Below are 72089 nucleotides of genomic sequence, written 5' to 3'. Positions count from 1 at the left end.
AGTCCGGCTCCCGTAGGAGTCCGGACGGATCTTACCGGCAGTCGAAGTTGGCGACGGAGCCCGGCTCCCGTGGGAGTCCGGGCGGAGTCCCCCTTAAGGTTGGAGTCATGGGCGGAGTCCGGCTCTCGTGGGAGTCCGAGCGGAGTCCTCTCGGAGCTGAAGTCGCGGGCGGAGCCCGGCTCCCGTAGGAGTCCGGGCGGAGTCCCCTGCAATTACAGTCAGGTGCGAGGTCCGGCTCCCGTAGGAGTCCGGACGGATCTTACCGGCAGTCAAAGTTGGCGACGAAGCCCGGCTCCCGTGGGAGTTCGGGCGGAGTCCCCCTCGAGCTGAAGTCGCGGGCGGAGCCCGGCTCCCGTAGGAGTCCGGGCGGAGTCCCCTGCAATTACAGTCAGGTGCGAAGTCCAGCTCCCGTAGGAGTCCGGACGGATCTTACCAGCAGTCGAAGTTGGCGACGGAGCTCGGCTCCCGTGGGAGTCCAGGAAGAGTCCCCCTCGAGCTGAAGTCGCGGGCGAAGCCCGGCTCCCGTAGGAGTTCGGGCGGAGTCCCCTGCAATTACAGTCAGGTGCGAAGTCCGGCTCCCGTAGGAGTCCGGACGGATCTTGCCGACAGTCGAAGTTGGCGACGGAGCCCGGCTCCCGTGGGAGTCCGGGCGGAGTCCCCCTTGAGGCTGGAGTCGTGGGCAGAGTCCGGCTCCCGTGGGAGTCCGGGCGGAGTCCTCTCGGAGCTGAAGTCGCGGGCGGAGCCCGGCTCCCGTAGGAGTCCGGGCGGAGTCCCCTGCAATTACAGTCAGGTGCGAAGTCCGGCTCCCGTAGGAGTCCGGATGGATCTTACCGGAAGTCAAAGTTGGCGACGGAGCCCGGCTCCCGTGGGTGTCCGGGTGGAGTCCCCTTCGAGGTTGGAGTCGTGGGCGGAGTCCGGCTCCCGTGGGAGTCCGGGCGGAGTCCTCTCGGAGTTGATTCTGCTGAGAACTTCGGCTGTGGGTATTTTATACCCAACACCAGTCCCCCTACTTTCGAGTTTGAATTTTAAATGAAGGAAGTACAGAGAGATTGGCATAGCCGAAGTTGTTCCCTCGAATCCTGCGCACGGCCGCCCCCATATATTTTGGCATTAAATGTGCGCGTGCTGGAGTCTTTTCGAATTGGGGCGATACGAAGGGTATAGCGAAAATTTAGTGCAGGGGCAAAATGATAATTTTAAAACTTTTTTAAAATTACTATTTTATAGTAGAATTATTAATTAATCTCATTAATTAATACTAATTAACCCTACACTAGGATCTAAATATGATACAACAGCATGCATTTAAATTTGAAATTCAAATTTGAATCAGTAAACGTTTTACAGTACTGTGTTCAGAACACATCACCTTTTGCGGGTAGTCGATCACCGTAATATGATCACCGTCGGAGGGCTCTGGTCGTCACGTCGCAGCCACCCAACTGTCTGGCCTCTGCGGATCGTCCACACGAAGCTCCTGTCTGATCAGCTCCTCACGAATGCTAGTTCGTGATTTCACCCTTTTGATGGCAGATGTTGATCGATCTCCTTCGATCGATGTGTGCCGACTTCTCGGATACTCCAGATCATCTGCATAGTTACTTGAGAGGCTGATGGATCTCTCTCTGAAATTTGGTGGACTCACGACACTCGTGGCACACCAATCTCACTTCCCGAACCCTAGGTAGAAACCCTAGGCTACACACCAAAAACCCTGCACCCAATTTTCTCTCTTTTCTTTCTTTTTCTCTCAGAAGGTTTTGGACCTTCACCTTGCGCAGAAGCCTTCCTCACATCCCAAAGTTTCTCTCCTAATTTTTCTACGCACGTCCCACCTTTCTCCTCTTTTTAAAACAACGTCGAACATGTCTTATCCGCGTGAGAGGATAAAGACAAGAGGTTACACATTTGAATTCAAATCAAATTTGAATTCAAACGAAAACCAACTTATCCCTATCCTTTTGGGCATGAAGAGAAGGGGTGTGGCTCTTTGTGCGTGGAAAAGTTTCACGAGAAACCTTTTCTCGTGTAAGTAATGTGGCACACAAAATGGATAAGGATGAAAGGGCAAGTGATAAGTTATCCATTCAAATTCAAACATGCTTTGAATTTGAATGGATAACTAATTAATTTATCCATCCATATGGTGCACAAATGAGGACGTGGGGAAGGGTTTTACGTGAGAAAAATTTCACGAGAAGTTTCTTCTCATGAATTCAAATGGGTGCAAGGAAGTTGGGTGACGCAGGGAATTTAAAACAAGGTGGTTTGATTCAAATTGAGCCAACCTAGTTTAAAATAGGTTGAGCACAATTAGACCAAATTAAACCCAACATAATTAGGCTTAATTAGGCTTAATAAAATCCTAATCAAATCAGGAATTAACTAAACCTAACCTCTGATCAAATCAGGGACTAAACCACCTTAGCGATTAGGTCAACATTTAACCTAATCGGGTCAATCCAAACTGAATCCAATTCAATTGGACTTGATCCAAAAATAATTACTCAATTAAATTGAGTTAATTAGTGATTAAATCACTAATTAAACTTCTCATAAATATTGAGTCCAAATCCGATGGGCAATCAGGCATCAGAGACCATCGATATGAAACCCTGATCAAAGAGTTCAAATTTCAAATTCAAAATTCGAAATTCAAAATTTTGACCCCGGTACCCAAAATGTGTGAAACTCATGATTAGAGAATCCTAATTCTCAATCATAGAGTTTTAGATAGATAAGACTCATAATCAGCCATCAGATCAGAAAGGAACCTCTAATGTGTGTGACCCCGCAGGTTCGAACCTAAGCCGGTAGCACAGGAACCAATTTCTGTACTAATCGAAGTGACCATCTAGCAATGGTACCCGACGACCGGATAGGTCGAATAATCGCAATCGCAACATTCAGAACCTACGTGAATATGGTTACCGTATAATTCATCTCTTTTGACCCCTGTGTTTAGGATGACTCAGGGTTAAACTGTCAACCCTGATGATATCATCCGAATCGTGCTCAACTCAATTAGTCCTGTGACTCCTCACTAGGACTACCCTGGCCAAAGTTTTGCTAAATTGAAACACGACTGTACACAGCTCCTAAACTGGAGTGGTCAATCCCATCTTGACACACGCACCGACAAGTCAAGTACTTGACTACACCCAGCAACCTTCCGTCACTGAATTAGAAATTCAGGTGGTCCAGTGCCTAAGTGCAGTGAGTTGCTTGCAAGTCACCGTGGCGGTCTCAGGTCGGAGGGACATTTATACCCATATCCCATCGGAGCAAATCTTGACAGCAGAAATAGCTCCAGAGTTGGTCACGTTCAGTGCAGATGTACCATTACATCTCACCTGTATGCCATACCAGTGTCTTCACACTCTTTGGTTATGAGGACAACCAACCCATATGGCACACAACGACCTATGCTCGATAAATATTGTCGTCCTTGGTAACAACGTATCATTTGGTCGCGAACATGTTTAAGGACTAAACGACAAATCCTCCTTTGTCGAGTCTAAATAGTCCTAAGGACTTCACCACAACACAGGAGTTCATTAGAAGATGAAACATTTGTGATGAAAAAATACCAAATTAACTTTTATTTATTTATAATTCATGTACTAATACAAAAGGAGCACAACCGTCAACAGGCTGACGATTGACTTTGGGATACTATTCCCAACAATCTCCCACTTGGCCTAAAGCCTATCGGTGCAGTATCTAATACCCATCTTCGACTTGTAGTCGTTGAACTCCTTCACCGTAATGGCTTTAGTGAATGGGTCGGCCAGGTTCTCCTTTCCGTCGATCTTCTGAAGGTCGACGTCACCTCGATCCACGATCTCCCGGATGAGATGGTAGCGACGCAGAATATGCTTCGTCCGCTGGTGTGCCTTTGGTTCCTTCGCCTGAGCAATGGCTCCAGAGCTGTCGCAGTAGAGCAGAACTGGACCAACAAGGGAGGGTGCTACTCCGAGCTCGGTGATAAATTTCCTCAGCCACACCGCTTCTTTGGCAGCATCTGATGCAGCAATATACTCCGCCTCGCATACTGAATCAGCCACAGTGTGCTGCTTGGAACTCTTCCAGCAGACAGTCCCACCATTAAGGGTAAAAATAAATCCTGACACACTCTTGCTATCATCTCGATCAGACTGGAAACTAGAGTCTGTAAACCCTATAAGTCTCAAGTCCGATTCACCATATATAAGCCACTGGTCCTTAGTATTTCTCAAATACTTCAGGATGGTTTTAACAACCTTCCAGTGATTCTCTCCTGGATCAGATTGGTATCTACTCACTACCCCTAGTGAGTATGCCACATCTGGTCGTGTACATGTCATGGCGTACATGATAGATCCCACTGCCGAAGCATATGGAATCCTACCCATACGCTCTCTCTCTTGAGGTGTTGTCGGACAATCCCTCTTCGAGAGAGAAATTCCATGGCCTATCGGTAGATAGCCTTTCTTGGAATTTTCCATGCTGAACCTTTTCAGCATAGTATCAATGTACGTGGACTGGGATAAGCCAAGCAACTTTTTGGATCTATCCCTATAGATTCTCATCCCTAGGATGTAGGAAGCTTCTCCCAGATCCTTCATGGAGAACTGTGACGATAGCCAAATCTTTATTCCTTGTAATGCAGGGACATCATTTCCGATTAAGAGAATGTCATCCACATACAATACAAGAAATACTACTACTGGACCATTAGCCCACTTATAAATGCAGGGTTCTTCTCCGTTCTTAACGAAGACATACGTTTTGATCGTCCTATCAAAACGTATGTTCCAACTCCGAGATGCCTGCTTAAGTCCATAAATGGACCTCTGTAGCTTGCACACCTTAGACTCATCTGTGGATGTGAACCCTTCAGGTTGTATCATATACACCTCTTCGTCCAGCTCTCCGTTTAGGAAAGCTGTCTTCACATCCATCTGCCAGATTTCATAGTCCAGATGGGCAGCTATCGCAAGCATAATCCGAATGGATTTGAGCATTGCCACAGGAGAAAACATCTCGTCATAGTCTATACCATAATGTTGACGATATCCCTTGGCAACCAGACGGGCTTTATAGGTCTCCACCTTTCCGTCTGCGTCCCTCTTCCTTTTGAAGACCCACTTACACCCTATGGGTTTTACTCCTTCGGATGGGTCAACCAATGTCCACACATCGTTGACCTTCATGGATTCCATTTTGAATTTCATGGCCTCTAGCCATTTCTCAGAGTCAGGTCTCTGCATTGCATCCATGTAGGTGATCGGATCCTCATCGTTTTCATCAAGTTCGATAGGATCACCATCCCAGACCAAGAAACCATAATATCTGTCCGGTTGATGTGGTACTCTACCAGACCGCCTTAAGGGTGCATAATCAATGGGCTCTGGATCTGATCTAATCAAATCCGGTTCAGGTTCAGTAACATGTGTCGGTTTTTCCACCTGTCGAGCTTCATCAAGTTCGACTTTAGAGGCAACAGTTCCTTCACTAAGGAACTCCTTTTCTAAAAAGATTGTCTTAAGGCTGACAAATACCTTTTGCTCATCAGCAAGGTAGAAATAATACCCTTTGGTCTCTTTTGGGTACCCTATAAAATTACACTTGTCAAACCTAGGTCCAAGCTTGTCTGTAATTAAACGTTTAACATAAGCCGGACACCCCCAAACCCTAAGGTGCGAGAGTACTGGCTTACGTCCTATCCATATCTCATATGGCGTTTTGGCTACAGACTTACTCGAAACTCTATTTAGAAGGTAACAAGCCGATTCGAGCGCATATCCCCAGAGGGAGATCGGCAGACCAGCAAACCCCATCATGGATCGAACCATGTCTAACAGGGTCCGATTCCTCCTTTCAGACACACCATTATGCTGTGGTGTTCCAGGAGGAGTCCACTGAGAGAGAATCCCATTCTCCCCTAGATACGTCAGAAACTCATTGGAAAGGTATTCACCTCCTCGATCAGATCGAAAAATTTTAATATACTTTCCAGTTTATTTTTCTACCTCATTTCGGAATAGTTTGAACATTTCAAATGATTCCGACTTATGCTTCATTAAATAGACATACCCATACCTAAATAGGTCGTCTGTGAAGGTTATGAAGTAGAAAAATCCACCTCTTGCACTTGAGCTCATGGGTCCACATACATCAGAATATACCAGACCTAAGAGTTCACTGGCTCGCTCACCTTTTCCAGTAAAAGGTGACTTGGTCATCTTTCCAAGAAGACAGGATTCACAGGTTGGAAGTGATTCACAATCACTAACTTCAAGAATTCCTTCTTGAGCCAACCTGTTTATCCTGTTCTTATTGATATGACCTAGCCTACAGTGCCAAAGGTAGACTTCTGACATATTATCTATTCTAGAGCGTTTACCGAATTTTTGAACCACATTAACAGGCTGTGATAGTAAGTAAATTCTATTATTTAATTATCCAACAAATATTGTAACACCATTCAAAATGATATTGCAAATATTTCCTTTTATTAAAAAATCATAACCGTATATGGCCAAAAGGCCTACAGAAATAATATTTAATAAAAAACTTGGACAATAGTGACATTCACTCAGAATTACATTACGAGAATTGATTACAAGACTCATGATTCCTAAAGTTAGAACTGGAACTTTGCTTCCATCTCCAACATTCAGGAACCTCTTGCCTTCATCAAATCTCCTACTGACCTGCAGACCCTGCATCGAATTACAAATATGATAAGGGCTTCCGGTATCCAATACCCAGGTAGTAGTATCACAAATCAAAAAGTTGCAAGGAGTTATCATATAATTACCTTGCTTCTTCTTTGGCCTGTTCGGGTCCAGTGAGGCAATGTATTGAGGACAGTTCCTCTTCCAATGCCCGTGCTTCTTGCAAAAGAAGCACTCCGCCTGACTCTGGTCATGCTTGCGCTTCTTGGTCTGACCCCGTGCTACTGTCCCAGCATGAGATTGCACCTTCTTATTTTTCTTCTTCTTATTCTTCTTCCCCTTCCCAAAGGGTTGACGACGAGAAGAAGACCCTCCCACTACATTCACCGACTCCTTATGGAGTTGGTGATCCTTCTCAAAGTTCTGCAGCAACCCCAACAATCCGTGGTAGTTTACTGCAGGCTTTGTCATTCGAAAATGAGTAAGGAATGGGAGGAAGGACTTGGGCAAGGAATTAAGGATCGCATCCTTACCGAGCTGCTCGTGCAGAGGAAAGCCCAATTTGCTTAGGTGCTCAATCATCTCGATGATCAGTGACTGAGGCCCCATCCCTCATCCGAGCATTGAAAATAGCACAACTAGTTTTGTGCCTTTCAACGTCGTCAGGCGTGCCAAAGGAGTCGTTCAACATTTGAAGCATCTCCTGTGGCTGGGCGTTCTCAAACCTTCGGCTGAACTCGTCATTCATTGCTGCCAGCATAATACATCGAACGGTGGTGCGGTCATTGAGCCACTTCAAGTAAGTGTCTCGGATCGCTTTACTAGCGTTCGGAGCTGGCTCCTCAGGTGCTGGATCCGTTACTACATAAAGGATCCGTTCATGCTCAAGGACGATTTTCAATTTTCGATACCAGCTATCGAAATTGGGTCCCATGAGCTTGTCATTATCTAATAATGACCGGAGCGACAGGGTAGTGGCCATAGCTGCTTAAAAGAAAACGAGACCTCTATTAGTACATAAATTAATACTAAAGACTTGGACTTTAGTCTAAAGTTTTTCCCAATATTTTTATGAACTGGTAGCCTCATCCTCCAATTCGAGGAATTACTTTAATTCCTTAATGGGTACTAGAATCCACACAGACTACACACGAGCCCAACTTTGGTTGGTCAACCCATGTGTATCTATGGGTAGGTTCTTAACCAGTTGTTTCTCTAAACAACTTCTAGTAATTTATTTTGCCCCAGAACCTAATCAGTAGGCTTTGGCCTCCATTGAAAAGATCTGGTTAGGTCCAACCATTAACATGACTTAATTTAGTGAATCGGACCAATAAATGATCAGGCCCGACTTTGGCCGGCCAACCTAACCACCATCAGAAAGACTCAATCAAATTATCATATTATGAATAATAATTCCATTAGCCAATGAGCACCAGGCCTTTGGGCCTCCAATGATCATTGAACTAATGGACTCATTATCATTCACTTAATGGGAGGCTATGACTTAGTTATCATTATAACTTAATCATTTTAGGGACCTAATATTTTTTTTTGAGGATTTTATTAAAGAATAGTAGAGAAGAAATCATCCAGCCAATTTCAATCCTCCCACTGACTTCACCAAGTCAGATTAAAAAAGATTTAATTAAAGCTGGCATTAGGAGCACCTAAATCAGTCATACTGATTTACCTAATGACATGGGTGAGCTCTAATCACCAAGTGATCTAATCAAAATCTAACTTACCAGATTGGCCAGGTAAGTGAGATCAGTGGTGGGGATTTGCCATTAACTCGTCAATGATCGAATCAATGCGAGTAGCTCCCGCTTAAGAACCACTGGTCAAAACTGCCGAACTTACCTTAGACACCAACCGGTTCATTAGTTTTAATTTTGATCAACTTAGTAAATAGAGCTCCACCGCGTAGCCATGAATTAAGTCCATCTTGGTCTAGTTAAAGACATGGACCCATTCAACTACAACTATTGAAGTTGAGTCTAGAGTATCCTTGACCTAATCTAATTCAACTTTTGATTAGATTTGACCAATTACTCCAATTCGTCCATTTTTTAAACTAACCTTAGGTCTAACCCAATTATGGACCTAATTCATCTAACCCATTGACCCAAAAGTTTATGCAATTGTCTTAGGTCTTAATTCACAATTCTAGACCTACTAGACAACACTTAATTCTTTTAATTAAGTACTTGGGCTGATGGGTCAGGGTTTGGCATTTCGAAAACAATTTTCAAATTTGAAAGATTTTATTTTCTGTTCACCAAATGTGTTAACTCATTTCACAAACGGGTCAGCACATTTCATAAACAGCAATTCTATTGCTCATTTCATAACAGAAAATAACTCAAAATAAATCATAAATTTTCTTTTAGATCTAATCTAACACATTCATGATAAATTTCTTAATTAAGTCCTTTCGCTGCTTCATCGGCATGGGATATAATTGCATCGGCACCCCTACCGCCATAGGAGACCCCATCGAATGGGAAGAGAGGGCTTTTAAACCCTACTTTTCTCCTATGACCGGACGGCCATGGCAACCAACCCAATTAGATTACTTGCTACTTGGATCATGTATATCTAAATATACAAATTTCAAAATTTAAATTTTGAATTTCAAATTTTAAATTTTAAATTTTAAATTTCAAATTTGAGATTTCAACCAAATTTCAAATTTCGAATTTTCAATCTTTGAATTTTAAATTTTGAATTTCAAATTTCGAATTTCAAATTTTAAATTTCAAATTTGAGATTTCACCCAAATTTTAAATTTCAAATTTTCAATTTTGAATTTCAAATTTCAAATTTCAAATTTCAAATTTCAAATTTCAAATTTGAGATTTCAACCAAATTTCAAATTTCAAATTTTGAATTTCAAATTTGAAACTTCTAACAAATTTCAAATTTCAAATTTCAAATCTTTTTGAATTTCGAATTTTGAATTTTGAATTTCAAATTTAAACTTATAGATTACACCTTAATCTACGCATGCATATGTATTTCATATTCTAGAACCTGCTCTGATACCAATTATAGCGAAAATTTGGTGCAGGGGCAAAATGGTAATTTTAAAACTTTTTCAAAATTACTATTTTACAGTGGAATTATTAATTAATCTCATTAATTAATACTAATTAACCCTACACTAGGATCTAAATATGATACAACAGCATGCATTTAAATTTGAAATTCAAATTTGAATCAGTAAACGTTTTACAGTACTGTGTTCAGAACACATCACCTTTTGCGGGTAGTCGATCACCGCAATCTGATCACCGTCGGAGGGCTCTGATCGTCACATCACAGCCACCCAACTGTTTGGCCTCTGCAGATCGTCCACACGAAGCTCCTGTCTGATCAGCTCCTCACGAATGCTAGTTCATGATTTCACCCTTTTGATGGCAGATGTTGATCGAACTCCTTCGATCGATGTGTGCTGACTTCTCGGATGCTCCGGATCATCTGCACAGTTACTTGAGAGGCTGATGGATCTCTCTCTAAAATTTGGTGGACTCACGACACTCGTGGCACACCAATCTCACTTCCCGAACCCTAGGTAGAAACCCTAGGGTACACACCAAAAACCATGCACCCAATTTTCTCTCTTTTCTTTCTTTTTCTCTCGAAAGGTTTTGGACCTTCACCTTGCGCAGAAGCCTTCCTCACGCCCCAAAGTTTCTCTCCTAATTTTTCTACGCACGTCCCACCTTTCTCCTCTTTTTAAAACAACATCGAACATATCTTATCCGCGTGAGAGGATAAAGACAAGAGGTTACACATTTGAATTCAAATCAAATTTGAATTCAAACGAAAACCAACTTATCCCTATCCTTTTGGGCGTGAGAAGAGAAGGGGTGTGGCTCTTTGTGCATGGAAAAGTTTCACGAGAAACCTTTTCTCGTGTAAGTAATGTGGCACACAAAATGGATAAGGATGAAAGGGCAAGTGATAAGTTATCCATTCAAATTCAAACATGCTTTGAATTTGAATGGCTAACTAATTAATTTATCCATCCATATGGTGCACAAATAAGGACGTGGGGAAGGGTTTTACGTGAGAAAAATTTCACGAGAAGTTTCTTCTCGTGAATTCAAATGGGTGCAAGGAAGTTGGGTGACGCAGGAAATTTAAAACAAGGTGGTTTGATTCAAATTGAGCCAACCTAGTTTAAAATAGGTTGAGCACAATTAGACCAAATTAAACCCAACATAATTAGGCTTAATTAAGCTTAATAAAATCTTAATCAAATCAAGAATTAACTAAACCTAACTCCTGATCAAATCAGGGACTAAACCACCTTAGCGATTAGGTCAACATTTAACCTAATCGGGTCAATCCAAACTGAATCCAATTCAATTGGACTTGATCCAAAAATAATTACTCAATCAAATTGAATTAATTAGTGATTAAATCACTAATTAAACCTCTCATAAATGTTGAGTCCAAATCCGATGGACAATCAGGCATCAGAGACCATCGATATGAAACCCTGATCAAAGAGTTCAAATTTCAAATTCAAAATTCGAAATTTAAAATTTTGACCCCGGTACCCAAAATGTGTGGAACTCATGATTAGAGAATCCTAATTCTCAATCATAGAGTTTCAGATAGATAAGACTCATAATCAGCCATCAGATCAGAAAGGAACCTCTAATGTGTGTGACCCCGCAGGTTCGAACCTAAGCCGGTAGCACAGGAATCAATTTCTGTACTAATCGAAGTGACCATCTAGCAATGGTACCCGACGACCGGATAGGTCGAATAATCACAATCGCAACATTCAGAACCTACGTGAATATGGTTACCATATAATTCATCCCTTTTGACCCCTGTGTTTAGGATGACTCAGGGTTAAACTGTCAACCCTGATGATATCATCCGAATCGTGCTCAACTCAATTAGTCCTGTGACTCCTCACTAGGACTACCCTGGCCAAGGTTTTGCTAAATTGAAACACGACTGTACACAGCTCCTAAACTGGAGTGGTCAATCCCATCTTGACACACGCACCGACAAGTCAAGTACTTGACTACACCCAGCAACCTTCCGTCACTGAATTAGAAATTCAGGTGGTCCAGTGCCTAAGTGCAGTGAGTTGCTTGCAAGTCACCGTGGCGGTCTCAGGTCGGAGGGACATTTATACCCATATCCCATCGGAGCAAATCTTGACAGCAGAAATAGCTCCAGAGTTGGTCACGTTCAGTGCAGATGTACCATTACATCTCACCTGTATGCCATACCAGTGTCTTCACACTCTTTGGTTATGAGGACAACCAACCCATATGGCACACAACGACCTATGCTCGATAAATATTGTCGTCCTTGGTAACAACGTATCATTTGGTCGCGAACATGTTTAAGGACTAAACGACAAATCCTCCTTTGTCGAGTCTAAATAGTCCTAAGGACTTCACCACAACACAGGAGTTCATTAGAAGATGAAACATTTGTGATGAAAAAATACCAAATTAACTTTTATTTATTTATAATTCATGTACTAATACAAAAGGAGCACAACCGTCAACAGGCTGACGATTGGCTTTGGGACACTATTCCCAACAAAGGGACCCTTCGAAATTCGCACCGATACACTGGCCCAGGTACGGTGCCATAATGGCTCTGCCGATTCGTCAGCCGCTTTTAGCCACCCACCGGGGGGAGTGGGACATGTGTCGGGCACGGGCTGGCCTGGGGGGATTCGCAATCATCATGGTGCCGGATCCCAGGGTCTATTTAAACCCGTCCTTCTACCTTTAGGGGTCCTATTCCATTCCAGAGTTTTATCAGTGTCTGCCTTCCCTTCGAGAGCCATATTTTAGTTGGTATCTTCTCGAACCGTAGGCGCCCTCCAAATCGTCCCTGTCTTCGCCCCTCCGATCCCTCAGAGCGATCTAGGTTAGTTCCAGCACCTTCAACCTTCTTCCCACCGCTTAGGGACTTCTTCTTTGTCATTGTTTTTGTATTCCTCCGAGTTAGTTTCCTGTGACCCCTCGCCCTTCATCCTGTCCGTCTTCTTCGGGATCTTTGGAGCCCACATTCGAAGCTACTCAAAATGTCGTCCGGCTCTTCTGCTCCCTGCAGTTTCGGGAGTTCTTCCGCCTCAAACCCCCAGGTCCCCTGCTCTGTAAACGAACCCGCGTCTGGGGCTGGGCTCCGTCTGATTTTTGCACTGGGCGCTATTCCATGTTCCCTGACTTCGGAGGAACTCCTTTTGATAAGGGTTCAGTATGGAGTTCCTCCGGAGTACGACCTGGAGCTGCCTAGCCCTTCTGACCGGGCTAACACTCCTCCATCCGATCATTTTTGTCTGTATCAGGAGGCGTTCTGTGCCGGACTCCGGCTTTCACTTTCTTCCTTTGTAGTTGCCCTCTTCCGCTTCTTAGACATCTCCTTGGCTTCTGTGGCCCCGAATTCTTTTAGGTTTTTGATAGGATTTCTCTCCCTTTGCCATGTAGTCGAGGTCCAGCCGTCCCTCTTCCTATTTAGGCACTTCTATACTTTCAAGCGCCATCCTTCGGTGAAGGACTGACGGTACTTCTCCCCCCAGTTCGGCAAGAAGGGGTTGCTGAAAGGTGCCCCTTCTTCAATCCATAATTGGAAGAGAAAATACCTCTTCGTCCACTACCCGACCTTGAGGCTGGGCCTGCCCCCTTGGGGCTCTCTAAGCGATTCTGTCCGCCTTGCCCCCAGCCTGGGGGAGGATGACCTTCAGGCTGCCCGGAAGCTTCTTGCATATTCCGCTCCTTCCCTTCCCAATCTTCTGAGGGAGCAATTTTTGTTCAACATTGGCCTGAGCCCCCAGGATCCTGCGAGTACTTCATCTCTTCCCTTATCTTCTTTTCTTCTGTCCTTCTTCTTTTTCTTTCTCTTTTTTTACTCTTTTTCCTTCTCTCTCCTTTTCTCCTCTTTCTTCTTCTCTCTTTTTTTTTTTTTTTTTGATTTCCGACTCTCGATTGATTGGTTTGCTTCTTTTTCTTCTTCTCACTTTTTTTTTTTTTTAAGGGATGGACGCCGAAGCAGCACGGATGCTTGCCAGGGGCCTCAGGGCCCATAAAAGAAAGGGTGTCGCGACCTCCAGATCGGCGAAGAGGGCCAGGGTGGAGGAGTCGAGCTTGGCCGCCCTCGCCCAGGCGGCTCCAGCGATTGACATTCCCTCGGATGCCGAGGCAACGGCTCTCCGGGCCTCCTCGAGGAGTCCGCCGACCGGGGCCCCTGTTTCAGGGATCCGCTCCACGGAGGCGCCCGTGGCCGAGAGGGGGAAGAGAAGGAAATCGATGGCCTGCAGGGCGAGTAGCCGTCGAACTGCTCTGAAGAGGGGTCAGAGAATCCCTTCAATGATAGGGACTTGATCAGGCGGTTGATCGACGGCTGCATTCTGCCCGACATCGTCGAGAGGATCGACCGCGTCGATCCTGAGCAGCTGGTCTGGGACTCTTTGGAGTCCTTCCTTGAGGTAAGCAAATCTTTATTTACCTGGCCATTCGGCCTTTGCTCTGATCCCCTAGCTGCCCTTGCAGATTGGGCACCAGCTCCTCGCCAATATCAAGGCGGTGAACCGTGCGAGGAGGGACATCCTCCAGGTGGAGGAGCGCTGTCGGGTCGAGGTTGCTCGCCTCCAAGCAAAGACGGCCGAAGTAGTCGCCCTCCAAGAGGCTCTGGAAAGAGAGAAACAAGCCCGAGAGGAGGAGAGGCAGACCTTGGAGGAGTCGGCGAGAAGGGCGGAGGCCAAGGTCGCCAACTTGGCTGAGCAGATTTCGATCCTGGTCTCGGAGGCCAGAGTCCTTGCGGTAGAGGAATTCAAGGCTTCCGCGGAGATGAGGGATCTGAATGTCCAATTCGGCCAGGAGGCATTCATCAAAGGGTTTGAGCTCCGCCAAGAGAAGGTGGCCAGAAAATTTTCGAAGCTCGACCTCAGCTTCCTAGGCGAGGAGTCCGAAGACGAGGTCGGTCCCTCGCCAGTCGCTACCGCTGTTGCGGCCCCCTTGCTGGGGACGCCGAGTTCTCCAACCCCCGCCCCTGAGGTCTGAGACCTCCGACCTTGTATTTTTATTTCATCGCAATTTTTCTTTTCTTTTTTGTCTTCAAGAATCATCCAATCAATAAAGCTGAATTTTTTGTCGCGGATGGCTTCTCCTCCTTCCCCTTCTTCTCTCTGTTTTTCTTCCTGCGATGAGTTGTGCTTTGACGCTTTTGCCTTCCGATGGCAGTGTCCTGCAGAAGCACTTCCCCTGCCTCTGGGGGTTCCGCTGAAGTCGACGATCCAGCGGCTGAAGAAGGAAGTCCTTCACTTGACAAAGAAGTCAAAGAAGATGGAAGGCGAGCTTCGCAGATTGAGGGAAGGTCATTCTGAAGCCGCCGCGGAGACCACCCACTTTCGGAATCTCCACGTGAAGGGGATCATGGAGTATAGCCGGAGGAAGACGGATTTCGTGAAGGAGCTTGAGGAATGCAAGAAGAGCGCCAGCGATCGAATTTGGGCTCAGGCCGTCAGGATTAGTGCCCTCAAGGTGGAACTGTCAGCCGCTAAGGGGAAGATCGGCCAGCTGGAAGAAAGTTCATCTCGGCTCTTGGCTCGGGTTGACGGCGACCAGGAGTAGTCGAAGAAGGTCTCCGACCTTCAGCGGCAGCTTCAGGATGCCGAGGTGAGTCACGACGTGCATCGGGCTAGCTGGCGCAGGCAGGTGAAGGAATGTAAAGGGAGACTCAGGACGGCGACCGATGAAGTCGTCCGTCTCCAGAGGCAGCTGGCCAGCAGGGCTCAGCTTACTTCTGTCCGGAATTCTGAGGAGCTCCAGTCCCTAAGAGGAACCGTTGAAGGGATTTCTGTCGCCCTCGGGGAAAAGACAGTCGAGCTGCAACAACTGAAGATTCAACTGGCATACGAGCAGCGGGCCGTCGCGGACGCAGAGGCGGAATCCGAGGTCTCGAGGAAGAGGCATCGAGAGGCGAAGGTCGAGAGCCAACGACTTCGTCGGGCGCTCCAGGACGCGCTGCAGAAAAGGGAAGAGCTAGAAGAAGAAATTGAGAATCTAAGGCAGTCTTGGATGAGGGGTGGAGCAGACAACTCTAGGTCGGAGGGAGCAGAGCCTCCTTAGAGCTCTTTTCGTCCTTCTGTCTTTTCATGTATTTACTTCCCTTTTTGTTGTTTTGCTTTTCTTTCCTTGGCCTTCCGGGCTTTGTAGCGTGTATTTCGGAAATGGAATGAAAAGGGTGTTTAGTGTAACCTCGTCCGCGCATTGTATTAGATTGTCGTCCGCCGAACTTTTCTTGTCGTTCGACTTATCTGATGTAGACGTCGTTGGGAGGCACCCAGTCGTCGATGCGTTAGCTTGCCTTCCTCGTCGTACATGGCCGCAACCCTGAGCTTGGCGGTCCGGATTCTGCATTACTTCGGGGATGTCGCTGTCCTCCTGACCTATGTCGGGAGTCTTTTTAGAGGCCGGAGGTGTTTGGTAGGAACTCCCCATCTCTGTTGGGACGAAGTCTTTTAGATCTTTGGTGCGGTTCGTCCTTCATCTGTTTCCATCGTAGTTCGTCACCCTTCCTTTTTAATTTTCCTCCTCTTCTCCGAGTGAGGGCCCTCCTCTCGCCCCTTGCGGGGTTGCAAAGGAGCGTGGAGGTGCCGCTAAGGGGCTTTTTCCCTTCATCCGATCTTGTTGGGCGGCCGGGTTTCGTCACCATCAGGACGAGGTTCTCCTCCCATTCCCGCGAGGGCACGTAAGGGCCATTGCCAAGGTGGGCGGAGTCTTCCTTTCTGCAGGAGTCGTGGGGTGGAGTCCGACTCCCGTAGGAGTCCGGGCAAAGTCTCTCTTGCTGCAGAGGTTGTGGGTGGAGCCCGCTCCCGTAGGAGTCCGGGAGAAGTCTCTCTTGCTGCAGAGGTCGTGGGTGGAGCCCGGCTCCTGTAGGAGTCCGGGCGAAGTCTCTCTTGCTGCAGAGGTCGTGGGTGGAGCCCAGCTCCCATAGGAGTCTGGGCGAAGTCTCTCTTGCTGCAGAGGTCGTGGGTGGAGCCCGGCACCCGTAGGAGTCCGGGCCTTCAACCTTGCTCAAGTCAGGGCAAGGTTCTTCTCCCATTCCCGACATGGCCGTGGGGGCGCGTTAGGGCGCTGTAAGGCCTCTCCCCCCATCCGGTCTAAAAGAATCGGGCCTTTGACTTTACTTATGTCAGGATGAGGTCTTCCTCCTGTTCCTGACATGGCTGTGGGGGCACATTAGGGCGCTGTAAGGCCTCTCCCCCCATCCGGTCTAAAAGAACTGGGCTTTTGACTTTGCTCATGTCAAGACGAGGTCTTCCTCCTGTTCCTGACATGGCTGTGGGGGCATATTAGGGCGCTGTAAGGCCTCTCCCCCCATTCGGTCTAAAAGAACCGGGCCTTTGACTTTGCTCATGTCAAGACGAGGTCTTCCTCCTGTTCTTGACATGGCTGTGGGGGCACATTAGGATGCTGTAAGGCCTCTCCCCCCATCCGGTCTAAAAGAACCGGGCCTTTGACTTTGCTCATGTCAGGATGAGGTCTTCCTCCTGTTTCTGACATGGCTGTGGGGGCACATTAGGGTGCTGTAAGGCCTCTCCCCCCATCCGATCTAAAAGAATCGGGTCTTTGACTTTGCTCATGTCAGGACGAGGTCTTCCTCCTATTCCTGACATGGCTGTGGGGGCACATTAGGGCGTTGTAAGGCCTCTCCCCTAATCCGATCTCGAGATAGTCAGACTTTCATTTCAGGTATGTTAGGATGGGGTTCTCCCCCCGTTCCCAACATAACTTTATTTCAGGCGTTTGGAGGGGTCATATCCAGTCGTGGCAAATCCATGCCAAATGGGAAGAGTACGTCAAGTAGAAAGAAATTTAGATTCAAAGTGAAATCGTAAGTGATACATTTATAGATTTTTTGAGTTCCATGGTTGCGAGAGGTCTGCTCCTCCTTGAGGCCCTCCGGTGATAGAGTCGATGGTCCCGATGGGAGGCCGGTCCCCGGGTTGCTCCTCCCTTCTTGGTGGTTCAGGTTGCGGAAGGGCCCTTGGCCGATCTCCTCTACCCTCAGGCCTGCGTCGGATGAACCTGTCGAGTCGACCTCACCGAATGAGCTCCTCGATCTCGTCCCGAAGCTGGATGCATTCCTCCATGTCATGACCGTGGTCGCGGTGGTAGAGACAGAACTTGTTGGGGTTGCGCTTTTCGGGGTGTGTGCGCATCCTCTCTGGCCTAGGAAGCTGCTCCCTGACCTCCATCAGTACCTGGGCCTTCGAGGCGTTGAGGAGGGCGTAGTTGCGGAATCTCTCCGGTGGGGAACCCCACCGAACCCCGCGATCCAAAATTCTCTGCCTGCATACCCGGGGTGGAGTATGGGCACGCTTGTGCCCAGGAGGGGATCGAGAATGCGGCCAGGCTTCTCTGGGCCTTTTTTCAATTGCGGGCTTACTCGAGTCTCCCGTTTGCCGCTCCCTCGCTGTTTCTTCATCCTTCATTCTGAAGGCTTCTTCCGCTCGGGCGTATCCTTCAGCCCGGGCCAGCAAATCAGCAAAATTCTTGGGGTACTTCTTTTCCAGGGAGAACAAAAGATCATTCTTCTGAAGGCCATCCTTCAGGGCGGCCATTGCGACTGATTGGTCCAAGTTCCGGATCTCCAGCGCCGCGACGTTGAAACGGTTGATGTAGGCCCAAATGGACTCCCCTTCTCTCTGCTTGATATTGATGAGGGACTCCGAACCCTTCCGGGGGCACCGACTGCTAACAAAATGGGCCACAAATTGGTGGCTCATTTGATCGAAGGAAAAGATGGTACCCGGTTTCAAAGCCGAGTACCAGTTCCTCGCCGCTCCCTTCAAGGTGGAAGGGAAGGCCCGGCATAGAATGGCATTGGGAGCACCGTGAAGCAGCATCATCATCCGGAAGGCTTCCAGATGATCAACCGAGTCCGAAGTCCCGTCGTAGCTTTCAAACTGGGGGAGCTTGAAGTTTGGCGGGATCGGTTCCTGCATGATCATTTGAGAGAAGGGAGGATCAGTACAAATATCCTCACCATAAGCGGGGGGAGCATGGCAGAGCTTATCGATCCGCCGGTTCATCTCCTGGAGCCTCCGGTCCAGGAAATCCTCCCGACTTTGAGTCTCGAGGGTCCTCTGACAGAATGGGGGCAGGGATCTTCCAGGGGTGGAGTCATGGTCCGATTGAGGGCTCTCCACCCTCAGGTTCGTTTTCCCAGGAAGGACGGGGTGGCTGGCCCAGGTGGCCCGCCCCGTCGCTGGATTCTGGTGTTCCGGGGATGCCCTTTCCGGGCGTACTGATGCCTGCGGCTGCTGCTGCTGCATAGCCTGCACAGCTTCTGTGAGGCCTCTGACCTGCTGCGCCAGCAGGTCAAACTGCTCCGCACCGACCGCTGCCGCCGGAGGAGGAGGAGGTGGTTGAGAAACAGGAGGAGAGGCCAGAGCCTGAGATCTGGCCGTGGAGGCCGTGGACCGTCGCGTGGATGCCTTGCGGGGAGGCATCAAGTAAAAATCCCATGGGGGAAACAAGGAATGGATGTCCGAGGAGACGATCGAAGGCGGCTCCGTTGAGCGCTCCTTTAAGAACAAGGGTATTGCGGAGGTTCACCCCCTCCTTCTAGCGCCAATCCTGTTGGTGCAGAAATCCGCTCGCGCCGGAGAAGCTGGAGTCGGGGGAGTTACGGTCGCCGTCAGGACCTACAAAGGAAGTCTAAACCGGAGGTGGGGTTGCTCCGGCAAGACCCTCCGACGCTCAAGTCAGTTCTCTGCCTCAACAAGAATGGAGTGCTCGAACGGAGAATTTGGCAGAGTTTTTAGGTAAAAAACTAGAGCTTATTGAATAACGTATCTGGGGCCCCCTTTTATAGGTGGAGGGGGCAGTAGCCTGATAGCGACATCTGTAACCATCTGGCAGTGGGCTGTCCAGGGTCAGGCGGAGTTTGCTGCGAAGAGTAGTGGAGTGGACCCGTGGCTATCACTGGGGCGTGCCACGTGGAGTCTGCCACGGGGAGTGGAGCGGCGTCTGTTGTCGCGACTTGCCAGCGGATGGGAGAATCGCGCGGTATCCATCGCAGGAAGTGGAGCAGGATCGTGGCCGTTATTGTGGCATGCCAGGGAGTAGTGGAGCTGCGCGGGATCCATCATAGGAAGTGGAGCAGTGCTGTGACCGTTACTGCGGCCTGTCAGGGAGTGATGGAGCTGCGCGGGATCCGTCATAGGAAGTGGAGCAGTGCTGTGACCGTTACTGCGGCCTGTCAGGGAGTGATGGAGCTGCGCGGAATCCACCGCAGGAAGTGGAGCAGGATCATGGCCGTTATCGTGGCCTGCCTGGGAGTGCAGATCCATCGGTTGAAGTTCGGCAGCGGTCGGAGCTGATGACGGAGTCTGGCTCCCGTAGGAGTTCGGGCGGAGTCCTCCTTGCGGTTAGAGTCTTGGGTGGAGCCCGGCTCCCGTGGGAGTCCGGGCGGAGTCCTCTCGGAGTTGAAGTCGCGGGCGGAGCCCGGCTCCCGTAGGAGTCCGGGCGGAGTCCCCTGTAATTACAGTCAGGTGCGAAGTCCGGCTCCCATAGGAGTCCGGACGGATCTTACTGGCAGTCGAAGTTGGCGATGGAGCCCGGCTCCCGTGGGAGTCCGGGCGGAGTCCCCCTTGAGGTTGGAGCCGTGGGCGGAGTCCGGCTCCTGTGGGAGTCCGGGCGGAGTCCTCTCGGAGCTGAAGTCGCGGGCGGAGCCCGGCTCCCGTAGGAGTCCGGGCTGAGTCCCCTGCAATTACAGTCAGGTGCGAAGTCCGGCTCCCGTAGGAGTCCGGACGGATCTTACCGGCAGTCTAAGTTGGCGACGGAGCCCGGCTCCCGTGGGAGTTCGGGCGGAGTCCCCCTCGAGGTTGGAGTCGTGGGCGGAGTCTGGCTCCCATGGGAGTCTGGGCGGAGTCCTCTCGGAGTTGAAGTAGCTGGCGAAGCCTGGCTCCCGTAGGAGTGCGGGCGGAGTCCCCTGCAATTACAGTCAGGTGCGAAGTCTAGCTCCCGTAGGAGTCCGGACGGATCTTACCGGCAGTCGAAGTTGGCGACGGAGCCCGGCTCCCGTGGGAGTCCGGGCGGAGTCCCCCTCGAGGTTGGAGTCGTGGGCGGAGTCCGGCTCCCGTGGGAGTCCGGGCGGAGTCCTCTCGGAGCTGAAGTCGCAGGCGGAGCCCGGCTCCCGTAGGAGTCCGGGCGGAGTCTCCTGCAATCAAAGTCAGGTGCGAAGTCCGACTCCCGTAGGAGTCCAGATGGATCTTACCGGCAGTCGAAGTTGGCGACGGAGCCCGGCTCTCGTGGGAGTCCGAGCGGAGTCCCCCTCGAGCTGAAGTCGCGGGCGGAGCCCGGCTCCCGTAGGAGTCCGGGCGGAGTCCCCAGTAATTACAGTCAGGTGCGAAGTGCGGCTCCCGTAGGATTCCGGACGGATCTTACCGGCAGTCAAAGTTGGCGACGGAGCCCGGCTCCCGTGGGAGTCCGGGCGGAGTCCCCCTTGAGGTTGGAGTCATGGGCAGAGTCTGGCTCTCGTGGGAGTCCGGACGGAGTCCTCTCGGAGCTGAAGGCGCGGGCGGAGCCCAGCTCCCGTAGGAGTCCGGGCGGAGTCCCCTGCAATTACAGTCAGGTGCGAAGTCCGGCTCCCGTAGGAGTCCGGACGGATCTTACCGGCAGTCGAAGTTGGCGACGGAGCCCGACTCCCATGGGAGTCCGGGCGGAGTCCCCCTCGAGGTTGGAGTCGTGGGCGGAGTCCGGCTCCCGTGGGAGTCCGGGAGGAGTCCTCTCGGAGTTGAAGTCGCGGGCAGAGCCCGGCTCCCGTAGGAGTCCGGGCGGAGTCCCCTACAATCAAAGTCAGGTGCGAAGTCCGGCTCCCGTAGGAGTCCGGACGGATCTTACCGGCAGTCAAAGTTGGCGACGGAGCCCGGCTCCCGTGGGAGTCCGGGCGGAGTCCCCCTCGAGGTTGGAGTCGTGGGCAGAGTCCGGCTCCCGTGGGAGTCCGGGCGGAGTCCTCTCGGAGTTGAAGTCGCGGGCGGAGCCCGACTCCCGTAGGAGTCCGAGCGGAGTCCCCTGCAATCAAAGTCAAGTGCGAAGTCCGGCTCCCGTAGGAGTCCGAACGGATCTTACCGGCAGTCGAAGTTGGCGACGGAGCCCGGCTCCCGTGGGAGTCCGGGTGGAGTCCCCCTCGAGGTTGGAGTCGTGGGCGGAGTCCGGCTCCCGTGGGAGTCCGGGCGGAGTCCTCTCGGAGTTGAAGTCACGGGCAGAGCCCGGCTCCCGTAGGAGTCCGGGCGGAGTCCCCTGCAATCAAAGTCTGGTGCGAAGTCCGGCTCCTGTAGGAGTCCGGACAGATCTTACCGGCAGTCGAAGTTGGCGACGGAGCCCGGCTCCCGTGGGCATCCGGGCGAAGTCCCCCTCGAGCTGAAGTCGTAGGCGGAGCCCGGCTCCCGTAGGAGTCCGGGCGGAGTCCCCTGCAATTACAGTCAGGTGCGAAGTCCGGCTCCCGTAGGAGTCCGGACGGATCTTACCGGCAGTCGAAGTTGGCGACGGAGCCCGGCTCCCGTGGGAGTCCAGGCGGAGTCCCCCTTGAGGTTGGAGTCATGGGCGGAGTCCGGCTCCTGTGGGAGTCCGGGTGGAGTCCTCTCGGAGCTGAAGTCGCGGGCGGAGCCCGGCTCCCGTAGGAGTCCGGGTGGAGTCCCTTGCAATTATAGTCAGGTGCGAAGTCCGGCTCCCGTAGGAGTCCGGACGGATCTTACCGGCAGTCGAAGTTGGCAACGGAGCCCGGCTCCTGTGGGAGTCCGGGCGAAGTCCCCCTCGAGCTGAAGTCGCGAGCAGAGCCCGGCTCCCGTAGGAGTCCGGGCGGAGTCCCCTGCAATTACAGTCAGGTGCGAAGTCCGGCTCCCGTAGGAGTCCGGATGGATCTTACCGGCAGTCGAAGTTGGCGACGGAGCCCGGCTCCCGTGGGAGTCCGGGCGGAGTCCCCCTCGAGCTGAAGTCGCGGGTGGAGCCCGGCTCCCGTAGGAGTTCGGGCGGAGTCCCCTGCAATTACAGTCAGGTGCGAAGTCCGGCTCCCGTAGGAGTCCGGACGGATCTTACCGGCAGTCGAAGTTGGCGACGGAGCCCGACTCACGTGGGAGTCCGGGTGGAGTCCCCCTTGAGGTTGGAGTCGTGGGCGAAGTCCGGCTCCCGTGGGAGTCCGGGCGGAGTCCTCTCGGAGCTGAAGTCGCGGGTGGAGCCCGGCTCCCGTAGGAGTCCAGGCGGAGTCCCCTGCAATTACAGTCAGGTGCGAAGTCCGGCTCCCGTAGGAGTCCGGACAGATCTTACCGGCAGTCGAAGTTGGTGACGGAGCCCGGCTCCCGTGGGAGTCCGGGCGGAGTCCCCCTCGAGGTTGGAGTCATGGGCGGAGTCCGGCTCCCGTGGGAGTCTGGGCGGAGTCCTCTCGGAGTTGATTCTGCTGAGAACTTCGGCTGTGGGTATTTTATACCCAACAATATATATCATACCTAAGAACCCGCTCTGATACCATTTGTGGGGAAAATCAGTGCAGGGATAAAATGATAATTTTAAACCTTTTCAAAATCACTATTTTACAGTAGAAATTATTAATTAATCTAATTAATTAATAAAAATTTATCCTATACTAGGATCTAAATATGATATATAGCATGCATACATTTAAATTTGAAATTCGAATTAGAATAGTAAACACTTTACTGTAATGTGTTTAGAACACAATACCTTTGTGCGGGTAGTAGATCATCGTAATCTGATCACCATCGAAAGAGTCTGATCATTGTGATGCAACCACACAGCATGTCTGGCCTCTACGGATCGTCCACATGAAGCTCTCGATCTGATCGACTCCTCACGAGTGCTAGCTCGTTGTAGAGCCCTTTCGACGGTCGATGCTGATCGAACTTCTTTGATCGATGTCTGTCGATTCTTTGGATACTTCAGATCATTAGTAGATGTGCTTGAGAGGATGTTGAAGATCTCTCTAAAATTTGGTGGGCTCACAACACTCGTAGCTCACCTTCTCACTTCCCGAACTCCAGGCTGAAACCCTGAAGAACTCACTGAAACCCTGCGCACACTTTTTCTTTCTTATTCTCTCGAAAAGATATAGACCTTCACCTTGCACACAAGGATTCCTCACACTCAGATTTTCTCTCAAAAATTTTCTTGCACATGCCCCACTCTTCTCCTCCTTTTAAAACAATGTCAAATTTCTTATCCACATGAGAGGATAAAGATGAGTAATTGCACATTTGAATTCAAATCAAATTTTGAATTCAAATGAAAACTAATTTATTCCTATCCACTAGGGGCATGAGAAGAGGAGGGCGTGGCTTAATTTGTGCGTGAGTGATTTCATGAAAAATATTTTTTCGTATAATAAATGGGGCGTTAAAAGAGGATAAGGCCAAGGCGCTAAGATTGGTTGCTCATTCAAATTCAAACTTTGTTTTGAATTTGAATAGCCAACCAATCATCCTTATCCACTCATTTGATGTATTAAAGTAGGGCGTGAGGAGGGCTTTGCATGAGAAAAAATTCATGAGAACTTCCTTCTCGTGAATTCAAATGGGCGCAGTGGAAGTGAGGTGGCACAGGGAGAATGGGTCCTGGTGGTTTCATTATTTAAACCAACCTAATTGAACCAAATAAGTTAGGCCCAATTAGACTAATTTAAATCAACTAAATTAGGCTTAATTAGGCTCAATAAAATCCTAATCAAATCAAGAATTGATTAAGTCCAACCCCTGATCATATCAGGGACCAAACCATCTCGACGATTAGGTCAACTCTTAACCTAATCGGGTCAAACCCAACTGAATCCAATTCAATTGGACTTGATCTAAAAATAATTATTCAATCAAATTGAGTTAATTAGTGATTAAATCACTAATTAAACCTCTCATAAATATTGAGTCCAAATCCGATGGGTAATCGGGCATCAGAATTCATCAATATGTAACCCTGATCGAAGAGTCCTAAACCAGTGGGACTCTTGACCCCGGTACCCAAAATGTGTGAAATTCATGATCAGAGAATCTTGATTCTCGATCACAGAATCTCAGACATGAAGGACTCTTCACCAGCTATCAGATCAGATAGGAACCTCTAATGTGTGTGACCCCGCAGGTTCGAACCTAAGCTAGTAGCGTAGGAACCAATTCCTGTACTAATCGAAGTGACCATCTAGCAATGGTACCTGATATCTGGATAGATCGAATAGTCACAATCGCAACACTCAGAACCTACGTGAATATGGTTACTGTATAATTCATCCTTTTGACCCCTGTGTTTAGGATGACTCAGGGTTAAACTGTCAACCCTGATCAGATCATCCGAATCATGCTCAACTCAAACAGTCCTGTAACTCCTCACTAGGACTACCTTGGCCAAGGTTTTGCTAAATTGAAACACGACTGTACACAGCTCCTAAATTGGAGTGGTCAATCCCATCTTGATACACGCACCGACAAGTAAAGTACTTGACTACACCCAGCAGCCTTCCGTCACTGAATTAGAAATTCAGGTAGTCCAGTGCCTAAGTGCAGTGAGTTGCTTGCAAGTCACCGTGGCGGTCTCAGGTCGGAAGGATATTTATACCCATATTCCATCAGAACAAATTTTGACAGTAGAAATAGCTCCAGAGTCGGTCACGTTCAGTACAGATGTACCCTTACATCTCATCTGTATGCCATACCAGTGTCTACACACTCTTTGGTTAAGAGGACAACCATCCTATATGGCACACAATGATCTATACTTAATAAATATTGTCGTCCTTGGTAACAACGTATCATTTGGTCGCGAACAGATTTAAGGACTAAACAACAAATCCTCCTTTGTCGAGTCTAAATAGTCTTAAGAACTTCACCACAACATAGGAGTTCATTAGAAGATGAAATATTTTATGATGAAAAATATCAAAATAATTTTTATTAATTCATAATTCATATACATATATAAAAAATGAGCACAACCATCAGCAGGCTGACGATTGGCTTTGGGACACTATTTCCAACAATAAGGGGAGTATGTTAAGACCCATGCAAGCAGATATTTAGTCCCACATCTATTATGCATTAAAAAGATCTTGGATACTTATATAAGGTCAAAAAATTCAAATAATATCTTTTGACTAATTTTTTTGGGTGAGATCTTATGTTGTTACAAATAGTATTAGAGCCGACTTAGCCTATAGCCTACGAGGACTAGAGGATACTATAGCACGAGTTTGTTGGGGTTGATCATGAGCCAATCATGGTATTTATGAATAAATGCATAGATTTAGATTTTTAGCCTAGTGAGGACATCAGGATTTAAATAGCAGGAGTATATGAGGACCTATATAGATATGTATTTAGGCCTACATCAATTATTTATTGAAAAGATTTTGGATACTTATATAGAACCATAGAATCCAAATAATATCTTCCAACTAGTCTTTTTAGATGAGATCCTAAGTCATTATAAATATAGTCTTGAAATTGAAAAAAGACAAAATTGTACCATTTTTTCTCATGCTGTGAGCATAAAAACCAAGAAAGATCAATTTGAGCAGTAAATCATAGAGCCAGCTATCTTTCCAAAAGAATGTAGCTTGGTTGTCACCAATCTACATTCCAATTCCAAAAAGCCAAGAGAGCCTTAATGATATCTTTCCAACTATTTGAGCACCTCTTGGGTGGTTTCCACCACATCGATAGTTTCATCTTCCTGTAATAAGTAAACTCAATTTGTTTCCTCCAAATATTTGGGTCTTTCATGATATATCCCCATCCCCATTTCACCATCAAAGCATTACTAAATTGAGAGATATTCTTGATTCTTAGACCACCTTCATTCTTTTGCAAACATCTAGTCTTCTAATTGATCTTGCAGAAAAAGCGATAAGCATTTGAAGCACCAATCCAAAGAAAATATCGTCTGTATCTATCAATTCTCTTGATTATCCAAGTCGGTAGCTTGAATGTTGACATGTAATAAAGTGGTAGTGAAGTATCACCCAGTCCAAAAGTGACACCTTTGTATAGCATCAAAAACAAACATAAGAAAAATGAAGAAATCACATGTGTGTTGAAAAGGAGGTGGAGACAACGATGCTACCTGACTCAGCCAAGGCCACATTTAATGGAACTAGAGGAAGGAGACGCATGAAACAAAGAGAATGGTAAATAAGAAAAAAATTCTTTTCTAGAGTTTTAATTCAATATCAAAAATAGAGTGCCTATAATGTTGGCCAAGGCCTTTATTTATAATAGAAAAAAATCCTAACTTGATGCCTAAGCTACCTGAAATATTTCAGATTTATTTTGAATATAAAATAGATAAAAATTAAAACTTCAAACTCATCCAGGATCTTTCAGGCTCTCATTAACCTATCAAACGAATGAATTTGATCCCAAAACTAGACTGCAATGATAAAGTAGTCAAGCACATAGGGCACAAAAAGATCTTTCCAAATTAGAATCTTATAGGCGATTCTAACTCCAAATGACAGATTTATGCCCATTTTAGCGTGGTAGGGTCTAAATTGATAGGATCAAAAGCAATCAGCCTGATTTCTTATCTTTTCAGATCTGATCCATCAAATCAAGGTATTTACCAGCTAAGGCATCTATGCCATCCTCTCCAGGTTGAAAAGAACTCTCCCTCGAGTTAGAAGTCTCCTCTTCCTTTAATAAATCACCTATGCAGAGAACCAAGTGCTTCACATTAAACATATCAGAGATACGGAGATGACTAGACAGCCTCAACTGATAAGTATTATCATTAATCTTTTTGATTATCTCAATGAAGAGGACTAATTTTTTGCTGACTCAACTTGTTGTATTCACCATCAGGATATAGATCCTTGGTCAGAACCTTCCACACAAAGTCACCAACTTCAAAAGTCAACTTCTTCCAATGCTTGTCTGCAGCCTCCTTATACTTGCACTATAAGAAATTAAGATATTAGTGTGGTATTTTTGCCATCACTAATAATAGATATTAGTGACGGTATTATCGATGATAATTTTATCATCTCTAATAAAACTTTTTACCAACGAACTTTGATGATGGATTTGTACCCCATCGATAAAAATATTACCGACGGCAATACCGTCACTATAGTTATTAGCAATGGCTATAACGACGAAAATTTAGTCGTTGCTAATACTAAACCTAAAAGCCCCCCATCGATTCTTGACTTTTTATTTTCGCTCATCCCGCCGCCGCCCCCCTCTTTCCCCCACCTCTGATCTCCCTCTTTCCCCATCATCAGATCCCACTTCTCCGAAACCCCGACCGCCTCCTCGAGCCCCCGACCGTCGGATCCCACCTCTCCGAGCCTCCGATCGCCTCTCCAAGCCCTCGACCACCTCCCACCTCCCTAAGCCCCTGATCATGAACCCTCAGCCTGCCTCCCCCCGACTGCCTACGATCTTCTTCTTTCCCCCACCATCGGATCTAACTTCCCCGAGCCTTCGACCACCTCTCCGAGCCCCGAACCCCCAGTCTGCCTCCCCCCGACTGCCTCCTCGAGCCCCCACCGACCTCTTCGAGCCCCCGACCTGCCTCCCTCCGACCAACTCCCCAAGCCCCCAGCCCACCTCCCCAAGCCTCCAGCCTGTCTCCCCCCTTCTTCCCCCTACCTTCCTCTTTCCTCCCCTTTTTCCCCTGTCACGCAGCACTGTCTCTTATCACGCAGTGCCACCTCCGTGCCGCAACGTCATCTCCATGGGTTTGATAGGTATTAGTAACAGCGACGGCGACGGCTCCATAGTGATCGCCAAATATCATTGTTTTAATTTTTTTAATATTTTAAATTAATATTTATAAGATTTAGTTAAATTAGATTTAATATTTAAATCAAATTAATAATATTTAATTAAATATAATTAAATTAATTTAAATTAATAATATTATTAATTTTAATAATATTATTAATAATATTATTAATTTTAATAATAGTAATATTATTATTAATTTTAATAATATTATCAAAATTAATATTATTCTCGAAAGATAAAACTACTTCGAGAAGCTCTTCAATAAGAGTAGCCCTACTACCTTCAATGGCAAGTGGTCGAGGCCTGGCCACCACCGACGGATCGGCTCTAGCCTGCTCATCTACTCTGATGGCGATCGGAGCAACTCGATGATTGAATTTTAAGCCTTAGGCCCGGTCTGAAGTCCATACCAAGAAGCTAAGATCATTAGGTTACAGGCCAACAAAGTATGTGATATATTATAATGGTTGTAACATAAATGATTTTAAATTTCACACACAGTAATATAGATATCATAAGAGTACAATAAACAGCGGTATGTGTATAAAGGACAGCTAGTGGGTAGAGATGGAGAGTGACTATTATAGAATCTTCGAAGAAGTGATCAAGTTGATCTACCTTGAAGGTAATAGTGTCATTCTATTTAAGTGCCAATGGTTTGATACCGATAATTATATAAAAGTTGATCTGTGGCACGGACTTATTGAAATCAAATAAGGATCAAAAGTATATATCAATAATCCCTTTGTTCTAGCTCAATAAGCTGTTCAAGTGTATTATATTCCTTTCCCATCAAGGAAGAGAAGAAGGAAAGAATGGTAGACTATATGCAAAATTAAATCTCAGACCGTTTATTACATGCTTGAAGAAGAAGAAGAGCCTCATTTATCAAAATGCTTTTAGAAGGATGAAACATCTCAATCTTTCATAGAAATAGAGTTGGATACTTCAGATTTTCTCCTATGTGATGGCCAACATGAAGAGGTAGACCATTCTAAGTTTATTTTAAAGGACAATCCTATTAAAGAAAGAGAAGAAGATAAAGAAGATAAAGAAGTGAAAGAAAAGGAAGAATCAAATGAAGAATCCGAAGGGTACCAAACATCTGAAGAGGCTGATGAGTTGTGCTCCTCGCTTGTGATGAACTTCTAGACCTCTGACTTATTTTAAATACTTATCTTGCATTGCCATCCATCTGAGGGTTACTAAACATCCAAAGGGTACCAAACATCCAAATACTTATCTTGCATCATTTTAAATCTTGCATTACCATTTATAATTATATAATTAATCCATGAATCTATTTATTTTTATTTTCAGAGATTATAGATCATGTCTTCTAGAGGTCATAGCCATCACAGTCGAGGAGAGAACTCTCATGCAGCCAGCTCGTATGGTTCTGCGACACACATATTATATGGTAAACTCTAATACTTTTGATATTTTTTTTTATATTATTTTATCATTTATTATCTAATATAACATTCTTTATGATGTCTTGATACTCTCAAGTTTGGATACCGTGGGGTCACCAGTAACCCCATAGTCACATGGACTAGCGCCCAGCTCTTAAAGTCAGTGGTGTGATAGAGGATCTACCCGACTCGCGGCACCTCCGACTCGATCAGAGGATAGAGAGATCGTCCACATTTAAAATCACTCGTAAGTACTATATCTTCACTAAATATGTTTAAAATTTAACTACTTTAGAGACTAACATTTATTATTTAAAATCAATTTTACAGCATATTTACAAAGTCTGGGGTGCCTCGTGTGGTTATTGGGATCATCCGATAATTGATGTCGGAGTTGATGAATGAGTTCTCTAGTTGGCCATCGAGGGCTCGTGATGCAGCCAAGAAGATGTTCCTGGTGAGCTAAAGATGTTTAATTTTTAAATTCAAGATAGGTTTGTATTGTATTTATTAATATATGGTTGCTTCTACTTGCAGGAGTACTATCGATTCGAGACTCTTCAAAATGAGGAGGCTGGCCATCGAATCTTTGAGGAGGTGGCCATGCGGAGGTTCTGGAATGGGCTGTGCAGCCTTCGACAGTCCGCCATAGAGCACTCCAATTCTGAGTCACCATCGGACTAGAAGTCTTACACAGATCACTGGATGTGAACGGACATATAGGAGGCCCTCCGCGACCAGTGGAGTACTGAGGAGTACTCTGATAGACAGCAGAGGGCACGACAGAATTGGTTCGCTCAACAGTATCCAATCAAGCATATTAGTGGCTCCGTTAGCACACATATTATGACCAATAGATTAGTAAAAACTCTACACTTAAATTAATTTCATATTGAATTGATCATATGTATATTTTAATTAATTTAATTTTATTATTTATTTATTATATACATGATAACTGGATCGTGCACCAGAGCAACTGTAGATATGGAAGGCCACACACCAGTCTAGAAGGACTGGTGATTGCTTAGATCCTAAATCTCGACAACTTGTGGTAACAAACTTAAAATATTATTTATTAAATTTTTATATATACTGATATATATACTAATGAATTTTTAAACTGTATAGACGGATTATGCGGAGTATCTCGTATCACAGTACAAAGAGAACCCATCCTCTCAGCCCTTCCTTGATCTCGAGGGATGGCTCAGGGCCATCAGAGGGATGAGTAGGAGTCGGATCATAGGATTCAGCCATAGCTTCGATTCTCCAATAGCTCGATACTCTTTAACGTCCTCCTCTCAAGCCTCGACGATCCAGATATGAGGTGATGCATATGTGGTAGTCTTGTAGGCAAATCTTCAGAAAAAAATATCAGCAAATTTTTGAAGGATAGGATGTATCATAGATAGGATTTTTTGCTCTACCAACTTGCCCTTCTCCACCACTGCCAAGAAATAGCCAGTCTCCATTGTCTCCTTCAAGTAAGAGTGGTTTATCAGAAGGTTGATGCTGATCTCTGACTTTGATTTAGGTAGGTCCTCCTCCATCGATGCCATAGTAATCTTCTAATTATCCTTTTAGGATGAATCGGTATTTCGATGACCATCATGAGTGACGCTACGATCATACCGTCAAGGCCTTCCCAAAAATAGATGGCAAGTATCTATGGCAATAACATCGTACCAAATTTTATCAAAGTACTTCTATCTAATAGAAAATGAAACAAGATGGTAACTATCGACAACCACCTCGCTCCTTTTTCGGAACCATGACAACTTATAAGGCCAAGGTTAGGTTTAGCTTAATGACAGCCTCCTGAGAGATAATATTCTCGTAGCTACCTCCATCGATAATAATCTTGTAGATCTTTTTTTCAATGGTACAATAGGTATGAAAGATATTGGCCCATCTCCAATCTTCTTTCTCCTCCTTTCTGGGAGCAAGCAGGCTCTTTCAAATAATTAGAGCATCTTCTCTATCTCCAAATAGTAGAGAATCATCTTCCTCTTCATCCCTCCATCATAAGTAGGCTCTCGATCCTTGTAGGATAGTTTATCCCCTTCTATCAATAACTACTTTTCAAACCAACCAGCAGACTACTTACACTCACTCCGCATGTGCCCAATCTCACCATAGTTGTAGCACCACAAAGTAGAAGACCCAATCGGAGCTAGCTTAGAGGACTTCAAATCAACAGCCCTACAAACAAGAGGGGTAGAAACTGTGTTGTACCATATATCCCCCTGATTTTCTGATGCTTAGTTGCTCCATAGGGGAGGATCAAAACTGAGCACAGGACTTCATCGCTACTGCTCCTTAACAACTACATGGTATGGTGGTAAGCCTCTTTAACTGTCTGTAGGGAATGGAGTCTCAAGGCATCTTGAATCTGCTGTCTTAGTCCACCAAGATATCTTGCAACCATCTATTCCTTGCTCTCCGTTAGATCATTTCTAACGATCAGTTGGTAGAATTTTTTCATGTATTCATCTACAAACCTAACCCCTTATCGGAGATTTTGTAGGCACTAATATAGACTGCATATAGTTGAAGGGTAAGAATTGCTTCTTCAACTTCTTCTTCATCTTTTTTCAGTCCTAGCTAGATCTTCGGCTTGCCTCTGCGTTTCCTGGTCATCTTTAGCTGTTGCCACCAAATAGAAGCCTAACCCGTCAACTTCAAGGCGACAAGCTTTACCTTCTTATTGTCGGGCACCTCCTCATACTCGAAGATGCACTCGATCTGATTCAGCTAATCAAAGAACACATCTGATTGTAGACTATCCAAATACTCGACAGATCTATCCTGATGGTATCATACCAGTGGGTTGGTCGCTCGAACGAATCATCTCGACCTTCATACCGACAAATAGGAGTACCTCTGTAGAAGGAGTTCTCAAAATTTGAAGCTTCTCTATTGGACCTATGGTCTTTCAATTCCATCTCGAATCTCGCATCTTGATTTTTTAACTACATAAGATGCGCAGTCAGTTCCATGACTTGTCTCCTCAAATCTCCATACTTTATCATCAGATCCCGCTCTTGCTATAAGATTTCTTTAAAAGCCGTCACTACCTGGATTGCAGTTTGGTTCAGCTTGCAGCTACCAGCACCACCCACCATCTCAATTATAAAGAGAAAACTCTGCTCAAGGATCAATTGGGCTTTGATACCAACTGACACAGCCAAGACCACATTTTAATGGAAGTAGAGGAAGAAGACGCACAGAACAAGAAAACAGCAAATAAGAAGAAAACTCTCTTATAGAATTTTAATTCAATATCAAAAATCGAGTGCCTACAACATTCGCCAAAAGCCTTTATTTATTATAGGAAAAAATTTTAACTTGATGTCTAAGCAATCTGAAACATTCTAAGTTTATTCTGACTATAAAATAGGTAAAAATTAAGACTTCCAACTTATCCAAAATTTTTCGGGCTCTCATTGACCTATCAAACGAATGAAAATGACACCAAAATTAGACTGTGATGGCAAAGCGGTCCAACACGTAGAGCATGGAAAAAGCTTTCCGAATTAGAGTCTTATAGACGATTCTGACTCCGAATGAGAGATTTATATCCGTTTTAACATGCAGGGTTAAAATCGGCAGGGTCAGATGCAATTAGTCTGATTTCTTACTCTTTCCGAATCGGTCCATCAAATCTAAAGATTTACCAATTAAGACGCCTACGTCACTACCTCACAAACAGGAGTGGTACGGACATGTCATGGATGCCAGCCGCCCTCTTTTTTTCTCATGTAAATTGCTTCCTAATTCAGCCCGTCCAAAAGATGGCATTGTTCAAAGTGGGGATGGGTGTGGGGGTACAGGAAGGCAGATCAAGTGACCAGACATAATCTTTCTCGTGGACCAACCAGTCCTAGGCCTTGTACAATATTTTGAGCTTGTGAGGACCAAAACTTCTCTCACCAGTTCTAACATAGCATTTCATAGTCATCTGGACATTATAGTTTAGTCAAAATGACTATTTGTCACTGGGAAACGTTAAGCGGTCCCGGAAATCCTTAAATGATTTACACGACAGAGAAGAAAGAGATGCACAACCATATTTTTCTCATGTTCAAGCCATCCAGACAATAAAATGCACGCCATTATAATGCAAAAAACTTTAGTTTTGCAACTAAACGATTTAACACAATGAATTATGCAAGGAAATAGCAATGGACTTGAAGGGAAATCCACTTCTTGATCCCCTGTTGCAGTTTTGACTCGGTAAGATGCTCATGGGGAAAAAAACTAAGCTCCAAACGCTGGATGTCGGAGAGATTTCCTAATGATTGACTAAGTATAAATAATTTTTCATCGTCATCCTAGATATTATTTTTGCATTATTGTAAAAGACGTACCATCACGCTGTCATTCTCCTGATTTTTAAAATTACAGACCACCATCCTCTTACCAGGTCCAGCATAAAAGATGTGACGCCTACTCAAAATACGACTACTCACGGCAAAGATACAGTGAGTAAGAAAAGTTTGTTCACAATACCGTATTGCAAGGCTTCAAGATTCATGTACTTGGACATTGCTTCACAATTTTGCCTAGGACGCAAGAATATGTATGACGAGAATGATCGAAGAGAAGCTTATAAGATCTTAGATGATATGATATGCTCCAAGTAACCAAGTAAATTCGATGTATTCCATGTGTGCCGACTCAACATGGAGTCTTCGCTTGTAGTTGTGAAATTAACGACATATATAAAATATGATCTCATAGAAGATTATACGATCTCAGAGGATAATGTGACGGATGATATGATATGCTTCAAGTAACCAAGTAAGTTCAATGCATTCCGTCTTTGCCGACTCAACATGAAGTCTTCACCACTGGTTGTAAAATTAAGTGTACATTATATATATATATAATATCCCATCATCTATTTTTTTAAAAGATAAAAAAAAAATTCTAACAGTGAAACTGAAACCAATTTGATTTACAACATTTCATAATCAGCAACTCTCTCAAGAAAAGATTTTTGTCATTTCACATCATGTAAAGACCCAACTGGTTCTATGCTCCCATTTGCACCCTTCGCCATCTCCCTTTCTCCACTTGGTTCCTTAAATACAGCAGCCATGATCACCTGGCTAATTTAATTAATAATCATCTTACTAGGTCAAAGAGATTCATTTCTATCTGTTTCCTGGACTGAATACAATGATAAAGATACTTTCAAAAAAAAAAATATATATATATATATATAATAATAAAGGTGTTCCCCCGATGGGCAAACTTCAGCTGTGGACCAGTCATGGCTAGCTGCATTCGCCGTTGGCTTTTATATAAAAGGTAGAGAGTTTTTGTGCGCCGACGTGCAGTGCAATAAAAATAATATAGAGTGCACCATCCAATTATCTTAGAGTACATAGTCATTATTTTTCAATACATATTTAATAACGTATTTAATATCTACGGTTCTATTTTTTTGTTTAAAATTTTGAATGACAAAAATACTTCTTCTGTTTCGAAAAAATTATGACATCCTGTAATCATATTATGATTTCCTGCAGTCAAATTATGACTTTGTGCATACATAAAGTCATAATTTTTTTAAGAAGTCATAAAAAAAAATATTTTTTCATCATTAAAAATTTATAAAATTTTTATATAACGAAAATGTCTCTCCCTCCTTTATGATATCCTGTGGCTAAATTATGAACAGAAAATTATAATTTAACTGCAGGATATCATAATATGATCACAGGATATCATAATTTTTCAGAAGAGGAGAGTTATTTTTGTCATTCAAAATTTTAAATGAAAAAATAAAACTGTAAATATTAAATACGAGTTGAAAAATGATGGCTACGTGGCCTAATCAGATAGAATGGTATATTTTTTTTACACCGCATGCGGTGTACAAAGAATTACCCATAAAAGGTAACTGTATTTTTAATAGCTTCTCAGATTAAAAAAAAAGACGTTGACACCTAACTTGTTGCGCTATAAAAGGACACCCTTTCCCATTTCTAGTCATCCATTGCAGCATAGATACTTCCAGAGCTTGTCCTCTAGAACTACATTTGCTGTTAGATATGGCGATTCCAGTCATCGACTTCTCAAAGCTGGATGGCAAGGAAAGGGCACAAACTATGGCCCAGATCGCCAATGGATGCCAAGAGTGGGGATTCTTTCAGGTTAGCTGACAGTGCTTACTAGTCCATAGGCTATGGATACTTTTATTATTTCTTTTATCTTTCTCTTGCATTGTCTTGTGAACTAATTAATGCCAACTCCCATCCATTCGACCTTGTTATTGTTTTTAGCTGGTGAACCATGGGATTCCAGTGGAGCTTCTCGAACGAGTTAAGAAGGTGAGCTCTGAATGCTACAAGCTGAGAGAAGAAGCTTTCAAGAAATCCAACCCTATCCAATTGTTGAACAAATTGGAGGACCAAAAAGTTGAGGAGGATGCTATTAAGCGGTTGGATGATGTAGATTGGGAGGATGTGTTTTTTCTCCAGGATGATAATGAGTGGCCATCCAACCCCCCTGAGTTCAAGTAAGCCTTCCATTTTCTGGGCCTGTCTGTTGGGAGCTATCAGATCGCTCTGCATGAATCATATAAGAAGAGATATATAACTATTACACTGTCACCTTCATGAGCGTATACTGTGAATTCTTCTCTCTTTTTGTTATAAATCTAAAGGAAACTGAATTTTTTCTTGATTTTGTGAATCAAGCACAAAGATTCTGCTAACACCATTATATTAAGAGTTGACTTCGTTTTACCACAAAATTTGACTTTCAGATTTTACCAACCTATTTAATCTACTAGTCTAATTATGATAGTTTATCTATAATATCGATCGACCAACTAATATTATATTCTCAGTTTCAATGATAAATGATAATTCTAAGGAGATTGTGTGGATTTGTTCTTGGATTTTTGTTGAGGAATTTCTAAACAGCAAATCATAGGGACTAAAATACAGAAATACGAAAAGAAACTAATGGAGGTAGATGTATAGGTCACATATGACCATAAATATAACTATAATAACTCAACTGTAAGGGCCACATATTATTGTGAGCTATTCAGGAGCCAAAAAAAAAAATCATAGAAACTTGTTATGGTTTTATCATGCAGTCAATATGAATGCTTAATGTCTCTCTCTTTAGATTCTGCTTATTATTGCAGGTATATACGGTGGCTCTAGAATTTCATCTCGGGGTTAAAAAAACAACTAAAACCATGTAGTTTTGTTAAATGATAAAATTAATTGACCTACAAATGCGCAGCGTCTACATAATGCCAGTTAATCTTGCTCAGAAAACATAGTCCTTCTCTTTAACAACTCCTACAACGGGGTGATGTTTTTTTTTTTTTTTCCTGTTCAAATATTCAGGGAAACCATGAAGGAATACAGGAGAGAGCTCAAAAAACTAGCTGAAAAGGTGATGGAAGTTATGGATGAGAACTTGGGCTTGGAGAAGGGCTGCATAAAGAATGTGTTCTCCGGCAATGGCGAGCATGAGCCCTTCTTTGGGACCAAGGTGAGCCACTACCCACCATGCCCACGCTTGGACCTTGTGAATGGCCTCCGTGCTCACACCGATGCCGGTGGTGTCATCCTCCTCTTCCAAGACGATCAAGTTGGCGGCCTCCAGATCCTTAAGGATGGCCAGTGGATTGACGTTCAGCCTATGGCCAATGCCATTGTGATCAACACTGGAGATCAGATAGAGGTGCTCAGCAATGGGCGATACAAGAGCGTGTGGCACCGTGTGCTTGCCACCAGCAATGGTAACCGCCGCTCCATTGCCTCCTTCTATAATCCTTCCCTCAAGGCCACCATAGCTCCAGCCACCCCCAAAGAGGAGGTCCATGTTTTGTATCCGAAGTTTGTTTTTGGGGACTATATGGATGTGTATGTCAAGCAGAAGTTCCTGCCCAAGGAGCCAAGGTTTAAAGCGGTGGCAGCCGGGTGAAGGAAGAGATGAAGATAAAAATGAATATGAGTGCGACCTTCCTAGCTTTTCTGAATCTCTGATAAGGAATAGTCATATGAGTAGTTTGTTCAACCTATGTAAGTTTGGAGTTTGAGTCTGGTGTAGTTTGGGTGCGTGTTGTTTGCTAGAGATGCTTGTCTGTAGCTGGGCATGCAATGGCATCCATGGTGCAAGGAGTGTGCCGTTGAGTCAGTGGTTGCTTTGTCTATTGAGAATAAAACCGAACGTGTGGTGTTGAGTGTGTTGAAATTTAGGATTTGGTGCATGTATGTGTATTTCAAAATTTAATTTTTTAAAAAATCACAGTGGAGAATAAGATTAAAATAATTTTAGTCGTATTTATGTATGCATAAAAATATAAAATCACATAGATCTGTTTCATACGTTGAAATTGATATATGTTGAAATTCAGATTGTGATTAAATCACATGTCTGTTTCGTAATCTTTTTCTTCAAAACTAGATCTAGAAGAGATGAGGCTCTCTGTTAGCCGCACAAGTATCCGACCTCTACGAGTATCTACTCGAGATCAGCCTAGAACAGCCCTCTATAATCTGAATTTTGATTCTTCAAAACTCAGCCTGCTGAATCTGAACGAAGCCTGGATCGCGATCAATACTTGATCTTTCTCTTTGATATTTTTCTTCTCCTCTTCTCTAGAGTTTCTCCTTGCTATGTGCTGCTACCGGATGCTAGAAACCAGCAAGAAAGAGGTATCCAAACTCCTTTGGGTGTGAAACTCCTTGGAACGCGCGTACCAAGGAAGGGGTGTATAGAACACCCAAGAGAAGAGAAAGGGAGAAGAGAGAGAGTAGGGAGAGCTTTTGGATGTGAAGGGCTGCTGATTTTTATGCTCTAGAAATCTTAGGAGAGGTCCCTTTAAATAGGCATAAGGATTGAATCATATTCAATCTCATAATACAAGTCCTACTTATATTAGGATTCCTATTAACTTAAGTTATCCAACTTACATTAAGAAGCCCATTAGGCACCAACTATTGGAGCCCTTGCACCTATAATTAGACACCCTCTTTTGCACCCAACAGACACCTCATATGAAAAGCAAAGGCCCTCTAATTAATAGACACATCCAAATTGATCAAATCAAAGTGGCGCCCCATAATAACTATCAAGGAGATTCATAAGGGACTTGCACCCTTAATTTATGTGATCCATAATCTTAGACACCTAGCAATTAGAGTCTCATGAATCTTATTCATATAGATTATTAGCAGGTAATTAAGTGAGAATTAATTTATCAAATAAGTAATCCCAATAGAAAGAGGAATTGGGTCCAACCATGTGCTAGCAAGGTTACCATGAACCTAATGAGTTTCTCTAAATTCAATTGATACTTCATAAGCTCAATTTCTTATTCCAGGCCGAATCTCTTTGTTGTGTGACCCCATAGGTTTAATTCTATCCGGTAGTGAGATATACAATGATCTCTATCATTATATCATTGAAACTCTTTTCAATAGATCAGAATAATTTCACTCTAACTCAGCAAGGATTATCGATACGGAACAATCCTAGAAAGCTCTTACAATCCACCAGTGACACATAGCAGTATGTAGTGGCAACCCAGTAGAACTAAAATGAACCTCTAGGTGTAGCTAACATGTGATTTAGTCCCTCTATCATGAGTCCCAACTAGATGGCAGATTATGGATAAATCGTCAAACCTTAACATCAATCATATGATAAATTGATTAGTTCAAGTCCAGTTGTGACTTCTATAAAAACTCTTTTCCATCCATCACATTGCTGTGGCTACAGACTCTTAGACTTAGCCTCTCAAATTTTATAGGACTACTCTTCTCTATTAAAATCGATAGATCCTATCTTGATGTGCACCCCACTCCTACAGTGGTCCAACTATCGCCAACATCCACTATAAGGGCTCATTGAGACCCATGTTAATGTGTCAATTAAACTCCAGCAGTCTCACTGCGAGTAGCAGTACCATCTTAAATCAAAGGATCAGTCACACAACTACAGCATCGAGACAATCACTGACGATTGAATAGAAATTCAAGTGATCTCTCGTATGGTCACGCTCAGTACTAGTTGTTCTCTAACAACCACCCGCACTTGTCGTCCAATATCTCTACACAGTAGATTAGAGACTCATCTATCTCGAAGGAAGTGATTTGTGTGCCAATCTATCTGGATTCATCATCATCCTCATGACCTAGAGTATTTAGGAATTAAATATATATCTCTAATTTTCAACACTTTGAGAATATGTATCGAAGCTAATTTCATGGATGATTCAAGGACACATCACACTTGAAAAAAAAAATTACACTTTTATTGATCATATCAATATATTAAGTACAAAATTGCATCTTAAATTTATTACAATGTGTCAGCCATATTGACTTCTAAGACATACATCTAACAATCTTCCACTTGGACTAAAGTCAATTGGCCACAAATCTAAATTCCATCTTTTTAAGGTGGACTTCTATTTTCAGTTTGCTCAACTGCTTAGTCAGTGGGTCTGTCATGTTATCCACAGAGTCTACTCTTCACACCTCGATATATTTCTTTTCGAGATAGTCGCATATATCGGTGCTCTATGTGTTTGGACTTCTGATGAAATCTTGGCTTCTTAGTAAGGGCTATAGTGCCATCATCTTTGCAGTACTGTGTCATGATATGGCATCCAGTTCTACAACTAACATTAAAATCAGAATTCATTCTACACATCTATAGTCACTCAGCCTCCATTGATCAATTACTCAGAACTCTTTTAGTAAATCGAACAAGAATACATCCTCGACTCACAACTCAGAATCTCCTCCAAAGATCAAAAACAAATCCTTAGTCCTTCTTAAGTACTTAAGGATGTTCTTCACAGCTATCCAGTGCTCCTCACCTAGATTCGACTGAGACCTACTCGTGACACTCATGACAAGGACAATATCAGGTCGAGTACATAGCATGACGTACATAAGGCTTTCTATCGTCGAAGCATAAGGAATCCTACTCATACACTGCACCTCCTCAGATATGGTCGGACACATCATCTTGGAGAGACGAATATCATGCCTAAGAGGTAAAAGATCTCTCTTGGAGTTTTTCATGCTGAACCTCTTTAGCACATTCTCTATGTACAGCTTTTGTGATAAGCCAAGCATCCATTTAGATTTATCCCTATAGACCTATATTTCGAGAATATAGGATGCTTCTCCTAGTTCTCTCATGGAGAATTTTTTGGACAACCATCTTTTGATCGTGATCAGCATGGGAATATCATTTTCAATAAGGAGAATATCATCCACGTACAATACGAAGAAGGTGATCGCCCTCCCACTGACCCTCTTGTATATACAAGGTTCCTCTTCGTTTTTGATAAAATCAAACGATTTGATTGCCTCATCAAAATGATGGTCCAACTCCGAGAAGCCTACTTTAATCCGTATATGGATCTTTGCAGTTTGCAGACTCTGTGATCACCATCACCATCACCATTCAGAAAGGCAGTTTTCATATCCATCTGCCAGATTTCATAATCGTAATAAACTGCAATAGCAAGCAAAGTATGGATGGATTTCAGCATGGCTACGGACGAAAATATTTTCTGATAGTCAATGCCCTCACACTGACTATAACCTTTAGCCACAGGCCAGCTTTATAGGTCTCTACCTTACCATCGACACCTATCTTTTTTTTGTAGATCCATTTACATTCAATAGGTACAATACCTTCAGATGGATCCACTAAAGTCCAGACTTGGTTCGAGTGCATCGAGTCAATTTCTGACTTCATAGCATTTAACCATTTTTTGAAATCGATGTCAGACATCGCCTCGTCAAAGGTATTGGGATCATCACCAGATCCTTATCTCCCATAAGGAATATTTCCTTTACTTTCTCGGTAAGCATACCCATGTACCTTTCAGGAGGTCGGGAGATCTTGCTAGATCTACGAAGCGGCAGAGGAATATCAACTACTGGCTCATGGACTATAGATTCCTGAGGATCTATAGCTCTAGACTCTTCAGAGACCCTCTCTTCAAGTTCCACTAACCTCTCACTGCCGCCATCCTAGATAAACTATTTTTCCATGAACACAGCATTTCGACTCAATCACATTGTGGTCTTGTGGAAAGTAGAAGTAGTATCCTATGGATTCTTTTGGGTACCCTATAAAGCGAGCTATAATAGATCTATCCTCCAACTTTTTCGTCATTTGTCTCTTGATATAGGCTGGATATCTCCAAGTCTTAAGATAACCCAGACTCGACTTCTTATCAAACCATATCTCATACAGTATGGTAGGAACGGACTTTGAAGAAATCTTATTCAACAAGTGAATGGCAGTTAACAAGGCATGTCTCTAAAAAAATAAGGGTAGATCAGTGAAGCTCATCATGGACCTGACTATATCCAATAAGGTCATGTTCCTTTTTTCGAATACTCTGTTAAGCTGAGGTGTTCCAAAAGGGATCCACTGAGAGATTATGCCGTTATCCTTGAAATATTTCAAAAATTTTCGACTAGGATATTCACCTCCTCGATCAGATCGAAGAACCTTAACGAGTTTACCCGTCTGCTTTTCTACTTCATGCCTGAATTTTTTGAACTTTTCAAAGGCCTCAGACTTGTGTTTTATTAGATACACATATCCGTACCTAGATAAATCATCGATAAAAGTACTGAAGTAGGTGTAACCACCCTTAGCCTGCACATCAAATGGCCCACACACATCGGTGTGTACTAGGGCAAGTAGCTCTGTGGTCCTTTCCCCATGTCCTACAAAGAGCAACTTGGCCATCTTTTCTTGAAGGCAGGATTCGCAAGCTGGATACGATTTTGGGTTAAGAGAGCCAAAGATCTCATCCTTCTCCAGTCTGTTTATCCTGTCCTCTCCAATATGGCCTAGTCTATGGTGCCACAAGTACTTTTGATTAATTTTATCTCTGAGTCTCTTTTGGCCTACGACACTCACTATTTGCTCGTTTAGGTTCACATTCGCATCAACATGCAAGTGATAAAGACTGTCAATTAAAAGACCCCATACAACTAATTTATTTTATAAATAAATGAAATAAAAATCTTTATTGAAATAATTTCAAAACTATCCTGTACTAGCACAGATATGGAAATTAAATTCTGATTAGTTACAGGAATATAATAACAGTCTTTTAAATCTAATCTAATACCAGACGGTAATCGAAGAGGATAAGTGCCAATGGCCTCTGCAGCAACCATTGCTCCATTACTGACCCAAAGGATCATGTCACCTTTCCTCAACCTCCTACTTTCTATCAGACCTTGCATAGAGGTATATTGAGCACTCGAGCCAGAGTCTAATACTCAACTAGAAGTAGAAGAAATCGTGAGGTTAGATTCAATTATGAGCATACCTTCAGAAGGTTTGTCATCCTTTTTGATCTTTAGGCTCTCCAGGTATTTCAGACAGTTCTTCCTCCAGTGACCTTTAGCATGACAGTGGAAACACTTTTCCTTTACCTCAGCCACCTTAGGACCATCCTTCTTTGGCTTGCTCTCTCTCTCTCTTCTGCTTCTTTGCAGATTTAACCTTCTTCCTTTCAATAGACTTTCTCTTGGAAGAAGAAGTCCGCTCTACAGTGAGAACAGTATCTCTTGAACTCTTCAAGGTACCCTCTGTTATGACCAACATATTGACAAGTTCGAAAATAGTGCAGTCAAGTTTTTAATATAAAAATTCATGATGAATTGATGATATGAACTAGTAAGGGATTGAAAGATCAGATCCATCTGCAATTCTTTTTGCATATCAAGCCCGAGCTTCTCAAGCTCCACAATGTCCTTGATCACTGTTATACAGTGCTCATAGACAGACTGTCCCTCGCGAGGTTAAAGAGTCTCTTGGACACTTCGAAGCATGCAGTACAGCTTTGCTCACCATATAACTCTTGTAGGTGAGTGATCATAGCCCGGACAATGAGCATATGCTCGTGCTGGCTTTGCAACTCGTTTGACAAGGACGCCAGTACATAATACTTGATCCGACTGTCTTCATCCATCCACTTCTCAAAAGCAGCTCTCTGCTCAGTAGTAGGATGGTTTGGTAACACAACAAGATCCTGCTCGAGAACATGGCTTAACTTTTTTGAGGTCAAGATAATCTTAAGATTTTTGAGCCAATCTTCGTAATTATTATCGGTCAAACGATTGATTTCTAGGATACAAGCTAAAGGGTTTGAGACTGACATGATAGTTTAACTATGAGAGTAGAGATTCAAGTTAGACTTTTGTACTTAATATTTTAATTTGCTTCTAGGAACTTTAAGATACAAATAGCGACTTCCACTAATTTTTTGGATCCCTTCACTCCCCTGAAAGGAAACGAAAATTCTAACGCGATAAAGGATTCCTAGTGGGTGCTGCGGTTCCATCGATGATATACATCTCACCTAATAGTTATTAGTAACATGCACACCGATACGTAAGCAACTCTTTGCCCAGATGCTTCACTAAGTATGTTACAGCCACTTGATCTCTAAGTCATGTGGGCTCACCTAACAGTTATTGCCCACACTTCTTAGTTAAGTCTGATCCACCATTCACAAGCAGGTGCAAGGCCATCATTGGGTCCCTCACCTAACAGTTATTGGGTCCAACTCCATTCCTATCCTGGAGCAACTCCTTACTAATAAAGTGGTTGCGTGTTCCCGATGCAACTGAACCACTGTGACTAGCCGAGAATAATCAATGCCGGTAACACACCCGCAAATCTACAACAGTGAAAGACCTACGGACTTAATATTTATGAGAAAGTTTGGGTTTAGGTCTCATCTAATCAATCATCATATGATCGATCTAACTGGCATGGACTAAATCAGATTGCTAAGCAACCTAATTCAAGACCCAATCTTCCAAATTGGTCAGATAAGTGGAGATCGGTAGGGGTCCCCACGTTGCCTTCCTAAGACACCAATAAATTGATCAGATCGACTAACAGAATCAATTAAATAACCATATCTTATTAACTTATCTTAGACACCAATAGATCAATTGATCATAATTGGTTAGCTCAAGCAAATCAGGCTCAAACCAACAAGCCAAATTAGATCCTTAGGTTGATCGATTCTACATATAGAATTCAATCGATTTGATCAACAATAATTATATAATCATTAACTTAATTGATCTAATTCTTATCAATACTTAACTTGATTTGATCAATTACTTAATCGAATTAGACCCATATAACTCAAATAAAAAATTTTAGATGCAATCCTATTACATGACTTAATTTATGATTTTTCCATGACAAAAATCTTCATGCACAAACATAAATTTTAGATTTTAAAATCATATTTTAAATCTAAATTCATTACATGAAAATAAGTTTTAGAACATAAAAATATTTTTTAGATTTTAGCATACAAACATATATCATATATATACATGTAAAATCATATCTAAATAAAATTTCAGATCTTAGTATAATGTCATATATCTCATATACTAATCATGGTCAGATTAAAGATAAATTTATGATCTAAAAATATAATCATATATCACATATATGCATCAAAATTTAGATCATAAAAAAAATTTCAAGTTTTATGCATGCATCTATGTATCACATGAACATGGACTAGAACTCTATCTAAATCAAAATTCAGATCTATGCATGCAATTATATATCATCTATATGTTGTAATATTAAATTCAAAATCAAATTTTAGATTAGTTGATCCATCTATACATCTCATATATCAAAGAAAAAACTGATTTTGAAATTTTTTCAAAAATATGAATGTCAAAATTTAGCATATAAAAATCCATGGCTCTGATACCACTATTGGAATTTGAGATTTGGTGCATGCATGTGTGTTTCAAAATTTAGTTTTTTAAACAACACAGTAGAGAATAAGATTAAAATAATTTTAGTCTGAATTATGCATGCATAAAAATATTAAATCACATGGATCTATTTTATATGCTGAAATTGATATATGCTGAAATTCAGATTGTGATCAAATCACATACCTGTTTCACAATCTCTTTCTTCAAAACTAGATCTGAAAAAGACGAGACTCTCTATTAGCCGTACAAGTATCCGACCTCTACGAGTATCCACTCGAAATTAGCCTGAAACAATCCTTTATAATCTAAATTTTGATTCTCCAAAATTCAGCCTGCTGAATCTGAACGAAGTCTGGATTGCAATCAACACTTGATCTTTCTCTTTGATCTTTTTCTTCTCCTCTTCTCTAAAGTTTCTCCTTGCTATGTGCTGCTACCAGATGCTAAAAACTAGCAAGGAAGAGGCACCCAAACTCCTTTGGATGTGAAACTCTTTGGGACGCGTATCCCAAGGAAGGAGTGTATATAACACCCAAGAAAAGAGAAAGGGAGAGGAAGAGAGGGCATGGAGAGAGCCTTTGGGTGTGAGGTGCTGCTAGTTTTTATATTCTAGGGATCTTAGGGAGGTCCTTTTAAAAAGGCATAAGGATTGAATCCTTTCAATCTCATAATATAAGTTCTACTTACATTAGGATTTCTATTAACTTAAGTTATTCAACTTACATTAGAAAGCCCATTAGGCACCGACTATTGGAGCCCTTGCACCTATAATTAGACACCCTCTTTTGCACCCAACAGACACCCCATATAAAAACCAAAGGCCCTCTAATTAATGGACACATCCAAATTGATCAAATCAAAGTGACATCCCCATAATAACTATCAAGGAGATTCATAAAGGACTTGCACCCTTAATTTATGTGATCCATAATCTTAGACACCCAACAATTAGAGTCTCATGAATCTTATTCATGTAGGTTATTAACAGGTAATTAAATTAGAATTAACTTATCAAATAAGTAATCCCAATAGAAAGAGAAATTGGGTCCAACCAAATGCTAGCAAGGTTACTGTTGGGTATAAAATACCCTCCGGTCGAAGTTTGTAAAAGACTGACCCTTCTAGGGCCTTTCCGGCTTCCGACCTTGTGTGGCATCTCTCTGAACCCACTCGACCATCCGAGCTTTCGGACTTCTCCGACAATGAGCTTCTCCATCCATCTACCAGGCCGCTCCAAAGGCTCTCTAGGCCTCACTATCAGTCGACCTTCTACAGTGATCAACTATTCTTCGAACTTCTTCCGAACTTCATCAATATCCGAGCTTCTTCGACAATGAGATTTCTATAGTAATCAGACTCCATCCAAGTTTCTACGACGGTCGACCGCCTTCAGAATTCCAACCGAGCTCCTGCGAGAGCCGAACTCCTACTACGAGCGGTCTACTCCGAACTTCTACTATGAGCGGTCTACTTCGAACTTCTACTACGAGGGGTCTACCTCGAACTCCTGCAGCGGGCGGTCTACCTCGGATCTCTACTGTAAGTAAATTTCATTCGAGCCTCTATTGTAAACGTATTTCTTCCGAACTTCTATTACAGGTAGACTTCAGCCGAGCTTCTTCGTAGCCGGATCCCAGACGAGCTTCTACAATAGGACAGGATCCACCAGTCAGGTCGCTACTTCGAGCTCCCACGACAACCGATCTTCGATCGAGCTTCTACAATAAACGGTTTTCCTTCAGTCTTCTACAAAAATCAGACTCCGTCCGAACTTCCATAGCGGATGGATATCGGACGAGCTCCTACGACGGACGGACTCCAGCAGCTGGATTTCTACAACGATCGATCACCTCCGATGTCTGCCGAACCTCTCCAACGCTATCCGAAGTCCACCGTCGGCCGACCCTCCGCCAGATTCTTCATGAAACCAGACTTCTCAGGTGGATAATCTTCAGACGAGCTTCCATATCAGGTGAATCCCATACGGACTTCTCTAGCAATCGGACTCCTACCAGACTTCACCGATGGAAAGTCTCCATCCAGGCTTCTACGGTAGATGACTTCCACCTGTAGTATCAGCGTCTAAGATATCCGACAACAGTAGACTCATCAGCAGCTTCGAAAATATCCAAGCTTCTCCTAGATCGATGGGATAGAGAGCCATTCCGCTCCATCAGATATCCCAGCCGAGCTCCAGCCGACAAATCTGAACTCTCTGGTAAGTCACGACAATGGCCACTACCCTGCTCCACTCTCTACAATGGATTCCGCATGGCTCCACTACTCTCTGGCAAGTCGCGACAACGGACATCACTCCATTCTCCAGGCTCTACCACTCTCTGGCAAGTCGCAACAACAGACACCACTCCACTCTCTGACAAGTCGCGACAACGGACACCACTCCACTCTCCATAACAAACTCCATGTGGCCCTGAATGACCCCTGACGCCACTACTCTCCGTAACAAACCCCGCGCGGCCCTGAACAGCCCACTACCAGGTGGTTACAGACGTCGCTGTCAATCAGTTACGCTCTCCGTCTATAAAAAGAGACCCCCAGATATGTTCTCCTTTAAGCTCTAAACTCTATCCCAAAACTCTACTAAAATTCTCACTCGGGCACTCCATTTCTGTTGAGGCAGAGTACTGACTTGAGCGTCGGAGGGTCTTGTCGGAGCACCCCCAACTCCGATTTAGACTTTCCTTGCAGGTTCCGACGGCGACCACGGTCATCTAAACTCCAGCAACTCCGGCTTCGGCAGAATTCTGCACCAACAGAATTGAAGCTAGAAGAAGGGGCCTGTGTCTTTGCAGTACTCTTGTTCTTAAAGGAGTGCTCAACGGGACTGTCTCCGGTCATCTTCTCCGACGTCCTCTTCTCCTTCCCCTACTAGGTCTCCACCTGATGCCTTCCCGGAAGGCATCCACCAGGCGATCCACGGCCTCCACGGCCAGATCTCAGGCTCCGACCTCGCCTCTGATTTTTCAGGCTCCTCCTCCTCCTCCGACAACGGCGGTCGGTATGGAGCAGTTCGACCTGCTGGTTCAGCAGGTCAGAGACCTCACCGAAACAGTGCAGGACATGCAGCAGCAGCAGCAACAGCCACAGGCATCAGTGCAGTTGGAAAGAGCATCGCCAGGGTTTCAAGATCCGACAGTAGGGCGGGCCACTTGGGTCAGTCGTCCTGTCTTCCCCGAAAAGAAAAATCCAAGGGTGGAGAGCCCTCAGTCTGATCATGATTCTACTCCCGAAGGATCCCTACCTCCACTCTACCAGAAGACCCTCGAGACTCGTAGTCGAGAGGACCTCCTGGATCGAAGGCTCCAGGAGATGAACTGGCAGATCGAAGAGCTCCACCACACTCCCCCTGCTTATGGTGAGGATATCTGTACTAACCCTCCTTTCTCTCAAATGATCATGCAGGAACCGATCCCGCCAAACTTCAAACTCCCCCAATTTGAAAGCTACGATGGGACCTCTGATCTGGTTGACCACCTGGAGGCCTTCCGGACAATGATGCTGCTCCATGGCGCGCCAGACGCCATCTTGTGCCAAGCTTTCCCATCTACCTTGAAGGGAGCGGCAAGGAACTGGTACTCGATGCTGAAGTTGGGTACTATCTTTTCCTTTGATCAAATGAGCCACCAGTTTGCGGCTCATTTTGTTAGCAGCCAACGTCCCCGGAGAGGTTCGGAGTCCTTTATCAACATCAAGCAGAAGGAGGAAAAATCCATCCGAGCCTACATCAACTGCTTTAACGTCGCCGCGCTGGAGGTCCGAAACTTGGACCAATCGATCGCGATGGCCGTCCTGAAGGGCGGTCTTCAAAAGAACAATCTTCTATTTTTTCTGGAAAAAAAATATCCCAGGAACTTTGCTGATTTGCTGACTCGAGCCGAAGGATATGCCCGAGCAGAAGAAGCCTTCAAGATGAAGGATGAGGAGGCCGCGAAGCAGCGGCAGGTGAGGGACTCCAGCAAGCCCGCAGTTGAAAAAGGATCGAGTGAAGCTCGACCGCATTCTCGAACTTCCTTCGGACACAAGCATGTCCAGACTCCTCCCCGGGCTCATAGGCAGAGGAGCCCGGACCACAGAGTTCGGTGGAGCTCTCCCTCGGAAAGATTCCACAGCTACTCTCCTCTCAACGCATCGAAAACTCAAGTACTGATGGAGGTCAGGGAGCAGCTGCCAAGGCCAGAAAGGATGCGCACACACTCCGAGAAGTGCAATCTTAACAAGTTCTGCCTCTACCATCGTGACCACGGCCACGACACAGAAGAGTGCATCCAGCTCCGAGACGAGATCGAGGAGCTCATCAGACGAGGTCGGCTCGACAGATTCATTCGACACCAACCTGAAAGTAGGAAAGATCGGTCTAGGGCTCTGCCGCAGCCGAAGCCACCAAGAAGGGAGGAGCAACCTGAGGATCAGCCTCCGATTGAGATTATCGACTCCATCTCAAGAGGACCCCAATGGGGAGCAGACCTTCCGCGGCTATAGGATCCGAAAAATCTGCGGATGTATTACCAAGCTTTGCCTTGAATAAAAGTTTTATATTTGCATATTTATCCTTTTGGCATGAACTTATGATGACAGAAAGTAACTCCCTCATTCAATCAAAATTAAACGTGTTAGGAACAGGAGGAAAACCTCATCCTAACATGAACAAAGTCGAAGGCCCGGTTACTTAGAGACCGAATGGGGGGAGAGGCCCTCGCAACGGCCCTTATGTGCCCCCACAACCTTGTTAAGAACAGGAGGAGAACCTCGTTCTAACATGAGCAAAGTCGAAGGCCCGATTACTTAGAGATCGGATGGGGGGAGAGGCCCACATGAGCAAAGTCGAAGGCCCGATTACTTAGAGATCAGATGGAGGGAGAGGCCCTTGCAACGGCCCTTATGTACCCTCACAGCCTTGTTAGGAACAGGAGGAGAACCTCGTCCTAACATAAGCAAAGTCGAAGGTCCGGTTACTTAGAGACCGGATGGGGAGAGAGGCCCTTTGCAACGGCCCTTATGTGCCCCCACAGTTTTGTTAGGAACAGGAGGAGAACCTCGTCCTAACATGAGCAAAGTCGAAGGCCCGATTACTCAGAGACCGGATGGAGGGAGAGGCCCTCGCAACGGCCCTTATGTGCCCCCACAGTCCTGTTAGGAACAGAAGGAGAACCTCGTCCTAACATGAGCTGAAGTTGACTGTCGAAAATAAGAGGAGAACCTCGTCCTGATGCAAACAAAGACCCAGTCGATCAAGATCAGATGAGGAGGAAAGCCTCCTCAACAGCTTCTCTATGCTCTCACGACCCCGTTAAGAGCAGAGAAAAAACCCTCACTCGAACACAAAAAAAAAAAGAAGGGGGGAGATGAGAAGGAAAAGCGGCGAACTACACCAGCAATAAGTGAAAAACAAACTATATCAAAGACCCAAGAGACCTCGTCTCAACGAGGAAGGATATCCTATCAAAAAACCCTCAGTCACTAAGAGGGAACTCAACATAGGTCGAGGAGAAATCGACTCCCTCAAGGTAACGAGAAGTTTGAGTCCCCAAGCTCGAGCACCAGGAGGAAGCGTCAAACTCAAATGGCCTCGAAAAGACCTACGGTCTTGAACAAAAAGGCAAATCAACACAACAGTGATCGGGAACCTTCAAACAATGACGGCGTCAAACAAAACAAAAGACAAAAGAAGTTCGGTAAACGATAACTCAATACCAGAATAGACAAGGTAATGGAAAATCTCCTCTTCATTTCATTAGTGAAGTATATATTACAAAGCCTTGAAGGCCCAAAAAGAGAAACGACAAGAAAAAAAAAAGAGTACATGGAAGGATGAAAGATAAAAAAAAAAGGGAGCTCTAAGGAGGCCCAGCTTCTTCTGACTTCGAGCTCTCGGTTTCGGTCCTTATTAGGGATTGCTTTAAGTTTTTGACTTCTTCCTCTAGTTCTATCTTTCTCAGCAGCATATCCCAGTACATCTGATGGAACTGCCAGCTCTCGCCCTCCGACTCTCGAAGCCTCTTCCTCAGGACCTCGGACTCCGCCTCGGTATCTTTGACCACTTGCTGCTCGTGGGCTAGCTGAATCTTCAGCCACTGCAGTTCTGCCTCCTCCCACCCAAGGGCCACAGACAGTTCTGCCATGGTCCGCCTCAAGGAGCGGAGCTCGTCGGAGCCTTGTGCAGAGGCAAGCTGGACTCTCCCAGACAACTGCCTCTGAAGGTGGGCAACTTCGTCGGTCGCCGTCTGGAGCTTCTTTCGGTAGTCCTATACTTGTCTGCTCTAGCTGACTCGGTAGGCGTTGTAGTTCGCCTCAGCATCCTGTAGCTGCTTATGAAGGTCAAAAAATTTCTTTGACCAGTCTTGATCGCGATCGGCTTGGGTTGTGAGCCAGGACGAGCTTCCTTCCAACTGACCGATCTTCTCCCGTGCGGCCGTCAGCTCGACTTCAAGAGAGCTGATCTTGGAAGCCTGAGTCCAAGATCGATCGCTGGCACGTTTTCGGAGTTCCTCAAGCTCCACCATGAAGTCGGTCTTCCTTCGGGTGTATTCCATGAGACTCTTTCTGTGGAGGTCCTGAAAGTGAATAGCCTCTGCAGTAACTTTCGAATGGCTCTTCCTCAGTCGATGAAGTTCATTTTCTAGCTTTTTAGATTTCTTCGTCAACTGACGAACTTTTCTTCTGAGGTCTCGGATTATCGACTTCAGAGGAACCCCCTGTGGTAGGGGAAAAGCTTCGGCAGGACACTATCGTTGGGAGACAAAAGCGCCACGACTCAAATTAGTACAAGAAGACAAAAGAGAAGAAAAAGAATACAAAAAAAAAGAAGGGGGGGCCCCTCTGTGAAGAAGAATCTGATTTCATTGATTAAATAATTTTTAAGTACAAGAGAATGAAAAAAAATCACCACAAAGAAAAAATACAAAGCTAGAGATTCCAGACCTCTGGGGCAGAAGCAGAGGGGCTCGATGCCCTCGGAAGGTCGGCAGCGGTTTTGGATGGTCCTGTTTCATCGTCGGACGTCTCATCCAGGAAGCCAAGATCCAGTTCGGGGAACCTTCCAGCCACCTTCTTTTGGCAGAATTCAAAACCCTTGATGAAGGCATCCTGGCCGAATTAGACTTGTAGATCCTCCATCTCAGAGGAGGCCTTGAACTCCTCCACTACTCAGGCCCCTGCCTCCAAGATCAGGGACGGAATCCGCACTTTCAGCTCGAAAACCTACGCCTTCAACTCGGAAGCCTGCGCCTTCAGTTCAGAGACTTCGGCCTCAGCCTTCTTTCTCTCCTCCTCCAAGGCGGTCCTCAAATCGGATGAGGTTTGTCCCTCCTTTTCCAGCGCCTCCTAGAGACTTAGGGCCTCGGCGATCTTCTCCTCGAGGTGGGTGGCCCCAGCCAGGCGACCTTCCTCCACCCGAGCTGCCTCCCTCTTGACGATCTTCACCACCTCGACGTTGGCGACAAGCTGGTGCCCAATCTGCAAGAAATGCCGGGGAGTCAATATAAAGGCTGAAGAATAAATTAAGTAAAGAAGCAAGAAGGAGAAAAAAGTGGGTTAACCTACTTCGAAGAAAGATCCTAGAGAGTCCCAGACCTGCAGCTCGGGATCAGCAAGGACGATCCTCTCGACGACCTCGGGCAGAATGCACCCTTCGATCAGCCTCTTTATTAAATTCATGTTGTTGAAGGAATTTTTTCCTAGGTCTTCGTCAGAGCCATCGGCCCCCTCGACGGCAACCTTGCGACTGCGGCTCTTTCAGGCCAGGGTCTTCTTTCTCTTCCTCCCTTCGGCCCCGGGTGCCCCCTCGGGACGAACCCCTGGAGCGGGATCCTCGGCCAGGGGGCTCCTTGAAAGGGCTCGGGGGACTTCGGGTTCGACGTCAGAAGGGACTTCGACGGCAACGACCACCGGAGCAGGCACAGCCAAGCTTGTCCCTTCTATCCTGGCTTTCTTCATTGACCCCGAAGTCGAGGCATCTTTTCTCTTGTGGGTCTTGAGATCCTGGGCTAACCTCCGAGCCACGCCTGCATCCATGTATGCAATAAAAGAAGATCAACACGGCTCAGAGATGGAGTAAGAAAAAGGAGAAGCAGCAGAAAAAAAAAATGGTACCGACAGGGTTAAGAGAACTCAGGCCGACGTTGAACAAAAGTTGTTCCTTCAGAAGTTCGGAGAGGAGGGGGGCTTGATAAGCCTCGAGCTTTTTGGAGGCTTCAAGGTCGTCCCTTTCTAGGCTAGAAGCCCGGCGGACGGAATCCCTCAGAGAGCCCCAAGGGGGTAATCTAGCTCCAAGGTCGGGCATCGGACATAGAAGAACCTCCCCTTCCAGTTGTGGATAGAAGAGGGGGCGCCTTTCAGCAACCCCTTTCTACCGAACTGAGGAGAGAAGTACCACCAGTCCTTTGCCGAGGGATGACGCTTGAAGATGTAAAAATTTCTAAATAAAGAAAGAGTCGGCCGAACATCAGCTAAACTACAAAGAGAAAGAAATCCTATCAAAAACCTAAAGGAGTTCGACACTACTGAGACTAGAGAAATATTCAGAAAATAAAAGAGGGTGACGATGAAAGGCGGAAGTGGAAGCTGCAGTCCGGCACGAAAGACCTCCTGGTACAGACAGAAGCGGTCGGGAGGAGGAACCCCATACTGAATCCTTATCAGTGAGAGCTCATCCGGAGTCAAAGAGCTGGGGATGGTGTCTGATGCAAAGACCAGACGAGGTTCGGTCCCGACTATGGATCCGTCTACGGTACAAGGACTCTGGGAAACTAGGGTTGACGAACTCCTAGAACCGCTAGAAGAGGAGATATCAGAAGACATTTTGGATCAAATAGAAGCCACAAAAATCCTGAAAATAAAATCAAAAAAAACAGCAAAAAAGCTCTCGAGGAAGCTAAACGAATGGAATACAAAGAAGGAAGAACAGAAAAATGGTAAGAAGTTTCGGAACTAACCTAGGTTGGCCCAAGGAGTGCAGGAAGACGGCAAGGATGGTGGAAGTCAACCCGAAGGATGCCTAAGGCCGAGAAGGATGCTAAAGGAGGCTGGAGCTCTCGGAAAAGAGGAGAAAATCGAGGGACTCTCTCAGGCAAAGTGAAACCCCTGAAGGAGGAGGACGTGTTTAAATAGAAAACAGGGCCTGGAGCAGTTATGATCGCGGACCTCCTCTGGCCGACCAACACTTGCCGCGTGTCCCACTCACTATGACAGGCTATTGAAAATGGCTGACAGCTGACAAAATCATTATTGCACCGTACCTAGAGCCACGCCCCAGTGGAAATTTCGAAAAAACCTTTTCGGATCGCTTTGATTTGAAAAGACTTTGGGACCAACGCGCCAAACGCCAAAATATCTGGCAACCACCGAGTGCGAAAATCGAGGGGGGCAACTTCGGCTGTGAGAATTTCTCTATACTTCCTTCATTCGGAATCCGAACTCAGAAGTAGGGGACTGGTGTTGGGTATAAAATACCCCCTGACCGAAGTTTGTAAAAGACCGACCCTTCCAGGGCCTTTCCAGCTTCCGACCTTGTGTGGCGTCTCTCTGAACCCCCTCGACTGTCCAAGCTCCCGGACTTCTTGATAATGAGCTTCTCCATCCATCTACCGGGCCGCTCCAAAGGCTCTCTAGATCTCACTATCAGTCAACCTTCTACAGTGATCAACTATTCTCTGAACTTCTTTCGGACTTCGTCAATATTCGAGCTTCTTCAACAACGAGATTTCTACAGTAATCAGACTCCATCCAAGTTTCTACGGTGGTCAACCACCTTCAGGATTCCAACCGAGCTCCTGCGAGAGCCGAACTCCTACTACAAGCGATCTACTCCGAACTCCTACTACGAGTGGTTTACTCCGAGCTTCTACTATGAGCAGTCTACTCCGAACTTCTACTACGAGCGGTCTACCCCGAACTCCTACAGTGGGTGGTCTACCTCGGATCTCTACTGTAAGCAAATTTTATTCGAGCCTCTACTGTAAATGCATTTCTTCCGAACTTCTATTACAGGTAGACTTCAGCCGAGCTTCTTCGTAGCCGAATCCCAGACGAGCTTCTACAATGGGACAGGACCCACCGGCCAGGTCGCTACTCCGAGCTCCCACGATAACCGATCTTCGATCGAGCTTCTACAATAAGCGGTTTCCCTTCAGCCTTCTACAAGAACCAGACTCCATCCGAACTTTCATAGCGGATGGATATCGGACGAGCTCCTACGATGGACGGACTCCGACAACTAGATTTCTACAATGATCGATCACCTCTGATGTCTGTCGAACCTCCCCAATGCTATCCGAAGTCCACCGCTGGCCAACCCTCCACCAAATTCTTCATGAAACCAGACTTCTCCGGTGGATAATCTTCAGACGATCTTCCACATCAGGTAAATCCCATACGGACTTCTCTAGCAATCGGACTCCTACCGGACTTCACCGACGAAAAGTCTCCATCCGGGCTTCTACGGCAGATGACTCCCACCTGTAGTATCAGTGCCTAAGGTATCCAACAATAGTAGACTCATCAGCAGCTTCGAAAACATCCGAGCTTCTCCTAGATCGACGGGATAGAGAGCCATTCCGCTCCATCAGATGTCCCAGCCGATAGATCCGAACTCTTTGGCAAGTCACGACAATGGCCACTACCTTGCTCCACTCTCTGCAATGGATTTCGCGTGGCTCCACTACTCTCTGGCAAGTCGCGACAATGGACACCACTCTACTCTCCGGGCTCTACCACTCTCTAGCAAGTCGCGACAACGGACACCACTCCACTCTCCGGGCTCTATCACTCTCTGGCAAGTCATGACAACGGACACAACTCCACTCTCCGTAACAAACTTCACATGGCCCTGAACGACCCCTGACGTCACTACTCTCCGTAACAAACCCTGCGTGGCCCTGAACAGCCCACTACCAGGTGGTTACAGACGTCGCTGTCAATCAGTTACGCTCTCCGTCTATAAAAAGGGACCCCCAGATACATTCTCCTCTAAGCTCTAAACTCTATCCCAAAACTCTGCTAAAATTTTCACTCAGGTACTCCATTTCTGTTGAGGCAGAGTACTGACTTGAGCGTCGGAGGATCTTGTCGGAGCACCCCCAACTCCGGTTTAAACTTTCCTTACAAGTTCCAGCTATGACTGCGGTCATCTCAACTCCAGCAACTCCGGCTTCGGCGGAATTCTGCACCAACAGTTACTATAAATCCAATGAATTTTTCTAAATCCAATTGACACTTCATAAGCTCAAATTCTTATTCCAAGCCTAATCCCTTTGTTGTGTGATCCTATAGGTTTAATTCTATCTAGTAGTGAGATATACAATGATCTCTAACATTATATCATTGAAACTCTTTTCAATGGGTCGAAATAATTTCACTCTAACTCAGTAAGGATTATCGATCCGGAATAATCCTAGTGAGCTCTCACAATCCACCAGTAACACCTAGCAGTATGTAGTGGCAACCCGTAGAACTGAAATGAACCTCTAGGTGTAGTTAACATATGATTTAGTCCCTCTATCGTGAGTCCCGACTAGATGGCAGGTCATGGATATCGTCAAACCTCAACATCAGTCATATGATAGATTGATTAGCTCAAGTCCAGTTGTGACTTCTATGAAAACTCTTTTCCATCAATCACACTGCTGTAGCCACAAACTCTTAAACTTAGCCTCTCAAATTTCATAGGACTACTCCTCTCTATCAAGATCAATAGATCCTATCTTGATGCGCACCCCACTCCTATAGTGGATCAACTATCGCCAACATCCACTACAAGAACTCATTGAGACCCATATTTATATGTCAATCAAACTCCAGCAGCCTCACTGCAAGTAGCAGTACCATCTCAAGTCAAAGAACCAGTCACACAACTACAGTATTGAGATAATTACTGACGATTGAATAGAAATCCAAGTGATCTCTCGTATGGTCACGCTCAGGGCTAATTGTTCTCTAACAACTATCTGCACTTGTCGCCCTATGTTTCTACGCAGTAGATTAAAGATCCATCTATCTCGAAGAAAGTGATTTATGCACCAGTCTGTCCGGATCCATCATCATCCTCATGATGATCCTATGATCGGAAGCATTTAGGAATTAAATATATGTCTCTAATTCTCAATACTTTGATAATATGTATCAAAGCTAATTTCATGGACGATTTAAGAACGCATCATACTTGAATGAAAAAGAAATTATCCTTTTATTGATCATATCAATATATTAAGTACAAAATTATATCCTAGATTTATTATAATGTATCAGCCATATTGGCTTCTAGGACATACATCTAACAGAGTGAGTTCCTAGTTATGTTGTCTACTAGAATATATTTGTCGTCTTTGATTGTTCATCTCTCTATGTGGATGGTTAAATTTGGAATGCATTGGATTGGAATATCTGGAATGCATTATCTAGGTAGAATATTTTTTTTATGATAAATTATAGGAACATCTCTTCAATGTTAGCCCAATTTTATTTACATCTTATGTACTTTAAAAAGTGTCTAACTAATTTTTTTAATTATCGATATATTCTAATATAAATTAACTATTCACTTATCAATAAATGGTGTTACCTTTCTTATCAAATCCCTCACTCATATGGAAAGAGATCGCTGGTGAGGAAGAGGTGCAGGTGGAGAGAGCCATGATGGAGGGGAAAGGTGGGGTCATGAATGTTAGCATGGAAGAGAACAACAGCATCGAAAGCCTTATTGGTGGGATTAAAGGAGGAGGAAGAGAAAGGGTTAAGGAGGAATGGGTGGAGGGAGAAGAGACCACCTACAAGGAATGGGTAAAGGTGGAGAGAATGCCTTGGAGGGGGAGGGCTCATGGGTGGCCTTGGAGAAAGTGGATGACAAGGTGGAGAAAAGGGTGAGGAGGAAGGATAGATTGCCGATGAGAAGGGGTAGAGGTAAAGGGAGTTGTCCTAGAGGAGTGGAGCTCATAGGCGGGGTTGAAAGAAAAAGAGGATGAAGAGAAGAAGTAATAAGGATGAAGGGGAGGAGGAGAGAGAAGCCACCGGCAAGGAATGGATAGAGATAAAGAGAACCATCATAAAGGGAGAGGGATCATTGGCGTCATTAGAGGAAGTGCATGATAAGGAGGAGAAGAGGGTGGGGAGGAAGGGGAGAAGGAAGAATGGATTGTTGGCGAGAAGTGGGAAAGGCGGAGGGAGCCATCATGGAGGGGAGGGCTCATGAGCGGCTTAAAGGAGGATGAGAAGGATAAATGGATGAAGAGGAAGAGAATGAGGGGGACAGAGGGGTTACCGACTAAGAATAGTTGGAGGTGCAAAGAGTCGTCGTAGAGTGAAAGGGCTCATGGATAATTTTAGAGGAGAAGTGGGTGAGGAGGAAAGGGAGGAGGGGGAAGAGGGATTGTCGGAGAGGAATAGATGGAGATAAAAGAAACTATCATAGAGAAAAAGTGGGTGAGAAAGAAAGGGAAGAGGGGGAAGGAGGAGAGAGAAAAAGAGACACTGACGATGGAGGAGGGGATCAATCGAAAAGGAGGGGTTGGGGATAAGAATATTTTCGTTGTTTTATAAAATACTGGTATCATATGATGGTCACGTGATATCATTCGTTAACGAAGATAGACAACTGGACTACATTGGAATATATCAATAACTAGAAGGGCAAGTTTGATAAGGGCAAGAGAGGAAAAGGTGTCCGTAACCTTAACACGTGTGCACAACAATATCCAAGTAGATGTTTCTTTATGATGAGTACTGAGCCTGGAATGACTAAGCATCATGTTAAAAACACCCAGATCAGAAGGCCTAGCAGAGAATTTTTCTACGCCTCAAAATATTTTATTAAAATGGAGGAAGCAAGAAGAAAGAGCTGTTCACCCATTCCCTTTTTACAAAAGCCACCTAATTCACCTTATAAAGATCTGGCTTTAGAATAAATTATGAATACTGAGTATCATGTAATTTGGTGTGATAAAATAACACTACAGTATTAGAGTTGGGAAAAAGTCTTAATTGTTTTCATCTAATTCCTTTTTTCACAGAACTCTTCTAATATCCTGCTATGAATTTGACAGGCTACCTAATAATACCTATCACGTTGAATGATGAACATGTTTCCAACTTATAACTGAATGTTCGGTGGTTGTCCCAAGATATCTCTACCAGAGAGTGCCAAAGCTCTGGCTGTGATCAGTTTTGGCTTGCCATGCATGAAAAGCGCTTGAATATTTTATCTGCTGCAATAGTAACGGCAGTATTATTATGCTATGAAATGCACTTCCTTCTGCTGCTTCTCTCCTAAACGCTACTTCGAGATAGTCCAAATAGGTGCAAATAAGAAGAGCATATAAATAACTACCAAATGAAAAGCCCAGAGATACCTATGCATCTATTCTCATCTAAATCCATCTTAACGGTTCCTACCAATCATAGCACCATGTGCATTTGCTTAAGGATATGCTATTTACAAGTGCATTCTTTCCGAGTTGTTCTATTATATATCAGTGCCCCAGCATCGACCTTGAATGGTGTATAGGTCTATACTCTGACCATCAAAATACTTAGTTCACATATAAATATTCAGCAAAAAGGAAACATTCCATTAGAAAGGAATACAGATAATCTCAATTAAAGCCTCTGCTCTTCCTAATTAAGCAATGATATTGCCCAAATTACAAGCAAATGAGCTCAAGTCATATGGCCAATACAAGGGAAGAAAATGAAAATTATAAAGAAATAAACTTGATCTCGAGAACCTCAATTTCTGATCTTGACATTCCATGTTGTTTACTCATTAGCCATTACAATGCTTAAAATACAATAGCATCAAATGAATCTAAATCGGTGTAAAGAAACCAGTGGTCTGAATGTACCAAAAGTATTAAAATGAAATCTCCAGCTAAAATCTTGGCAATGGACTTTTGAACAAAAAAATGTCCATAGTAATGGTTTGTTACTCGAAAATTCTTTCTCCCGTTGCAAATATTAAAAAAATAACAGAACTGAATATGCAGAGGTATCCTGGAACAAAGAATACGGATCTCCAGCTCTCAGAGCTTGAAAGATCTAGATTAGCAGTCTTTGCAGCCTCCAGAATGCTCCCTGTGAGCCCCACACCAACAATACCAGCCAATGTGCCGGCCGTATTAGAAACTCCCATCACAATGCCTGCATACCTTGGAGCCACATCCAGGTGATTTACAGCAAATCCTGCTCTTCCTAGTGCCAAAAAGCCAAGAGAAAGTGAAGAACAGAACACAGTCCCTGCAGAAGTTCTGAAATATGGGAGGGCCATCAAAGCAAAAGCAGCTATGATGAACCCAACAGTATTCAAAAGTTTACGAGTCTTTGTCACAGACAAGATCCTTCTTGTAATCAGGTGATCTGCTGCTACTCCACCTATATTAGAAAAAATAAACATGTTCAGGTAAGGGAGCATCTTCGAAGATCCCATCTCCTGAAGACTGAGCTGAAGACCGAGTTCAAAATACGTTGGCAACCAATTCATAAGCACATATAATGCATAATGGAAAGTGAAGTTGTTCACCACAATTGCCCAAACTGGCAGACTGAATATTATCCTCTTCCATGGGATCTTAGTGGCATTGAGAGAATTTCCACCATTTTGCACTCTCATCTTATCTTTCAGCCGAGTTTTAGGCAACAAAGACTCCCCAAAACCAGCAGCCATTGCCTTAGGATGATCAGAACGAGGTGGATCGCTAGCACATTTAAACCAAAGGATAGACCAGATGGCACCCAATGCTGCTTCAACCACAAAAACTGACTGAGGACCCTTGTACTTCACCAAGCTTGGTAGTAGAAGCATGCCACCAGCTGCACCTAGGTACATCCCTGAAGTTGTAAGAGATACAGAACGGGAACGCTCATGTGGAGGGACCCATTGCGCTAGCACTGTATGAATGGAGGGAAATATGAATCCCTGTGCCACCCCAACAAGCAAGCGAGCAAGCACTAATATACTGACTTTACTAGGGTCCAGTGGAACTAAAGCACATGTTGAAGACCACAGTACAAATGACATAAGCAGAACACGCCTTCCTCCTAGTCGCTGTGCTGCCCATCCACCAGGAACCTGTGAGACAACATACCCATAGTAGAATGTTGAAAGTATCAGGCCCTTGCTTGATTGATCTACACCAATGGCATCTGCAGCCACAGTGTAAGCAATTGAGAAGCCCATACGCTCAATGTAGCACACATTTGTGCTGATGAACGTCAGCAGAACAATAAGATATCGCTTTGGAAATCTCAAACTCATTATATTTAACTGTTCCATGTATGAAGAATTCTCTGTCACTGTCCCTTCATGTCATCCTACCCAGTATCCCATTTTTCTTTTACAGAAATGCCCTAAGCCATTCTTCCAGTCCTTCCAATTCTTAGATTTTGATCCAGCATTTCCAGATATAATTGAGAATCTGAAACCACAACCAAAATAGCATACCTGAAGATAACTAATGCAATATCAGTAAAAATAGTCACAAGGTAACCTTAAGCTGCTAAGAATATGTTATCAAAATGCCTTATAAATTAGACAAAAATCAGAAAGAGGCTGAAGTCAGCAACTTGCATGTGATTCTGAGCTAATCAGAATGGCAACATTCTAAAGGAAAAGAAATACATCTTTCAAAGTTTTCAAGTTTTCTTCTTCCTCTAGCATGTTCAACTCTTATATAAATGTAAGTACATGAAATATCTACACAATAAATAACATTTTTACATGGAGATTTTGAACATAAATTCCTGATCATTAAAAGCCCTAACCACTGAATAAGATGGAAGGTTATTAAAATAGTTGGATGTATGGTAGAGAATCATAGAACTCTTGTATTGGACAATAGCTTCATGTCTATCATCAGTTTTGTCATTTTCATCATAAAATAGTTTTCACAAGCATACACAGTTTTTTCTGATTGCACTAAGAACTTTTTTAAACATATCATCAACAGTAAGTTCTCCCTCAACAAACTTAACGATATATTGTCCTAGAGGTTCTCAAAAGTGCAGATATGCTAACTATAATGCTAAATGCACTAACGATAAACAGAAGATATGGCAGAACCAAAGAAATGATGTTCTCATTTTCATCATAAATAGTTTTCCCAAGCATACAAAGTTTCTTCTTGATTGCACTAAGAACTTTTTAAACATATCATCAACAGTAAGTTCTCCCTCAACAAACTTAATGATATATTGTCCTATAGGTTCTCAAAAGTGCAGATAAGCTAACTATAATGCAAACTGCACTAATGATAAACAAAAGATAGGGCAGTTCCAAATAAATGATGTTCAAATATCCACTTAGATGTAAACATCAAAAGTATCTGACAATTCAAAAACTTGAAGAGAATAAAAGTTGGAACATAAGGTAATTTAAGGTGGCAATAAAGTTTATAAACCATTTAGAACTTTATGTAGATATATCACATATGTCGCCTATGATTAGATAATAACTTAGAAATTCATTATAACTTTAACAGGATCAAAACTATGGAACAAATCTATGCAGGTTATTAGAAGTTATAATTGGTCTAGAACTCCTCAACTCATAAAATTATTACTTTTTTCTTCAGCTAGAGACTGCTTTTTGAGGCTGAGGGTCCCTGCAAATATTTGGTTTATTGTATAAAGTGATACAATTAACTTAATATATGGAAGTGACTGGGATCTCATTTTCTAACTAAAAGCATATTATCATATTTTTCTTTTATTGATTTGGAAGTAAATTTCATCTCTCTCTCCCCCCCCCCCCCCTCCCTCTCACATTTTTCTATCAACTAGTGATACCCCTTTTTTACTCTTTTTTTTTATAAAATTTTTTTGATCGAATTTCAAGTTGTAAAATTGAGCAACTATCACTTTTCTATCAGTTCATCTTCCATCATTTTTGTAAAGTTTGGCAAAAATGACAATATGCCTCACATGAGTAAATTGATACCTAGTGCAAGTTCCATGACATTTTTAAAATTCATACAAACATCGTTATATGGCAGTGGTGTTCAAAAAGGTCCTTTATAAGATCTAACTAGCCAAGGGAATGATCCAAACACGGAACTTACATAATATCATACATAAGGGAGTCCATATGTTATACTATTTATGCTTTAGAGCTATCTAGGTGCTCTTGAAAAACAGTCCATGGAGACTGAAATCAGTAATTGAACTTTCATTAAATGATATACCTATCTTTTCTGTTTTACAGTGGATCCCACATCACTTTTTTCTTAAATTGCCTCTCATTGCTTCAAGTATGGTTTCATATTTCTGATTTTCTTTTAAACCTTGCAACAAATTCCAAGATATACACCAAATTCCTCCTACTAAGGTTAAATTCTTAGTAAAATGTGGACCATAAGGAAGGGGGTTAATTTGCCATCTCCAGTACTCATCCCACGAACTCAATCAGCATAACAGCCTTCCGATTACAAACTTGACCAGATAAGAAAATAGATCCAGAAAATGTCCCATGAAGTAATTATTCATCACCAGACACCAACATCATTTGTCATACGACCCTTTTATTACAATTTAACCTCTATTCTCATCTCGAATAACTTGACGTTTGAGACCATCCAACTTTTTTCAACTCAACCTTCGATCTAATTTAATGTTTTAATATGCCCTATATTACCACGATCTACCACATTGACATAAAAGGGACCTCTTACTTGGGTTGATCATCTTTTGCAACCATTCCTAACTTCTTCCCCCTCTTTCTTCTTTGAAGGTTTTCGGTTCATTTAAGGTACATATCCGATTTCATGTTGCCCCAAATCCATTTAATTCTACCCATATCCACCCAAACTACTCTCTAAACATTAACAAAGCCTTTGCAATCCTAGATAAATCCAACATGAACTCACCATTCCCAACAATTAGCTCCTTTAGGGCTTTGACTTCTCTTCCAGTTTCAAGGTCAATCCATCGGGTTCCACAACTTTGTTAGTTCTGTAAGCTCATTTTCTTAAATGACATCAAGCAATAGCACCTTTCCTCGATTCTTCGCATGTTTGAACATTTCAATTTATCAATAACTACAAGAACGATCATCAACCTCCCATACTGCACGAATTAAATAAAATTATCAGGAACAAGGATTAACCAACCTCACCTCGGCGGCGATGCCGGCTTGCCGCACAATGTCCACCAAAACAATCTCACAGCCAAATGAAGAAGAACAAGAAGAACAACGAAAAAATCACTGAAACCCTAAAAATATAACAAGCTCAAGAATAGATAAGTGTACGATAAAACCCTGGAAGTAGTAGGGTTGGAGATCGCCGAATGGTAAAGGTTTTTGACCTCCAAACTGGGTATCAGATGGGATCCATCGAGAGTAGAGGGTTTGGAGGTCAATGGCCGAGGTGATTGGGAAATGAAGCAAGTAACGGGACGCTGGATCTAGGTAACGAGAAGGAAATTAGTAGCACTACATCGCGCGGGGCCCACATCCCACCTGCTCTCCGGTTGGTGTTTATGATCTGATACGGATTGTTTCCGGATACACGGTGTCATGTCGTCACGGGCGAGCGCTGAATGCCGGGCGAGATCTAGGAGCAGCATTATTTGTGGAGGCGAGGGACACGGGTTGTATCTTTCGCGCGAAAGAAGGATTCATCTTCCTTCGTGAGCATCCACCGTTAAATCATATAATAGCCAGATGGATGGATAAAGAAGTTTGGAATGCTTTGAGATATGTATGAGACGTGATCCAACGGCCTACGTCGTAAAAAAAAAAAAATCATTTTCTTTTGTGTGAAAGATGCAACCCGAACCCGGGGCCTTTTTGGACCGGTCTGGGTGAGTCAATAATAATTGCTCATGACCTAAAAAATAGCAATGGAAAAAAAAAAAAGCGCCAGAGGAAAATTTATTTAGGCTGATTTGGTCTTGCTAGCTGGATTTGGGCATGTTAGCCTCAGCCACCATTGGTTAACATGTTGTCTAGACAAGATTTGTGCATGAAAATAACAATCGAGCATCTATGACTATTCCTCTACTTTTGACTCAGTGTGTGCTTGTGATACATACTAATCAAATGATGAGCTATGTATTTTAAGCAATTGGAATGCAAGATCTATATGCTTGAATTTGGACTCTTGATAGAGCATGAAAGCTTTGGAAATTAGTAGGCGAATAAATGTTTCCTCTTTGATTGATTAATATCATCCACCAACGGTATGGCCAATCACAATTGGGAGTTTTTATATTAAAATCATGGATGAGGGTTATACTATGTCTTAATATCTTATGTAATTTTAACTAAATTGTGGAGATTTCTCGGGGTTATAGGTAGAGGGTAGTCTAGCTTTTAAAATTGTTTGCCTAGACATCTATCCGACATAGTAATAAATGTCTTATAATTAATCATATAATATTTTAAGTCTGAACTTAAAATATGATGCTCGGGTTGTTGGATAAGTAATGGTTGAACCATGCTATCAAGATTTTCAACCATAGCTCGTCATAATTTCACTTTTATCACTACCATCTATTTTGCACATTTTTACACATAAGTATCAAATAAGAATTAATAATTTATTTACAATATGAGAATAAAGATAACCTGTCAAATAAGACTATGAAAGAAAGTATTGATTCTAATGGCTCAAAATAAAGTAATAATTTATTTACAATACCAGAATAAAGATAACATATTAAATAAGACTATAAAAGAAAGTATTGATTCAAATTATTCAAAATAAAGTAATAATTTATTTACAACACTAGAATAAAGATAACATTATGTTAAATAAGATATGAAAGAAAGTATTGATTCAAATTGTTCGAAATAAAGTCCTGATAAAACATTTCAAAGTTTCTATAATTTGATGCTATGCATCCACCTGTGTGTAACTGTGCTTTAGTAAATCAAATCTAGACATGTTATAATGTTCTAAATCAAGAAATCTGTAAAGAGTGTTTGACTTAAATTGTTGTCTCCAAGGAAAGGACATAAAATTAGGTAAGTATGCCTAGATCCAGAAATTACCAAATCAACATAAAACTAGCTTTCATTTTGAAGCCGTTGATGCCAACTTGCTTTTGGGTAAAAAGTTCCTATATCTTAATTTCTTTAAAAATAGAAAAGTTATTCTTCTTGAGCCTTTTCTTTTGGTCCATTAACTATATCTAAAATGCACTTATGCATCCTCAACAATTTTTATACCTGCAGAGTTGCAAATGAAGGAGGTGCTCCATTGCAACCATCAACTTGGGGGAGACAAAGGCTGACGATTTTGTGTCCTAAAATATAATACCAGATGCTAGGAGACCTATACTATACTCTCTAAAGGATTCGGGTTATATCTTTTACATAAAAGAATGATTGATATTTTTTCATGATGTGGACGGTCGGATGGCACTCTTTATAGCTCTCAAAGCACTCCAAACTCCTTACTCATGGATAGCATAGATTTTGAAATAATAATTATGTAATCCAATAATGTTGTGCGCGTGCAAAATATGCATCATTCTATCCTGCAAAAGATGCAACCCCTATCTACTTTCTAGAAGTCATTTGGCATCAACTTTCTCACGAGCACATATGCATCTGTTATTATCTATTTTTCTATGGTATTTCAAATACTACCCGGGTTGCTTGAGGTACCCTCTAGCCTATTATTCTCATACATTCCTCAAAAAGAAACAAAAAAACCTGGAATCAGTAGATTACTCGGAGCTTGGTCACCAACTCTGCTTGAGGTACCCCCGGATTCAGTAGATTACTCTGGGCCTAATACTTGTCTAAAAGCCCAAAATCAAATCAAGACTTGGCGAGTACTGAGTAGTTGTCTTAGGATTTCTGGGCGTAATACCGATAACAAAGTAGTAGGAAAGCACTGCCAGCAGATAAGCTGAGCAGCTGTACAACAAGTAGTAGAAGTAGAAGAAGAGGAAGGAGAAGAGAATGAGAACTCTACTCCTTTCCCTCCCCAGTCCTCATCCCACCCTCACTGCCCCAACCTCCCTCTCCTCGCTCTCACCAAAACCAACCCTAACCCCAAAATCCCTTCCTCTCCTCTCCGCCACTCCCTCCACCTCGCTCTATTTTCTCGCTCTCGCCACCAAGAATCCATGGGGAAAGGCCGGGAAGAAGAGGACGAGGAAGGGGCGGAGGGATCTCCGTGCCGGCGCCGACGAGGACGACGTGGAGGCGGGCGCCGGCGATGAGTACGACCTGGAGGAGGGGGACGAGGTGGAGGAGCTGGACAACAAGAAGGACTACGACGTCGAGTACGACCGCCTCCTCGGCGCTCCCGTCTCGCCCGCTGCCGCCGCTGCCGAGGACGCGTCGCCGGACGATATCGAGATGGTGCCGAGCGAGAGCTTTGTGTCGACCCAGGGTTGGGACTCGGAGACGGTGGTCGATTACCGGATCAACGAGGAGGAGTTCCACAAGATCAGCCTCCTCCATTGTGACTTCTTTATACGGAAGCCCCCCGACCCCGATAACAATGTCTTCGACTTCAGAGAGGTTTCCAGCCTGCTCTGTTTCTCTCTAATCTTTTTCAGCTCCGTTTCTTTATGTCTGCTGGTACTTATATTCTCTCCGCGACATTTATACAAGCAGATGTATGTCACTCCTCCTGACACCGATGTGTATTCGATTCCAAAGGTTCTCTCTCCGATGCCGCAGAAGGTAGGCGGACACTTTGCAAGCTCTTTCATTATTTTTTTGTCCTCATGAAGATTGGGTGGGTTCTTGCCTTTTTTTTGCTTAAATAATTTTTAACCTTATAAGCATGAACTCTTGGTAGGAGCCACAAATAAATCGACAACTTTCACAAGTTGCTCTATTGTTATCCTTTCGTCAAACTAAACAAACATGAGTGGGTGCTTGTTGTTGTTGCTACCTCAATGGTATAATGTTCAATCATGGTGAATCAGTGGATGAATTTAGTCAAACTTTATTGCTTGGTATTATAGCTGTTTGAATTGAACTGAATGAGTTTGTAAAGTCTCTTTAAGTTGAAGAGATTATTTATTTTCTATTGTTTAGAAATCAAACTGCTTAAAGTAATGGAATCTGTAACAAGTGCGAATTCAAAATAGTTTCAACACCTTAAGCTACTAATTTGATTTATAAGCTCAAGAAAATTTTACCTTTGGGCTGATATTGATGCTAACCTTTATTTTATGTCCTCGCATGTGACGTGATGATGCTGAGACAAAAATGTGCAGAGTTGCAGACAATAAAAAACGTCGTGTTCAACTTTCATGATAATGAATGCGATTAACAAGATCTATGCTATTGGACATTACGATACTGTTTTTGGACTCCTTTTACATATATATCAACTGGACTGACACTGGATCTATTAAATGCTATCAGGAACATACATTAAAAATTTGTACAGAAGATTTAGGCTCAATTGCCTGACTAATGATGATGATACAGGATCTTATTTTGGTAGATGATAGAGTGATTGACATACCAAAAATGATGATATTGCACATAAAGTGAAGAGGTCATTTCAATGAATGCTAAGCTTTGATTATTTAGGTAGCCATTTCATCACAATTGTGGAAACCAGAGCTCTACAGGTACTTTGAAGAAGTTGGAATATAGTCCTGCAGGGATGCTTCAAAAAACAAGCTTGAAGCTAACTTGAAGCTTACTACCTTTGTTAGTCATTCTTCTTAAGAACTATGAAAAACTTGTTCTTTCTTCTAGAACAGGAGCAAAGTGTTCCTTTTTGTAACAAGACCAATATTGCATGCAAGGGAAAGATAGCAGCAATTGACTTTGTGGGTGAAAGGTGATAAAAAGGAAACAAAAAGATCGAATACAAGGAGTTAAATCGTAGGATACATGCTACATCATTGTTGACACTTTATCCATGTACAACAAAACGTCTTCTACATGGTCCTTCTACATTCAGCAACTTGCAGTGGCAATTCTCTTGATTGAAGCTAATGTATTTGCATCATATAAAGTTCCTGATTTTGAAACTAGTTGAATCTTGGTTAGTGCATGTCTTTTATTTTTCATTTTTTAAACTTTGCCTTGTCTCCCTTTTGTAGTACATACGCTGTTCAAAATCTAATTATGGATGCTATAATGTTACTGAACCACCCATAGATGCACCTCGAGATCCATTATATAAAACTGAGCGGGAGATCCATAAGGTATGTGACAGATTATATGCATATAGTGGAGTTTTTTTTCTCTTATTGGGGAGGGTGGTGTTGCAGTTAGATCATCTTAACTGTTTCCTGAGAAGTCTCAAATATATTGTTTGCTATTGCAGGTTTTCTTAACAAAGCACTACAGAAACAGGCGACTGAGTGATGCAGAGTTCGTTCTTGATTTTGAGGAGATTTACGTTATTGACTCGAAAACAAAATCAATCACAAGAGCCAAAGTTTTGGTAAGGCATACTTCATTAACTTATTTGCCAATTTTATTGTCATAACATTTCTTATTTGTCTTTTATATATCCTTCAGCCATGATGCGCTTGGAAAAAATTTTAGCACTTGCAGATCTTGACCACTACCTAGGAAAGAATAAAAGGTCAAATATACTGGGCAAATAGAGTAGCAATACCACACTGAAAGTTTAGGGATATGAGCTTGTAGATCTTGACCACCACCTAGTAAAGAATACAAGGTTAAAGAAACTGGACCAGCAGGGTTACACAACCACAGCAAGAGTTAAAAGGAGACAAGATGATGCAGAGACTGCAGAGTCAAATAGTGACACTTGTCTGGATGTATGTACTTTTGCATCCAAGTCTTCAACCGAGCATAAGTAGCTATCGAGGTTCTGCTCTTGGTCTTTAATGTTGTTATTGTTATCAGCATATCATTTACATGTAAACTTGGACCTCCGGAGTTGTCAAGCACTCCAAACAGCCATATACACCTCTTAGTTTGAATATGTTTCATTAAGATTGAACATGAAGCATCCTCTTCATACCATCTCTGGATCCTAGTGTTTCCTCAGGGCCTAATTTGGATGTAGGAATCATTTACCCAAGGAAGTCCCCATTGGAGCTGAATCTTCAAGAGAGTAAGGGCAACTACAATCGAGAAAATTAGCCAAAGTAGAAGGCGTTACAGAGTGGAGAATCCAAAATTTGAGGGTACTGGTTTCTCTCTGAGAGGTGATTTCCGGTATCCCTATTTTATGGAGTCTATGGAACAAACTTTCCCTCAACTGGATAAACTCTCTCTCAAACTCTTCCAGCTAACTTTTTCTAGACCTTTACATGTAGGGTGTATTCAGTGGATGCCTTATCAGGGCATCCAAACATGCCCTAAATTTTTAATGTTAGTTGTGTTCACCATGCCCAAGAGTACAACATTCTTGATTTCAGTACCTCTGGCATCTTTTTATTATTTGTTACGTCTATATTCAGCTACACACTTGGTTCTATATCTCCTTTTGTCCTGACAAATTTGATGGCTAGATTAGACCACCTAGAGGATTATGTTGTCTTGTGACTATGACTTGTGCACCTTAACTAATTGATCACGATGCTATAACTGAACAAGCAAGTGGTGACTTGGATGTGCAGGCTTCTGCATGTTGAAGAGATTGGAGTATGTCAATGGCAGAGCGGAAAACTTGATATCATAAAACTTACCGGCATGCTCCATCTAATTTTTTACGTCCGTTTTGAAGAACTTGAACAAGTTACCATTTTAATTTTAAATTCAGGTAGCCCTAAAATATTTACTGATCTATGCCTTTCCTTCTTGTAATTTTTATACTTGACATCATTGTTGCATGGAAGCTTCACGCCTTCAGACATATAGACCCTTTCTTTTTGGATTCACTATTTCCACTTGTTGCGTCTAATGTACTCTGTTTAATATCATTTTAACTTCAATATATGGTGCTATGGGCTACCTAAAGGCATTTGTCTGTTAAAGTTTCGTTTCATTCTATTTGTTGTCGGTCCCATATATTTATTCGTAGTGCATCAATTCGTTTCTCAATTTCCTTTTGTATAACACTTGTGAATTGTATATTGAAAAATTAAATATTCCTTTTGTTAATGCATAAATGCTCATGGTGGAAAATCTTGGATTATTGTGGTGAATATCATCATTTGCATACATTTTTAGTTGCAGAAAACCATACAAGAGAGTTTGGCGATTACAGCTGTTCTTGCTTATTTCCCTTATTTTACTCTTTTTTCATACTTTATTGTGATATCAGAATCATGATATTAAAGACTTATGTAGGCCATCAAAACTCTTAACCAAATGCCTTTCTATGATGATTAGCCTCTGAGCAGGATTGATGGTCTGCCTTTGTATCATATATGTACTGTACCCAAATTCACTAATATTTCACAAGCCTTGACATTTACGAAAAGATGTTTATCTTACTAACTTGAAATATCTATTTGTCTATAACAGGTAACTATTCCCGAAGGAAAAAACAGGGATAGAAGTAATGACCTGCTAATCATACGT

At 43.7% G+C, this 72089-nt stretch overlaps 3 protein-coding genes across 11 annotated transcripts in view; 2 read left to right on the top strand and 1 right to left on the bottom strand.

Annotated features, from left to right (window-relative positions):
• The first annotated feature begins 35906 nt into the window (after positions 1–35906).
• Positions 35907–38059, top strand: LOC105038434 (1-aminocyclopropane-1-carboxylate oxidase). The gene is made up of 3 exons (XM_010914252.3): positions 35907–36028; positions 36158–36393; positions 37241–38059. The coding sequence occupies exons 1-3, from the start codon at positions 35927–35929 to the stop codon at positions 37821–37823; spliced, it is 921 nt and encodes a 306-aa protein (XP_010912554.1). The 5' UTR covers positions 35907–35926; the 3' UTR covers positions 37824–38059.
• Positions 38060–60382: 22323 nt separating this feature from the next.
• LOC105038433 (probable anion transporter 6) lies at positions 60383–65161 on the bottom strand. Of its 7 annotated transcripts, none has more exons than XM_019847761.3 (2): positions 64765–65161; positions 60383–62112 (listed from the first exon to the last, which is right to left on the bottom strand). In XM_019847761.3, exon 2 carries the CDS (start codon positions 61932–61934, stop codon positions 60588–60590), a length of 1347 nt encoding a protein of 448 aa, XP_019703320.1. In that variant the 5' UTR covers positions 61935–62112; positions 64765–65161; the 3' UTR covers positions 60383–60587. The 7 variants fall into 7 exon arrangements, with proteins under 7 accessions (XP_019703320.1, XP_010912547.1, XP_010912553.1 ...); XM_010914245.4 differs by having other exon boundaries at positions 60383–62102; XM_010914251.4 differs by having other exon boundaries at positions 60383–62076.
• Positions 65162–67372: 2211 nt separating this feature from the next.
• Positions 67373–72089, top strand: part of LOC105038432 (PLASTID TRANSCRIPTIONALLY ACTIVE protein 6, chloroplastic) — a 5087-nt gene continuing 370 nt past the window's right edge. The window contains exons 1-7 of one of the 3 annotated variants that reach the window (XR_012142067.1): positions 67373–68135; positions 68232–68300; positions 69686–69790; positions 69913–70032; positions 70627–70768; positions 71183–71325; positions 72033–72089. The exon at positions 72033–72089 is cut by the window's right edge and continues 33 nt beyond it. Coding sequence is in view for 1 of the 3 variants with exons in the window: in XM_010914244.4 (XP_010912546.1) it covers positions 67569–68135; positions 68232–68300; positions 69686–69790; positions 69913–70032; positions 72033–72089 (918 nt within the window). In the remaining 2 variants the exon portion in view is untranslated. The remainder of the gene's footprint in view (positions 68136–68231; positions 68301–69685; positions 69791–69912; positions 70033–70626; positions 70769–71182; positions 71326–72032) is intronic. The other 2 variants (XR_002163882.3, XM_010914244.4) reach the window with 2 other exon arrangements.

This window comes from Elaeis guineensis, chromosome 1 (assembly GCF_000442705.2).
Source record: "Elaeis guineensis isolate ETL-2024a chromosome 1, EG11, whole genome shotgun sequence".
In the NCBI taxonomy this organism is placed as follows: domain Eukaryota; kingdom Viridiplantae; phylum Streptophyta; class Magnoliopsida; order Arecales; family Arecaceae; genus Elaeis; species Elaeis guineensis.
Note: the sequence above shows the minus strand (reverse complement) of the source record. Positions and strands in the feature narration are given on the sequence as shown.

Excerpts from the sequence above, each read along its gene's own strand:
- LOC105038434 (XM_010914252.3), top strand. The coding sequence starts at position 35,927 with ATGGCGATTCCAGTCATCGACTTCTCAAAGCTGGATGGCAAGGAAAGG. Across the intron at positions 36,029-36,157 it reads AAGAGTGGGGATTCTTTCAG|CTGGTGAACCATGGGATTCC; the intron begins GTTAGCTGACAG and ends TATTGTTTTTAG. Across the intron at positions 36,394-37,240 it reads TCCAACCCCCCTGAGTTCAA|GGAAACCATGAAGGAATACA; the intron begins GTAAGCCTTCCA and ends TCAAATATTCAG.
- LOC105038433 (XM_019847761.3), bottom strand. The coding sequence starts at position 61,934 with ATGGAACAGTTAAATATAATGAGTTTGAGATTTCCAAAGCGATATCTT.